The 64330-nt window shown below is 45.1% G+C and overlaps 3 protein-coding genes across 3 annotated transcripts; 1 reads left to right on the top strand and 2 right to left on the bottom strand.

Moving 5' to 3' along the window:
* The first annotated feature begins 15349 nt into the window (after positions 1–15349).
* On the top strand, positions 15350–21171 carry slc46a1 (solute carrier family 46 member 1). The gene is made up of 7 exons (XM_046314979.1): positions 15350–15912; positions 17013–17247; positions 17482–17638; positions 17836–18320; positions 18810–18893; positions 19089–19245; positions 19346–21171. Exons 1-7 carry the CDS (start codon positions 15592–15594, stop codon positions 19401–19403), a joined length of 1497 nt encoding a protein of 498 aa, XP_046170935.1. The 5' UTR covers positions 15350–15591; the 3' UTR covers positions 19404–21171.
* Positions 21172–22401: 1230 nt separating this feature from the next.
* LOC124005581 (NAD(+) hydrolase SARM1-like) lies at positions 22402–39882 on the bottom strand. The gene is given in 11 exon segments (XM_046314978.1): positions 22402–23113; positions 23356–23477; positions 24945–25134; positions 25311–25443; positions 25520–25713; positions 25846–25937; positions 26661–26873; positions 36422–36555; positions 36558–36651; positions 36806–37193; positions 38601–39882. Coding segments are annotated over 11 exon segments (2193 nt in total). The 5' UTR covers positions 39080–39882; the 3' UTR covers positions 22402–22959.
* Positions 39883–53571: 13689 nt separating this feature from the next.
* Positions 53572–63659, bottom strand: scarf1 (scavenger receptor class F, member 1). Its single transcript, XM_046316349.1, has 13 exons — positions 63215–63659; positions 62939–63000; positions 62718–62819; positions 60270–60537; positions 59827–60090; positions 59388–59606; positions 59093–59221; positions 58757–58863; positions 58482–58590; positions 58268–58392; positions 55460–55597; positions 55165–55354; positions 53572–54966 (listed from the first exon to the last, which is right to left on the bottom strand). The coding sequence occupies exons 1-13, from the start codon at positions 63313–63315 to the stop codon at positions 53892–53894; spliced, it is 2889 nt and encodes a 962-aa protein (XP_046172305.1). The 5' UTR covers positions 63316–63659; the 3' UTR covers positions 53572–53891.
* Between the last annotated feature and the right edge of the window lie 671 nt (positions 63660–64330).

Raw genomic sequence — 64330 nt, 5'->3', positions numbered from 1 at the left:
AAGGTATAGCCCCTGGTTCTCTCCAGACCTGACTGCCCTTAACCAACACAAAAACATCCTATGGCGTTCTGCATTAGCATCAAACAGCCCCCGTGATATGCAACTTTTCAGGGAAGCTGAAAACCAATACACACAGGCAGTTAGAAAAGCCAAGGCTAGCTTTTTCAAGCAGAAATTTGCTTCCTGCAACACTAACTCAAAAAGGTTCTGGGACACTGTAAAGTCCTTGGAGAATAAGAACACCTCCTCCCAGCTGCCCACTGCACTGAGGATAGGAAACACTTTTACTACCAATAAATCCACTATAATTGAGAATTTCAATGAGCATTTTACTACGGCTGGCCATGCTTTCCACCTGGCTACCCCTACCCCGGTCAACAGCACTGCACCCCCCATAGAAACTCGCCCATGCATTCCCCATTTCTCCTCCCAAATCCAGTCAGCTGATGTTCTGAAAGAGCTGCAAAATCTGGACCCCTATAAATCTGCCGGGCTAGACAATCTGGACCCTTTCTTTCTAAAATTATCTGCCGAAATTGTTGCAACCCCTATTACTAGCCTGTTCAACCTCTCTTTCGTGTCGTCTGAGATTCCCAAAGATTGGAAAGCAGCTGTGGTCATCCCCCCTCTTCAAAGGGGGAGACACTCTTGACCCAAACTGCTACAGACCTATATCTATCCTACCCTGCCTTTCTAAGGTCTTCGAAAGCCATTTCGAATCCCACCATACCTTCTCCGCTATGCAATCTGGTTTCAGAGCTGGTCATGGGTGCACCTCAGCCACGCTCAAGGTCCTAAACAATATCTTAACTGCCATCGATAAGAAACAATACTGTGCAGCCGTATTCATTGACCTGGCCAAGGCTTTCGACTCTGTCAATCACCACATCTTCATTGGCAGACTCGATAGCCTTGGTTTCTCAAATGATTGCCTCGCCTGGTTCACCAACTATTTCTCTGATAGAGTTCAGTGTGTCAAATCGGAGGGCCTGTTGTCCGGGCCTCTGGCAATCTCTATAGGTGCCACAGGGTTCAATTCTTGGACCGACTCTCTTCTCTGTATACATCAATGATGTCGCTCTTGCTGCTGGTGAGTCCCTGATCCACCTCTACGCAGACGACACCATTCTGTATACTTCCGGCCATTCTTTGGACACTGTGTTAACAACCCTCCAGGCAAGCTTCAATGCCATACAACTCTCCTTCCGTGGCCTCCAATTGCTCTTAAATACAAGTAAAACGAAATGCATGCTCTTCAACCGATCGCTGCCTGCACCTGCCCGCCCGTCCAACATCACTACTCTGGACGGTTCTGTCTTAGAATATGTGGACAACTACAAATACCTAGGTGTCTGGTTAGACTGTAAACGCTCCTTCCAGACTCACATCAAACATCTCCAATCCAAAGTTAAATCTAGAATTGGCTTCCTATTTTGCATCAAAGTCTCCTTCACTCATGCTGCCAAACATACCCTTGTAAAACTGACCATCCTACCGATCCTCGACTTCGGCGACATCATTTACAAAATAGCCTCCAATACCCTATTCAATAAATTGGATGCAGTCTATCACAGTGTCATCCGTTTTGTCACCAAACCCCCATATACTACCCACCACTGCGACCTGTACGCTCTCGTTGGCTGGCCCTCGCTTCATACTCGTCGCCAAACCCACTGGCTCCATGTCATTTACAATACCCTGCTAGGTAAAGTCCCCCCTTCTCTCACCTCGCTGGTCACCATAGCAGCACCCACCTGTAGCACGTGCTCCAGCAGGTATATCTCTCTGGTCACCCCCAAAACCAATTCTTACTTTGGCCGCCTCGCCTTCCAGTTCTCTGCTGCCAATGACTGGAACAAACTGCAAAAATCTCTGAAACTGGAAAAGCTTATCCCCCTCACTAGCTTTACGCACCAGCTTTCAGAGCAGCTTACAGACTACTGCACCTGTACATAGCCCATCTATAATTTAGCCCAAACAACTACCTCTCCCCCTACTGTATTTATTTATTTTGCTCCTTTGCACCACATCATTTCTATCTCTACTTTGCACATTCTTCCACTGCAAATCTACCATTCCAGTGTTTATTTTTCTATTTTATTTTTTTACTTGCTATATTGTATTTACTTCGCCACCATGGCCTTTTTTTGCCTTTACCTCCCTTCTCACCTCATTTGCTCACATTGTATATAGACTCATTTTTCTACTGTATTATTGACTGTATGTTTGTTTTACTCCACGTGTAACTCTGTGTTGTTGTTCGTGTCGAACTGCTTTGCTTTATCTTGACCAGGTCGCAATTGTAAATGAGAACTTGTTCTCAACTTGCCTACCTGGTTAAATAAAGGTGAAATAAAATAAATAAAATAAATACATGTCTCAAATCAACTCATTCTTCCATAACACTAGCAAAGGTTGTCACCCAACAAGCACACTTTGTCACTCATAAAACAATGACCTAAGAAACACTAACAACAGGTAACATTACACAATTTTTTATTTTGTAAAATGTCTACAAAACAATAATGACACCTCTCTACTGTTTAGAATTCACTGCAGTACATGTTACAGGAATTAATCAGACATGATGCAATATGATTCAATATGTTTTATGTCATTTTTTGGCATTGAGTCATTACAAAATACAAGAATTTGTATATACACCATCTACCGATACAGATACAATAGCAATGCTAGTCAACCCTGTCTTCTGCATTTGGCCACAGGTTCTCATTCACATCACATTTTATGTTGTCTTGGGCAATACAGCTTCTGTAGGAGATAATCTTTTGGCATGCCTGGTCCATCCCTGGCAATCTTCTGCAGATATGTCCAGGCATCCAGCATTCATTGCAGCCAGGAGGGACATTTGATCATGTGAATGGTGGTCATAAACCTTCCACCTCCATGAGGAAAATAATTCCTCTAATGGGGTTGAGGAATAGAGAGTAAGGTGGGAGGAAAAGTGACACCATCCTGGGATGGGCTGCAAACCACTCTGACTGCACGGGACTGGTGAAATGCCACATTGTCCCATACAATTAAAAACATTGGCTGATTTTGCCTCACTGCAACCCTTTCCTCACCTGGCACAACCTTCCATAGAGGTCATCCAGGAATGAAATGAGACGCTCGGTGTTGTATGGCCCAATTAGCGGTTTGTCTAACAGCAATCCATCAGAGGATATTGCTGCACACATTGTGATGTCACTCCTCTGGCTCTGGACATCCACTGTGGCTCTTTTCCCCACTCACATTCCTTCCTCACTGCCATGTTTATGTGGGGGGTTTGTGGGGTGTTTGCCTGGCTTCAATCTCCATGACTATCTCAAATAAATCCACAAGGCAACAGAAGAGTTAGGCTATTACGGCTATTATTGTGGTCCTTCTGTAGCTCAGTTGGTAGAGCATGGCGCTTGTAACGCCAGGGTAGTGGGTTCGATTCCCGGGACCACCCATACGTAGAATGTATGCACACATGACTGTAAGTCGCTTTGGATAAATGCGTCTGCTAAATGGCATATATTATTATTATATTACGGTAGTTTACATTATACCTACAAAATCAAATCAAATCAAATCAAATGTATTTGTCACATACACATGGTTAGCAGATGTTAATGCGAGTGTAGCGAAATGCTTGTGCTTCTAGTTCCGGCATAGGCAAGATGCAGTAGATGGTATCGAGTACAGTATATACATACAAGATGAGTAATGTAGGGTTTGTAAACAAAGTGGCATAGTTTAAAGTGGCTAGTGATACATGTATTACATAAAGATGGCAAGATGCAGTAGATGATACAGAGTACAGTATATACATATACATATGAGATGAGTAATGTAGGGTATGTAAACAAAGTGGCATAGTTTAAAGTGGCTAGTGATACATATATTACATAAAAATGCAGTAGATGGTAGAGTACAGTATATACATATACATATGAGATGAATAATGTAGGGTATGTAAACATTATATTAAGTAGCATTGTTTAAAGTGGCTAGTGATATATTATACATCAATTTCCATCAATTCCCATTATTAAAATGGCTGGAGTTGAGTCAGTGTGTTGGCAACAGCCACTCAATGTTAGTGGTGGCTGTTTAACAGTCTGATGGCCGTGAGATAGAAGCTGTTTTTCAGTCTCTCGGTCCCAGCTTTGATGCACCTGTACTGACCTCGCCTTCTGAATGATAGCGGGGTGAACAGGCAGTGGTTCGGGTGGTTGTTGTCCTTGATGATCTTTATGGCCTTCCTGTGACATTGGGTGGTGTAGGTGTCCTGGAGGGCAGGTAGTTTGCCCCCGGTGATGCGTTGTGCAGACCTCACTACCCTCTGGAGAGCCTTACGGTTGAGGGCGGAGCAGTTGCCGTACCAGGCGGTGATACAGCCCGACAGGAAGCTCTCGATTGTGCATCTGTAGAAGTTTGTGAGTGTTTTTGGTGACAAGCCAAATTTCTTCAGCCTCCTGAGGTTGAAGAGGCGTTGCTGCGTCTTCTTCACAATGCTGTCTGTGTGGGTGGACCAATTCAGTTTGTCTGTGATGTGTACGCCGAGGAACTTAAAACTTACTACCCTCTCCACTACTGTCCCCTCGATGTGGATAGCGGGGTGCTCCCTCTGCTGTTTCCTGAAGTCCACAATCATCTCCTTAGTTTTGTTGATGTTGAGTGCTCAATTTACTTCTGTGATGTACAGTTCAGTCAGATGCCCTTGCAGAATGCACATATTACCTGTTGTTTTGCCGGAAATTTCTCACAATAGATGCCACTGTTGAGCGTTGCAGATTTGGCTGCACTCTCAGACCAGCCTCTCTTATTGATTAACCATGATTTATTACATGATCAATTATAGTGGCCCTAATCTCATCTGAGACTACAGCTCTTGATCTTCCTCTCAGTCTTCTTCCACCATGCATACGTACTCCTCTCCCTCTCTCAGCCAGTCTTCTTCCTCTGTCAGCCACTTCTCTATCTCTGGCTCGGTCCATGTTTACATTATAGTACAACATTATTCCTAAGATGTCCCTTTTTGTAAAGATGGTAATTAAATTGAAAGACTAACACCTGGGTAAGTGTTCAGCTACAATGGCAATCCGCTGTGGTTGGTCTAATTGTTTTGATAGTATTTCATGTTTTAGATTTGGAATATATTTCAATACGGTATTACTGTAGAAATGTAGTAAATCGCTGTCTTATTCAAGTTTGTTATGTTCGGTTTAAGTTTAACAGTTTTGAAAATAGTATGTAAACATGCAAATTGGCCTGTAGGAACACAGAGTTTTGGTGGTGGTTGTGTCTGAGTGAGAAAATAATTCATGAAATTTGAAAGATGTAGTCATTGAATGCATTTTGTGCCAAAGCAATGAAAAATGATCCACAGTTTAGCCCACATAGACTGCTGTTGTGCTCACTGTGTGAAGAGTTTTGAAAAAGTGACCTAAGTATTGAGAAATGGGTCCTAGAAATGTCATGCAGGTGAAAGAGGACCCAAAAGCGACTTGGCGAAAACAGAGTCTTTAATCCAGTAAAGTAAATACAAACAAAAAACACAACTTTCACTCGAAATGACGAGGACAAACTGGAGACTCGATCTTGAACAGCAGGTGAACAGCAGGTTGCCTCGGGAAGGCACTTGAACCAGACAGACTCAGACACCTGCTCACCACGCAGCATCTGAGGAAAACACGACACGACAGGGCGATACACAAACACAGCACGGTGAATTCTAGACAAGGAACCGACAGGACAGGAACGGAACACAAAGGAAGAAATAGGGACTCTAATCAGGGGAAAGGATCGGGAACAGGTGTGGGAAGACTAAATGATTGATTAGGGGAATAGGAACAGCTGGGAGCAGGAACGGAACGATAGAGAGAAGAGAGAGCGAGAGAGTGAGAGAGGGAGGGGGAGAGAGAGGGATAGAAAGAGGGAAAGAACCTAATAAGACCAGCAGAGGGAAACGAATAGAATGGGAAGCACAGGGACAAGACAAGATAATAAATGACAAAACATGACAGTACCCCCACTCACCGAGCGCCTCCTGGCGCACTCGAGGAGGAATCCTGGCGGCAACGGAGGAAATCATCAATGAGTGAACGGTCCAGCACGTCCCGAGACGGAACCCAACTCCTCTCCTCAGGACCGTAACCCTCCCAATCCACTAAGTATTGGTGACCCCGTCCCCGAGAACGCATGTCCATGATCTTATGTACCTTGTAAATAGGTGCGCTCTCGACAAGGACGGGAGGGGGGAGGGAAGACGAACGGGGGTGCGAAGAAAGGGCTTAACACAGGAGACATGGAAGACAGGATGGACGCGACGAAGATGTCGCGGAAGAAGCAGTCGCACAGCGACAGGATTGACGACCTGGGAGACACGGAACGGACCAATGAACCGCGGAGTCAACTTACGAGAAGCTGTCGTAAGAGGAAGGTTGCGAGTGGAAAGCCACACTCTCTGGCCGCAACAATACCTTGGACTCTTAATCCTGCGTTTATTGGCGGCTCTCACAGTCTGTGCCCTGTAACGGCAAAGTGCAGACCTCACCCTCCTCCAGGTGCGCTCACAACGTTGGACAAACGCTTGAGCGGAGGGAACGCTGGACTCGGCAAGCTGGGATGAGAACAGAGGAGGCTGGTAACCCAGACTACTCTGAAACGGAGATAACCCGGTAGCAGACGAAGGAAGCGAATTGTGAGCGTATTCTGCCCAGGGGAGCTGTTCTGCCCAAGACGCAGGGTTTCTGAAAGAAAGGCTGCGTAGTATGCGACCAATCGTCTGATTGGCCCTCTCTGCTTGACCGTTAGACTGGGGATGAAACCCGGAAGAGAGACTGACGGACGCACCAATCAAACGACAGAACTCCCTCCAAAACTGTGACGTGAATTGCGGGCCTCTGTCTGAAACGGCGTCTAACGGGAGGCCATGAATTCTGAATACATTCTCGATAATGATTTGTGCCGTCTCCTTAGCGGAAGGAAGTTTAGCGAGGGGAATGAAATGTGCCGCCTTAGAGAACCTATCGACAACCGTAAGAATCACAGTCTTCCCCGCAGACAAAGGCAGACCGGTAATGAAGTCTAGGGCGATGTGAGACCATGGTCGAGAAGGAATGGGGAGCGGTCTGAGACGACCGGCAGGAGGAGAGTTACCCGACTTAGTCTGCGCGCAGTCCGAACAAGCAGCCACGAAACGGCGCGTGTCACGCTCCTGAGTCGGCCACCAAAAGCGCTGGCGAATAGACGCAAGAGTGCCTCGAACACCGGGATGACCAGCTAACTTGGCAGAGTGAGCCCACTGAAGAACAGCCAGACGAGTGGAAACAGGAACGAAAAGGAGGTTACTAGGACAAGCGCGCGGCGACGCAGTGTGCGTGAGTGCTTGCTTAACCTGTCTTTCAATTCCCCAGACTGTTAACCCGACAACACGCCCATAAGGAAGAATCCCCTCGGGATCAGTAGAAGCCACAGAAGAACTAAACAGACGGGATAAGGCATCAGGCTTGGTGTTCTTGCTACCCGGACGGTAAGAAATCACAAACTCGAAACGAGCGAAAAACAACGCCCAACGAGCTTGACGGGCATTAAGTCGTTTGGCAGAACGGATGTACTCAAGGTTCTTATGGTCTGTCCAAACGACAAAAGGAACGGTCGCCCCCTCCAACCACTGTCGCCATTCGCCTAGGGCTAAGCGGATGGCGAGCAGTTCACGGTTACCCACATCATAGTTGCGCTCAGATGGCGACAGGCGATGAGAAAAATAAGCGCAAGGATGAACCTTATCGTCAGACTGGAAGCGCTGGGATAGAATGGCTCCCACGCCTACCTCTGAAGCGTCAACCTCGACAATGAATTGTCTAGTGACGTCAGGAGTAACGAGGATAGGAGCGGACGTAAAACGTTCTTTTAGAAGATCAAAAGCTCCCTGGGCGGAACCGGACCACTTAAAACACGTCTTGACAGAAGTAAGAGCTGTGAGAGGGGCAGCAACTTGACCGAAATTACGAATGAAACGCCGATAGAAATTAGCGAAACCTAAAAAGCGCTGCAACTCGACACGTGACCTTGGAACGGGCCAATCACTGACAGCTTGGACCTTAGCGGAATCCATCTGAATGCCTTCAGCGGAAATAACGGAACCGAGAAAAGTAACGGAGGAGACATGAAAAGAGCACTTCTCAGACTTTACGTAGAGACAATTCTCTAAAAGGCGCTGTAGAACACGTCGAACGTGCTGAACATGAATCTCGAGTGACGGAGAAAAAATCAGGATATCGTCAAGATAGACAAAAACAAAGATGTTCAGCATGTCTCTCAGAACATCATTAACTAATGCCTGAAAAACAGCTGGCGCATTGGCGAGACCAAACGGCAGAACCCGGTACTCAAAATGCCCTAACGGAGTGTTAAACGCCGTTTTCCACTCGTCCCCCTCTCTGATGCGCACGAGATGGTAAGCGTTACGAAGGTCCAACTTAGTAAAGCACCTGGCTCCCTGCAGAATCTCGAAGGCTGATGACATAAGGGGAAGCGGATAACGATTCTTAACCGTTATGTCATTCAGCCCTCGATAATCCACGCAGGGGCGCAGAGTACCGTCCTTCTTCTTAACAAAAAGAACCCCGCCCCGGCCGGAGAGGAAGAAGGCACTATGGTACCGGCGTCAAGAGACACAGACAAATAATCCTCGAGAGCCTTACGTTCGGGAGCCGACAGAGAGTATAGTCTACCCCGAGGAGGAGTGGTCCCCGGAAGGAGATCAATACTACAATCATACGACCGGTGAGGAGGAAGGGAGTTGGCTCGGGACCGACTGAAGACCGTGCGCAGATCATGATATTCCTCCGGCACTCCTGTCAAATCGCCAGGTTCCTCCTGAGAAGTAGGGACAGAAGAAACGGGAGGGATGGCAGACATTAAACACTTCACATGACAAGAAACGTTCCAGGATAGGATAGAATTACTAGACCAATTAATAGAAGGATTATGACATACTAGCCAGGGATGACCCAAAACAACAGGTGTAAACGGTGAACGAAAAATCAAAAAATAAATAGTCTCACTGTGGTTACCAGATACTGTGAGGGTTAAAGGTAGTGTCTCAAATCTGATACTGGGAAGATGACTACCATCTAAGGCGAACATGGGCGTAGGCTTCTCTAACTCTCTGAAAGGAATGTCATGTTTCCGAACCCATGCTTCGTCCATGAAACAACCCTCAGCCCCAGAGTCTATCAAGGCACTACATGTAGCACCCGAACCGGTCCAGCGTAGATGGACCGACAAAGTAGTACAGGATCTTGATGGAGAGACTTGAGTAGTTGCGCTCACCTGTAGCCCTCCGCTTACAGATGAGCTCTGGCTTTACTGGACATGAATTAACAAAATGTCCAGCAACTCCGCAATAGAGGCACAGGCGGTTGGTGATCCTCCGTTCCCTCTCCTTAGTCGAGATGCGAATCCCTCCCAGCTGCATGGGCTCAGACTCTGAGCCAGAGGAGGGAGATGGTTGCGATGCGGAGCAGGGAAACACCGTTGATGCGAGCTCTCTTCCACGAGCCCGGTGACGAAGATCTACCCGTCGTTCTATGCGGATGGCGAGAGCAATCAAAGAGTCCACATCTGAAGGAACCTCCCGGGAGAGAATCTCATCCTTAACCACTGCGTGGAGTCCCTCCAGAAAACGAGCGAGCAGCGCCGGCTCGTTCCACTCACTAGAGGCAGCAAGAGTGCGAAACTCAATAGAATAATCCGTTATGGACCGTTCACCTTGGCATAAGGAAGCCAGGGCCCTAGAAGCCTCCCTACCAAAAACTGAACGGTCAAAAACCCGAATCATCTCCTCTTTAAAGTTCTGGAACTTGTTAGAGCAATCAGCCCTTGCCTCCCAGATAGCTGTGCCCCATTCTCGAGCCCGGCCAGTAAGGAGTGAAATGACGTAAGCAACCCGAGCTCTCTCTAGAGTATGTGTTGGGTTGGAGAGAGAACACAATCTCACACTGCGTGAGAAAGGAGCGGCACTCAGTGGGCTGCCCGGAGTAGCAAGGTGGGTTATTAACCCTAGGTTCTGGAGGCTCGGCAGGCCAGGAAGTAACAGGTGGCACGAGACGTAGACTCTGGAACTGTCCAGAGAGGTCGGAAACCTGAGCGGCCAGGTTCTCCACGGCATGGCGAGCAGCAGACAATTCCTGCTCGTGTCTGCCGAGCATGGCTCCTTGGATCTCGACGGCAGTGTAACGAGCGTCTGAAGTCGCTGGGTCCATTCCTTGGTCGGTTCCTTCTGTCATGCAGGTGAAAGAGGACCCAAAAGCGACTTGGCGAAAACAGAGTCTTTAATCCAGTAAAGTAAATACAAACAAAAAACACAACTTTCACTCGAAATGACGAGGACAAACTGGAGACTCGATCTTGAACAGCAGGTGAACAGCAGGTTGCCTCGGGAAGGCACTTGAACCAGACAGACTCAGACACCTGCTCACCACGCAGCATCTGAGGAAAACACGACACGACAGGGCGATACACAAACACAGCACGGTGAATTCTAGACAAGGAACCGACAGGACAGGAACGGAACACAAAGGAAGAAATAGGGACTCTAATCAGGGGAAAGGATCGGGAACAGGTGTGGGAAGACTAAATGATTGATTAGGGGAATAGGAACAGCTGGGAGCAGGAACGGAACGATAGAGAGAAGAGAGAGCGAGAGAGTGAGAGAGGGAGGGGGAGAGAGAGGGATAGAAAGAGGGAAAGAACCTAATAAGACCAGCAGAGGGAAACGAATAGAATGGGAAGCACAGGGACAAGACAAGATAATAAATGACAAAACATGACAAGAAATGGTTAAAAAAAATAAAAATAATGTAAGAGCACCCCTCCCCCATAAAACTTTTTTCTGACAGAGCAAATGACAGATTTTGGAATACCATCAACTTTTTCAGATAGGTTTGGATGTTTTGAAACTATTCACTCTCTTTGAAGAGATTACAAATGATTGATCCCAAAGCAAAACAAATGTTGAGCCAAATGAAAATATAACACCTGAAATGACTTTGTATTACCTTGCATTACTTAAACATTAAGCAAGCCAACTATAACTGTAAGCTTGTAATGAACACGATGTGAGACAGAGTGCTGGTTTCAAGCGCAGGGCGCAGCAGGTGTTTATTGGGAAAGGACCACAGGAGGAGGCAGGTAGCTGGGTCCAGGTGCAGGCAGAAGGTCATACACAGGAGGAGGCAGGTAGCTGGGTCCAGGTGCAGGCAGAAGGTCATACACAGGAGGAGACAGGTAGCTGGGTCCAGGGGCAGGCAAAAGATCATACACAGGGGGCCAAAAAAAGGCTACAGTACAGGCAGGGAAAGGATAGTAACGTCATCCGGGAGATCATGCAATAGGTTGATAACAGGAAATCCGATAGGCTGAAGTACAGGCACGGAAGAGGCAAAAGGCGTCGTTAGCGAGGCAGGCCAAAACTATCCTACACGGGAGGATTAAATTATGGGAAAAGCAGCGCTCCAAATAGAAGTGTGTCACAAAACAAACAATAAGTCACAGTGATGGGGTGCAAAGAACTGAACTAAATAGTATGGGATAATGACATACAGGTGTGTGAACAGGTGATCAGAATTCAGGTGATTGGGATCTGGAGAGTGAACTGCGTTCAGGGGATCTATGTGTTTGAGAGTGTGAGCTGGAAGCAGACGTTATAAAACTAGTCAATGTAATATGTATGAATCACCGACGGCAACAGGCACAGACATTTCCCTGCATCTGTCCCTTTTCTAACCGGTGTCTATACATACATCAGAGAGAGAGCGACAGAGACCGTGTGTGTGGGCGTGCATATGAATACTTTAAAATACAAGTGTAAACAGATATGAGATAAGACAAGAGTTCTCTGGGTATGTCACCTCTTGGCAGCTCAGTTCAAGGACTGAATGTGGGTGGGTGTGTTCCATTTAAACCAATGAAAATGATCTTAAGGTAAATATATTCTCTGAGTTAAACTGAGATAGAACTGTTTATTCATCTAATTACAGCTCATCCTCGTCCTTCATTGTATCCATCTTGGACAGGAGGAAAACTGCGCATACAAAAGAATACATGTTGGACATAAATCTGATTAGTGACAGACTATTATCCATAACCATAACTAAGGAAACTAAAAAAACGATTTGTGTTTTATGCCACTTTTCTGTTGAAGCCAGTTTATTGTGCCATAACAACGGTAATCTGCTGTACAGTAGAATAATAGTTGTTGGAACAACCCTAGGCCACTATGTTTTCCAAGTGAATACATCATATTAAACTAGAAAATGCAAGCTTCTGAGCATGTTTGGTGCTTTAACCACCGTCATTAGATGGCTTTAACCACTGTCATTACATGGTGTCATTATCTCTGGGTGAAGTGCCCACATCACTGTTTAGAAACATGACGGAATATTCCTCCATGCCACCCATAACTCCATAACTCAGATTCCCAGATAGTGTGTGTGTGTGTGTGTGTGTGTGTGTGTGTGTGTGTGTGTGTGTGTGTGTGTGTGTGTGTGTGTGTGTGTGTGTGTGTGTGTGTGTGTGTGTGTGTGTGTGTGTGTGTGTGTGTGTGTGTGTGTGTGTGTGTGTGTGTGTGTGTGTGTGTGTGTGTGTGTGTGTGTGTGTGTGTGTGTGTGTGTGTGTGTGTGTGTGTGTGTGTGTGTGTGTGTGTGTGTGTGTGTGTGTGTGTGTGTGTGTGTGTGTGTGTGTGTGTGTGTGTGTGTGTACCACAATACGTAAACTAGCATATAAACTTTATTGCCCAAGTCAGCCTTGAATTGGGTTGAGATAACTCTTCAGCACAAATTCCTGTTGAGTTATAAAGAAAAGTCTTTATATGACCTGTGTAACAATGCACTTCAGTTGCTGCAGCTGGAAGTCAAAGTTCCCTTTCTCCCAACAAGCCTTTTGTTCTCAGTAATATTGGAATTTGAACTGCAATAATGGAAAGTACTTTTTAATCGATATGATTGATTGCTTAATTTTGGGTTATTTCTGATAGTAAACTAGCTTCAAATGATGTTCTGGAATTCTGTACCTTTACTGTACAGATGTTTCATAGACATTATTTGGAAACATTATGGAACGCACCTTTAATACAACAGGATATGTCAGGATATTTCTGAGAGGGATTGGTGAAACATGTGAGGACACATGCAGGATGAAAATTCCCAGCCAAAGCAGCAGCTACTCTTCTTGGGGTTCAAACACACTAAGACACTTACATTACACATAAAACCAAAGATAAAACAACACATCATATAACATTGTTACACCACTATATATTTACAACAAAAAATGTATGATACCACCATACAACAATATTACAATTACAATGTACGTGTGTGTGTAGAGTGTGTGTGCTAGCGCCCATGTGTGTGTGTGCGTGTCTGTATCTGTGTGTGTCTCTTCACAGTCCCCTGCTATTCCACAAGGTGCATTCTTGATACACATGGGAAGCTGTTGAGCATTTTTTTTAAACAGCAGCGTTGGAGTTTTTGACACACCAGCGCGCCTGGCACCTACTACCATACCCCGTTCAAAGGGACTTAAATACTTTGTCTTGGCCATTCACCCTCTGAATGGCACACATGCCCAATCCATGTCTCAATTGTCTCAAGGCTTAAAAGTCCTTCTTTAACCTGTCTCCTCCCCTTCATATACGCTGACTGAAGTGGATTTAACAGGTGACATCAATAAGGGATCATAGCTTTCGCCTGGATTCACCTGGTCGGTCCATGTTTGTATATCCATTGATTTTTTTAAATGTATTAATGCCTCATGAGTACAACTGTCACACCACATCAGAATCCAAAATATATGCTTGTTTTACTCCATTGTTAGTAAACAATGTAATTGTTTTTTAAAAACTCCTCAAAAACATGGTTAAATCTATTATTCTGGTATAATGGATCATGGACAGTCCTTGCGTCGATAGCTCTGTCTATGCATTTGAGAATTGTTTCCCAAAAGTTTTAAACAGTGACGGGTGAACCTTTGTAGCTGTTCGAACTGCAAATTGCCCCTTTAATATGTATTTTGATCAATTAAGGTCATCAAATCAATTGTTAGAGTGGAAAAAATAGACTTGGATTTTATAGAAACAAATGTATTTTTAAGAAACGTTTTTGAATAAATGTAAGTTTATCCAATGATGTAGGTCTAGAATTAGGATACATGTGTAATAACTATATCATAAAATAAAGAGTACAGAATGTGTAATCATTTGTAGATTAAATGTCTAAATGTTTGACCATTTAAAAAAAAATTACTTAACGAAATAAAACAAATGCATGTGGTGACATTGTGACAATTTGATGATCGGCAATTCCAAAGCAACAGTGACACAGACCCAGATTTTTCACTTTAAAATCTATATAAAACCAAAACCAATGATTGTAAAGTTAAACAAACCGTACAACTCCATGCACAAGGACAAGGCCTACTTTTAGCAATTCCCACAGACATTTTTACAAAAACACATTTACTTGAAGAACGTCGCAAATGCAAAATTTGGTAACAGAATGACAGAGCCACAGATGAGACAGATATTTAACCGGATGTATAAATGTGAAGCATCCGTTTGGCATTTCCACACACTACCAAATATAGTGGTGAGAGTAAGCCCAGTGGCCGGCAGTGGGAGAAGATGTTTTTTTGCCGAGATTCTGCAAATGTTCTCATCGATGAAACATTTTTATCTCAATACAGTTTTCTGTTTACAAACTAGAATATGTTACGAATAGAGTGGACTAAGTTTTGTAGACTTTACCCTTTGCCAAAGTTTCCCAAAAAAATGTGTTGTTTGGGAGTGCAAAGGCGAATTGAGTTACTGCATACGCGCACTTCACAGAGTAGGTGTTCCTTAACTGAAATATGCAAATACATGCTAGAAATAATAGGCTCTCACTTGCTCGTGTTTGGTTCTGCCCACCTCCCTGCTTGTTCTGACTGCTATGATTAATTTGCTCCCATTGTAAAAATCAGGCTGTGTTATATTTTGGGTTGGTTCTAAAAATCTCTGACAGCACCAACAGCGCAAACCATCTGCACTGTTCCTAGGCCGTCATTGTAAATAAGAATGTTATCTCAACTGACTTGCCTAGTTAAATAAAGGTTTTTTTTATCTGTGTTTTTGTCAAATATTCTGAGAAAATTGTTAAAAGTAGTCATTGTGCATAGAAATGTGTGGTTTGTTTAACTTTGCAATCATTGGTTTTTGTTTAGCATTCAGTACATTTGAAAGTGAAATCGATGTCACTGACATCGTGGAATTGTCCTGAAATGGGAGAGCAACAGAAGCTCGAGGTGCAGTTCGAAGCTTCGTCCAGATGGGGCAATCTCGAGACCATTATGCGGACAAGACTAGTGTATTAACTTCTAGAGGTTTTACTTACAGTTTAAGTACGTTTTGTCTTTGTTTCTGATCCGAACAAGTTAATTATTTGAAGATTTTGTCCGCAAACTATTCAGTCTTGCAAAGACGAGTCTATAATAACAAAGGAATCGAAAATCTTAGTTGGGGTCTTGATTCTTTTTTTAGTATCCTACAAACTAGCAATGGAAGATTCGGACACCAGAGCAATTCTTCCCGAAGATACTCTATCGTCTGTAGACGACGAAATACAGATAAATGACACATTTTGTAATAACGAGGAGGTTGAGAATAAGGGACACATTTGCTATAGACGGCCGCCGTTCGCTTGCCCGCTTTCGGTTTCTGTTGAACCCGTATTGTTCTTATCGATGTTCTCGCTGTCACTTCAGTGGCCGCTGTCTACGCAGTACCTATGGGACCGCATCAGTGAAGACGTAGGTTACAACGGAACAAAAGGAGGGGGATGTACCAACATTTCTGGGCCCCCAGACCCACTTCAAAAGGTGGGGGAAACCTAGACAATCCTCTATCACTCCTGTTCTTGTGTGCACGCTTTTATTCCAGCCTAGCACCAAACACGGCTGGTTTAGCAAATAAAGGTCTTGAATGATGATTAAATAATTTCTTAATTGGTTGAATAACATCACGTTTAACATCTTAATGATTATTATGATAAATGTTAACCTTTATTCAACCAAGTTAGTCTAGCTGAGATAAAAATATATTTTTTAAGAGAGACCTGTATGGGATCAATATCATGCCAAATGTATTGTGAACTCACAGCATGCATTTTTTATTCGTGTATCATGATCTGTAGAATTAAGTTCCAATCCACAAATGTAAATCACTTTCCACAAATGTAAATCACTTTCCACAAATGTAAATCACTTTCCACAAATGTAAATCACTTTCCACAAATGTAAATCACCAATCCACAAACAAACACCATTACATTTGTATATCGATATATTGCATTAGATTTATTTTTTATTCCTACAGATATGCAGGTCATTTCCAAGGGCCTTAAGTAGAATGACTGCCATAAGATTTGTACATAGGAGAGATATGCGCAAACATGACAGTTATGGCAAATTATTTACATTTCTTGTGTTACTTTTTTAAACTTTAGTTTATTTAGAAAATATTTTATTTTGTAAATATCTATTTCTTGAACCTCATTGTTGGTTAGGGGCTTGTAAGTAAGCATTTCACTGTAAGTTCTACACCTGTTGAATTCGGGGCATGTGACTAATACAATTTGATTTGATTTGATACACATCAATATTAAAAGCAGCACGTCAGTAAAGGACATGTACATGACACAATAAAGTGCAATATATCAAACTGACGGCCAATAAAATAAGTATCAAAATACTTCATGTAAGACAGAATCCTTCCTTACATACTGCAACGCCAACGAGTGACATCAGGTGACAACTAGAAACAACTACATGTCTCAACAACCAGTCCATCTATATGTCCTTTGAACTCCTCTTGGGACACCAGGTACTGGAGTTTTAGGTTGGCATGCAGATAACTGACCATGACAGTGAACTGTTTGCTTTCATCATAACTCAAACCATATCCTCTCATCATTCATCAGGAGGTAGAGACCCTGACAGCCCACTGGAACCTGTACATCAACTTGGGAGGATTTGCAGTGGGGCTGTTTGTGGTGACTCTGCTTGGCTCCTGGAGTGACCAGGGTGGCCGGCGGCCCGTGCTCATCCTGCCCAGCTTGGGTCTGGCCCTGCAGGCTGGGGTCTACCTGCTGGTCATGTACCTCAAGCTGCCTGTGGCCTGGTTCCTCCTGGGCAGGCTGCTCTCGGGCCTCTCAGGTAGGGATATGTCCTGTATTGATAAGAAGATGGGACATCATTATGTTAGCTTCAGGAAGATCTTTACTAAGATACAACCAGATAATACATCATATCCAACTAAAGTTTTTCAGAATAAATTAGTTGCTCGGGCCAATTAACCAATTAATCCACTTCTTAAAAAAGTTTTTTTGATCAATGTGGGCATCCTTGACCGACTTATCGATTAATCAACTAACTCATCCTTACTCTCAGGCGACTTCAACACCATCCTGGCAGGCTGCTTTGCCTATGTGGCTGACACCAGCGACAGGGGCTCCCGGACCTTCAGGGTGGCAGTGCTGGAGGCCTGTCTGGGACTGGCTGGCATGCTGGCCAGTATCATAGGGGGGCAGTGGCGTCGGGCACAAGGGTAGGTTATATCATCTTAAGATGGCACAAGGTAGCTCGATATCTGTGGATGAAAAACATCTCTCATATTCTTCTTCAATTCATTTTTTGATTACAGTATGTTTGTAAGCTTCTTAACTGGATAACACTTATACCCCTCATGGGGACTTGATCCTTACTGAAATAACCAAATTCTCCACCCTTTCTTTTCTTCCCCAGGTACATTAACCCATTCTGGCTGGTGCTGGCCACTAACCTGGCTGCTGCCCTCTATGCCTACCTGTTTGTACCCGAGTCCGTCACCCCTGACCCCAGTGCCAAACTCTTTACCACCCGTCACCACCGCGCCGTCTACCGCCTCTACTCTGCACTAGGCGACCCCACCGAGGTCGGCAGTTACACAACATGGAGGAGGTACAAACTGTGGCTCTACATCTTCTGCTTCTTCCTGGTGGTGACGGTCCACTTTGGCAGCCGCGAGCTGTTTGTTCTATATGAGCTGAGCTCTCCGCTGTGCTGGGGCCCAGGGCTGATTGGCTGGGGGTCTGCAGCTCAGAACCTGGCCTACCTCAGTAGCCTTCTGGGGTTGAGGACCTTGCAGCGATGCCTAGAGGACTCCTGGGTGTCTCTGGTGGGACTGGCCTCAAACATGACCGGCCTGGTGGTCATCTCACTGGCCAACACTACTGAACTCATGTTCACAGGTGAGAGGCTATACCAGAAAACAAAACGAGTTCAAATCACATCATTACAACCAGATTACAATCAGTTTAGAGTTTACTAGATGTATTGACCTTTTTCACAGCTTATTATTAGTCTTAGTGAACATGTGCTCTTGGCTCTGCTAGCAACAGTATAAGTCAGCAGTATTGCCCGATGGTGTCTGGAGAACAGTAAACAGGGAGAAACGCTCTAGTAGCACACAGTAAGACACCTGTCTCCCAGAGTATTAGATCAATAAGCCTGCCCTGGAGGACTTCTGTTTTCTCTCTCCTCCTGTCTGGTTTCTTCCACAGAGATCACACAGCTGGGTAGAGGTTGCAAAACTCACTGCTTATCCACTGTCTTCTAGTGATGGTGATAGATTATACATGGAACATCCCCATCATCATTGTTGTGTGTCCATTCCCCAAGTTAACTTCCATAGTGTACCTTTAACAGGTAAATGTGTGTCTACTCCCCTTCTCTAACAGGCTATGGGCTGTGCTTCCTCTACATGGCAGCCACTCCAGTCCTCAGGGCCAAGCTGTCCAAGCTGGTGGGGCCTGAAGAACAAGGTGAGAGAGCGCTTTCAAAAGAAAGCCCTTAGCTGGGATATATTCACAATATGTCACGGCCTCTCATGTATACAGTTTCATAGTGCTCTATGACTACATCTATACGGTGCTGTAAATGTTCATAAGGTAGCAACACACTTCATAAGAATATGCTTTAAGTGCTACGTGCTATTTCCTGTCCTGTGTGTGTTTCAGGTGCGTTGTTTGCGTCGGTGGCCTGTGTGGAGGGGCTGTGTTCCCTGGTGGCCAGCAGCCTCTTTAACTCTCTCTACCCAGCCACCCTGCACATCATGAAGGGATTCCCCTTCCTGTTCGGTGCCCTCCTCCTCCTCATCCCCACAGGGATCATTGGGTAAGTCCTTCCTTACCTGAAATTCCAATTTCAGTTTTCCTCATTTAAAACACTGAGGCCATAAATACCTTGTGATTCATGCATGTTGTTGTGTGTTTAGGATAGTTGAGTGTCGGGATCAGAGGACAGACAGAAGAGAGGACTCTGCAACATCCTGACAGACAGACAGACAGACGGGTAGTAGATAAACGTCCTCACATCACAGCTTGAGCCTGGAAGGCCACAGCCTCTGCTGCCCTACATACACCTTTTTACCTGGAAGGCCACAGCCTCTGCTGCCCTACATACACCTTTTTACCTGGAAGGCCACAGCCTCTGCTGCCCTACATACACCTTTTTACCTGGAAGGCCACAGCCTCTGCTGCCCTACATACACCTTTTTACCTGGAAGGCCACAGCCTCTGCTGCCCTACATACACCTTTTTACCAGTGTGCTGGAGAGGTAGCTGACTGTCATTAGACCACACAGAGTTTGGATTCCGTGGCTTCAACACCAAAAGGCCAAGACCAAAAAGCTGGAATCACCAGCCAACCCACCATATCAGACATCACTGTGCACTACGTCATCTGAGACTAGAAGAGAAAGAGGTCTGAGTTCTCTGTTGTATTTTAAACTGAAAACCTAATGTGAGCTGACATACAATTGTGGTCAAATAATACCCACAGTACTGTATCAAACTATCCAAGGGCAGGCAGAAAATACATGAAATTCAATAACAGTGCATCTCAATGTCACCATAGCATGCGAGCAGCAGATAGATCGACTTTAGCCCAACTTGTCCAGACTCAACCATTAGTATCTCTGAACAAACCGAGACCCATCCGCTTCTAACAGCAGTCAGGGAGTACTGAGTTACACTGCTTACAGTTTACTGTCATCCCTCCTTTCAACAGATAACCCAGTCTAACCCCTTAAGTGCCCTAACACAGCAACCCTGTCACCCCTCCATACTATACAATAGATAGGCAAGTAAGTGTGTGTGTGTGTGTGTGTGTGTGTGTGTGTGTGTGTGTGTGTGTGTGTGTGTGTGTGTGTGTGTGTGTGTGTGTGTGTGTGTGTGTGTGTGTGTGTGTGTGTGTGTGTGTGTGCGTGTGCTTGTGCGTGTGCGTGTGTGTGTGAACAACAGAAACTGAGGGGTTGCGGTCAGGGGGAGAGTTGAAGCATTACTGTCATTCAGTATTTGGGTGATATATTTTGATTTGCTGTTAGGGAGAAGTAAGGCCTGTGATAGGCCTACTGGCTTTCTGTCTTCTGAAATCATGTAACCAATGTGTTCAATGCACTGACTGGAAGTTGCTTCGGATAAGAGTTTCTGCTCAGTATTGTGAATTGATTTGAATGTCTGCACTGTACAGTATTACTGATTTTTAAATACTGTGAATGATATTTATCATCTTTAGAAAATGGTACGAATGAATGATTGAATCATGCCAATGATATATTTGACACTTAAAGTTAAGTGGCTTCTTATGAAATATTATTGCTTCATTAAACATTTATAGCATCTTGTAGATGCTGATGTGGAAAGCCAATTATATATTTGATAACATTTAACTGGCTTCTTATGAAATGATATTACCTTATAAACCATTTATAGCACCTTGTAGATGCAGAAGTGGAACATATGAAACTCTACAATAAAGCAAGCCACAAAAGGTCATGGTATATGATGAGTGTTTCACAACTAGGGGCCTTCTGCCTCATGCCTTACTGATTTAGTATACCGTTTCATAATTCCATTGAATCCATTAGCTGCTATGAATATGTTAATAAAAATAAGGCAATATAACGCTTCATAAGAATCCATTTCAAGTACAGTGTTGCACTGTATTTTAATGCACAGAAAGATTCACAGATTTACTGTATCCTTTTTATTGCGGCACTATATTGTAAAATGACAACAATGCCTAAATCTTGAAGTCCAACATGTCTATGTATACAGTATTTAATCAACATACCCATATTAAGAGCAACACATATATTAAGGCAACAGGGGAAATAGCCCAGGAGAGCCATCAAAACAGTGTCAAGATAGAGCTAGCAGTGCTGAGAGCAAATACAGAAGCTTGGGACTGAGGTGACATTTTTTGTTTTCCTTTCCCCCACACTGTTTAGTACTGTGTGGATACATAAGTATCTACTGTACATCACTAACAGATATGAATCCACAAAACCAACACCTCACGAATAACCTAATAATTCCATGTTTAAAGTCAAGTCTTAGCATTCCACTTCATTGAATTATAAATACAATAACTTGGTGATTTTATCACTTCTGTGCTCATTTTTGTAACACTTGGTTAGTAATATCTAAACTGATAATCAGAAACTGCATGATTGTTTTGTTAGATGGTTTTCTGATCATGTCACAGATAATAGTATAGACTTCAAATGATTTAGACAGGGGTGGTGCATGCTGGTCTAAAAAAGATCCTCAATGTGAGCCATGTATACAGTATTTAGCGCTGCCCTCAATGTGATATCATTTATCTACTGAATTGCTTCTATCCAATAGATACAAGCCAGTGAACTAAGGCTGACTGTCAAGCAGCCAAGTCAATGACAGAATCTCTTTTGGCGTGAGGAAGGAATCAAACCACAAATCAGCATTGTAGTTACATCAGTTTAGCTGAACAAAGTAACAGCATGTTGTGACTGTATACTACAAGACTTTCTGACAGGCGGCGGATAGAAGTGTTTTCATGGAGTAGCTTCAGCCTTAGGTGGTAGTGTAGATATTGGTTTGGTAAACTGATTGTATATTTGTGAACAGTGAGAGAGAGTGTCTATCCATTTTCACATGAGCAAAATACATTGATAATGGTATTTTTCATTGCCTCATGTTTGGTTGAGAGAGAGAGTTCTTTGTGAACCCTTGATTGTCGCTGGGCAGATGAGTGTAAGTGTATAATGAGTATAGTTATTGTAGACCTCTTCTATCCTGGTCCCAGATCTGTTTGCGTAGTTTCGACATCTCGTATGGTCCTTGTCACGACAATGACCATAGGAGTTGGCAAAACAGCACATAAACAGATCTGGGACCAGACTCGATCTGTATCGGTCAGAGGTCATCTCTGTTGGATTAGGCTGTTTGCCAGCACCCAGGTTACACAATCGTAAAGACACATCAAATCAATGCAACAATCGACCACCAATGAGCTTGCAGGATTCCATTTAAGCACCATGAGAAGAAAAAAAAGATACAGTATTTTGCATACACTATGTACTTTACGCAGGAACATTACTAAAAGCCTGGTCCCAGATCTGTTTGTACTCTTGCCAACTCCAAGCCTAACATGTCAAGGAGTTGGAATGATAGCACAAACAGGCTGGTACTCAGGCTACTATAAACCCGAATGTTGTATTTTCTTTGAAAGTATGGGCTTATTTATAACAATGAGAGAGCAGTGCTATGGAGAGGAAACAGAGATACTCCACATTTGTATTACGTGTAATGCATGATGCCATCAACGGCTGACTTTTAAGACTGGTTATTTCCTGAGAGACAAACAATATACCTGACCATGCTAATAACAGCTTATGACAGTGGAACTGCAGCTTTGGAGAGCACTACATGGTATTTACAAGTGCTGAAAAACACATGATTTAAATACTGACTATTAAACGTGTCTTCACATGCACACGGGTAGAGCTGACCAACCAGAGCGCAGACCATGCTCTGTTTGACATTATTGATTACTGATCACTAATGGTCACACTTTTACATCATCACAGACCAGAGCTCCACTAGGGCACTCTGTCTTGGGACAGTCTGTCTTGGGACAGTCTGTCTGGTCTTGGCTGGGGTTGCCTTTGAGAAAACGCAGGATCTTCTCAATGGTGGCCTCTTGGTACTCATGGGACCACCTGTATCGAGAGAGAAAGGGAGGGAGGGAGTGAAAGAGGGATAAGGGGAAAGAGAAAGAGGAAGGGAGAAAGAGGGAGAGATAAAGAGAGTTTGAGTGATAGAAAAAGATAAGAGAGAAGGAAAGAGAAAGAGAGGGAGACAGGGGGAAAGAAAATGTTAGAAACTCCAGCGAAGTGCACTTTGGATAAGTGTTCAAACTGCTCATCTCTCTCAAACAGTCTGCCGTCTCTGTCTGACTCACTTGATGCCGTTGAAGTTGAGGATGGTTTTCATGTCCTCAGGCAGAGAGTTTGGGTCAGGCCACATGAAGTTATCAGTGACAGGGACGATGTTCTTCTTCTCAGCGAGAGCTGTGACAATCTCCTGCAGGATTTACGAGAGGTACGTTAAATCACAGACAGACACAGTGTCTTTACAGTCTAGACATGTAAGGGGCAGGGGTATATGGGGAAAATAATGTCTCAACTGTAACATTGTTCTGTATGCAGAGCAGGGGTGTCAATAGGGCATGGCAGAGTATGGCAGTCGCCAGACCCTCGCTCAACACCAACAACTTAAAATAGGCTACTAAAATCATTCCAAGGCAAATGCATTATTAGTGGGTTGGCATTAGGACCATGCACATGCCTTTGAGCGTGCGAAAAGGGTGTTTGTCCGGCTGGATGCCTTTGAGAGAGCACAATGACGCAGTTGCAGTGAACAGTGCAACTTTTCTTTGAAAACAGTGCAGAGGTGGAAGATGGTTGTAGATGGCTAGGTAGTTACTGTTTGACTTGACATGAAACTAAACTTGAGTTTTTAATACCGGTGCTGAACTAGTGGGTACAGAAGCAGCTAATTTCTATATGAAGTGATTGTAGAATGTTAAGTCCTTTATTGACTAAGGTGAATGAAGCTACAGCAGCAAGGTGATAATATCACACCCTGACCTTAGTTATCTTTGTTTTCTTTATTATTTTGGTCAGGTCAGGGTGTGACTCGGGTGGGTATGTTAGTTTTGTATTGTCTAGGGGTTTTGTATATCTAGGGGTTTTGTATATCTAGGGGTTTTTGTAAGTCTAGGTATATGTAGGTCTATGGTGGCCTGAATTGGTTCCCAATCAGAGGCAGCTGTTTATCGTTTCTCTGATTGGGGACCATATTTAGGTAGCCATAGGGTATTTGTGGGTTCTTATTCTATGTTAAGTTGCCTGTCTGCACTAGCCGTATTAAAACATTATGAACACCTGCTCGTTCCATGACAGACTGACCAGGTGAATCCACGTGAAAGCTATGATCTCTTGTTGATGTTTGTCGGGGCATGGACTCTACAAGGTGTTGAAAGCGTTCCACAGGGATGCTGCCCCATGTTGACTCCAATAATTCCCACAGTTGTGTCAAGTTGGCTGGATGTCCTTTGGGTAGGGGACCATTCTTGATACACACAGGAAACTGTTGATAGTGAAAAACCCAGCAGTGTTTCAGTTCTTGACACAAACCGGTGCAAACCAGGTAAGCATTGCTTACCGGTGCAAACCGGGTAACAAACCAGGTAAGTATTACTTACCCCATTTAAAAGCACTTAAACATTTTGTCTTGCCCATTCACCCTCTGAATGGCACACATACACAATCCATGTCTCGAGGCTTAAAAAACCTTCTTTAACCTGTCTCCTCCTCTTCATCTACACTGATTGAAGTGGATTTAACAAGTGACATCAATAAGGGATCATAGTGTTCACCTGGATTCACCTGGTCAGTCTATATCATGGAAAAAGTAATGTTTTGTATACTCAGTGTATATTGTTCTGTATGCAGAACCGATCTATGTATTGACCCGTCTATGTCTGACCTTGTGTACCCAGTCCTTCATGCCAGTGTCACCCATGCACTTGTCGAGGGCGTTGGCAGACAGCACCAGGATGAAGTTCCGTGCCCGCTGGACGCTCTGGATCAGCTTGTCAGCAAACTTCCCTGCTTCCAGCTTCTCCACGTCAATGAACACACTGAAACCTCTGACCTGCAGGTGGACCTTCAACAGACTGGGGGGGGGGGGGGGGGGGTAACAGTTGACGATCTATAGATCTTAGCCTCCAGATAATCCTGACAAATCTGATAATGTTGTTCCAAAGCTCCCTAGCTTTCCCTCTCTCCTGACTATTATTCTTTGCCCTATCCATGACTCTCCCTCTTCCTCTTCCTCTCTCTCTCTGCAGACCTGGCAAGCTGGGAGCCGGTAGTCCTGCGGTAGCTAATAAACACATCCGGTCCAGGGGGCTGGGCATCGGTCAGACACGGCTTAATTGGCCTACGGGTGGCTTCCAGGATCTTGGCGCGATGGATGCCGTTCTCTAGAAGGAGAAAATTAATACTTTATTCTCCATTGTCTTGCAGGGAACGTAAATGTGCCTTTGGCTCACAACCCACCTATGTAACAGTCTGACTGGAGCTGTTGGTCGGTGAGGTGGAGGACGTTCTTGCGGTCCACGCCAGACTGCACCAGGCCGTAGGTGTACTGGCGGAAGCGTGGGTTCACCTCGCCCAGCCAGTCAGCCATGTTGTTGGGGTCACAGGTCGAGTAGTTGGCGTAGGTCTTCAGCACGCGCAGGTCACGGAGGAACCTAGAAGACAAAAAAAATGGAGTGGGAAGGGTGAGGTGGGGATGTTATTTCAATACTCAATTTCACTGATGTTGACTGGTGTAACAGACGTTTTATAAGCTTGACATAAACTTGACAGATGATTGAACTAACCTCTTGCGAGTGAGTCCTGCGGTCATACCCAGGTCAGTGCTCAGCTCCTGGTCTGTGATGTTCAGCAGTAGGTCACCATCCACCTGCAGCTCCTGAAGGATGGGCAGAGAGAGTAGAGAGAAAGACTGAGTTAATTTAGTGAGTAAGAAGCTAAGGAGAAATACAGGTAACTGCCAAAACAAAGGAAACACCAACATAAAGTGTCTTAATAGGTTGTCGGGGCACCACGAGCCAGAACAGCTTTAATGCGACTTGGCATAGATTCTACAAGTGTCTGGAACTCTATTGGAGGGATGCTTTGCTGATGGTGGTAGAAAACGCTGTCTCCAGAATCTTCCATAAGTGTTTAATTGGGTTGAGATCTGGTGACTAAGAGGGGCACGGCATATGGTTTACATTGTTTTCATGCTCATCAAACCATTCAGTGACCACTCGTGCCCTATGGATTGTCATCGTACGGGGGCATAGCCATGGTTAAAATAATAGCCAAAATATTGGCCTGCCCAGCATTTTTATACATGATAATATGTTAATTGCTTAATTAACTCAGGAACCATATCTGCGTGAAAGCAGCTGCTTTCAATGTACTTAGTATCCTTCATTTACCTTAAGTATTTCTATTATTTTGGTAGCTACCTGTAGGTATCCATATCTAATAGATATGAAACCAAACATTCACCTTATTTTGTCACCATCTTTACAAGGACTATAGAAGAACATTCTCATTGTTTATTGTTCAAACCTTGTCTTTGCTATCGCTATCTCTATCTATCTTTCTCTCTCACAAACACACACTGAGACACAGAAACACACACCTGGAAGCGCTCAGTATAAGAGCTGAATCCAATCACTTGGAGCCATCTCTGCACCTCACCACCCTTCCAGTTGGGCACGGAGGAGAGGATACGTCGCGGCACCTCCTCCCCCATCATCCCCAGTGCCCGCTTGGCCAGGGCACAGGCCGTCCCGTTGCTGGAGTACATGACAATCCTTTTCAGGCTCTGCACCGCACCTATCTCCTGGAAGATCTGGGAGGAAGAATGTACACACATTCAATTTTATGTCCATTGATATTGTAGGGCTGGTGATTTTAATGAAGGAACATTTAAATCCCTTTTACTTCATTTTTACCTGTGTAACTAGATGAAACAAAACTTGATCACATTTACTCCACACACAGAAACGCATACAAGGCTCTCCCTCGCCCTTCCTTTGGCAAATCTGACCATAACTCTATCCTCATGATTCCTGCTTACGAGCAAAAACTCAAACAGGAAGTAACAGTGACGCACTCAATACAGAAGTGGTCACATGGAACGGATGCTAACGGACTGTTTCGCTAGCACAGACTGGAATATGTTCGGATTCATCCGATAACATTGAGGAGTTTACCACATCAGTCACTGGCTTCATTAATAAGTGCATCGACGATGTCATCCCCACAGTGACCGCACGTACTGTACATATCCCAACCAAAAGCCATGGATTACAGGAAACATCCGCACTGAGCTATAGGTTGGAGCTTCTGCTTTCAAGGAGCAGGATACTAATCCGGATGTTTATTCGAAATCCCGCTACGACCTTCAATGAGCCATCAAACACCCAGCTTGAACGCTTGTCGGATGTGGCAGGGCTTGCAAACTATTATTGCAAAGGGAATCCCAGCCGCAAGCTGCTCAGTGACGCGAGCCTACCAGACAAGCTAAATGCCTTCTATGCTCGTTTTGAGGCAAGTAACACTAAATCATGCATGAGAGCGCCAGCAGTTCCAAGCGATTGTGTGTTCTCACTCTCCGTAGCCAATGTAAGACCTTTAAACAGGTTAACATTCACAAGGCCGCGGGGCCAGATGGATACCAGGACACGTACCAAGAGCATGTGCTTACCAGCTGGCGGGTGTCTTCACTGACATTTTCAAACTCTCCCTGACCCAGTTTGTAATACCTACATGTTTCAAGCAGATCACCATAGTCCCTTTGCCCAAGAATGCCCAGGTAACCTGTCTAAATGTCTATTGACCATAGCACTCACATCATTAGCCAAATGCTTTGAAAGGCAGGTCATGGCTCAGTTTACATACAATAAGTTGACTGTGCCTTTAAACAGCTTGGAAAATTCCAGAAAATTATTTCATGGCTTTAGAAGCTTCTGAAAGGCAAATTGACATCATTTGAGTCAATTGGAGGTGTAACTGTATTTCAAGGCCTACCTTCCAACTCAGTGAGTCTTTGCTTGACATCATGGGAAAATCTAAAGAAATCAGCCATGACCTCAGAAAAAAATTGTAGACCTCCACTGTCTGCTTCATCCTTGGGAGCAATTTCCAAAAGCCTGAAGGTACCACGTTCATCTGTACAAACAATAGTACACAAGTATAAACACCATGGGACCACGCAGCCGTCATAACCCTCAGGAAGGAGACGCGTTCTGTCTCCTAGAGATGAACGTACTTTGGTGCCAAAAGTGCAAATCAATCCCAGAACAACAGAAAAGGACCTTGTGAAGATGCTGGAGGAAGCAGGTAGAAAAGTATTTACTGTATATCCACAGTAAAACAAGTCCAATATCGACACAACCTGAAAGGCCGCTCAGCAAGAAAGAAGCCACTGCTCCAAAGCCGCCATGAAAAGCCAGACAACTGTTTGCAACTGCACATGGGGACAAAGATCATACTTTTTGGAGAAATATCCTATGGTCTGATGAAACAAAAATAGAACTGTTTGGCCATAATGACCATCGTTATGTTTGGAGGGAAAAGGGGGATGCTTGCAAGCACACCATCCCAACCGTTAAGCACGGGGGTGGCAGCATCATGTTGTGGGGGATGCTTTGCTGCAGGAGGGACTGATGCACTTCACAAAATAGATGGCATCATGATGTAGGAAAATTATGTGGATATATTCAAGCAACATCTCAAGACATCAGTCAGGAAGTTAAAGCTTGGTCGCAAATGGGTCTTTCCAAATGGACAATGACCCCAAGCATACTTCCAAAGTTGTGGCAAAATGGCTTACGGACAACAAAGTCAAGGTATTGGAGCCCTGACCTCAATCCCATAGAACATTTGTGCGCAGAACTGAAAAAGTGTGTGCGAGCAAGGAGGCCTACAAACCTGACTCAGTTACACCAGCTCTGTCAGGAGGAATGGGCCAAAATTCCCCCCGACTTATTGTGGGAACCTTGTGGAAGGCTACCCGAAACATTTGACCCAAGTTAAACAATTTAAAGGCATTGCTTGTCATGTTTTGTCTTATTTTGTCTTGTCATTTTGCTTTTCCCTCTGTTCGTTTTCCCCCTGCTGGTCTTTTTAGGTTCGTTCCCCTCTTTCTCTCTTCCTCCCTCTCTCTTCTCTCTATCGCTCCGTTCCTGCTCCCAGCTGTTCCTATTCCCCTAATCAATCATTTAGTCTTCCCACACCTGTTCCCTATCTTTCCCCCTGATTAGAGTCCCTATTTCTCCCCTTGTTTTCCGTTTCTGCCCTGTCGGATCCTTGTCTATTGTTCACCGTGCTGTGTCTGTGTATCGCCCTGTCGTGTCGTGTTTCCCTCAGATGCTGCGTGGTGAACAGGTGTCTGAGTCTGCTACGTTCAAGTGCCTTCCCGAGGCAACCTGCAGTTCTTGATCGAGTCTCCAGTCTGTTCTCGTCATTACGAGTGGAATTATGCCTTATGATTGTAAATTTACTTTACTGGATTAAAGACTCTGTTTTCGCCAAGTCGCTTTTGGGTCCTCATTCACCTGCATAACATTGCTACTACAGTAAATACTAATTGAGTGTATGTAAACGTCTGGCCCACTGGGAATGTGATGAAAGAAATAAAAGCTGAAATAAATAATTCTCTCTACTATTATTCTGACATTTCACATTCTTAAAATAAAGTTGTGATCCTAACTGACCTAAGACAGGGAATTTTTACTAGGATTAAATGTCAGGAATTGTGAAAAACTGAGTTGGAATGTATTTGGGTAAGGTGTATGTAAACTTACGACTTCAACTGTATGTGAGAATGCTGTTCATTGACTACAGCTCAGCGTTCAACACTATAGTGCCCTCTAAGCTTATCACTATGCTCAGGACCCTGGGACTGAACACCTCCCTCTGCAACTGGATCCTGGACTTCCTGATGGGCCAACCCCTGGTGGTAAGGGTATGATGCTGCCACCCCCCGTGCTTAACGGTTGGGATGGTGTGCTTGCAAGCATCCCCCTTTTCCCTCCAAACATAACGATGGTCATTATGGCCAAACAACTCATCCAGAACGCCGCAGCCCGTCTGGTGTTCAACCTTCCCAAGTTCTCTCACGTCACCCCGCTTCTCCGCTCTCTCCACTGGCTTCCAGTTGAAGCTCGCATCCGCTACAAGACCATGGTGCTTGCCTACGGAGCTGTGAGGGGAACGGCACCTCAGTACCTCCAGGCTCTGATCAGGCCCTACACCCAAACAAGGGCACTGCGTTCATCCACCTCTGGCCTGCTCGCCTCCCTACCACTGAGGAAGTACAGTTCCCGCTCAGCCCAGTCAAAACTGTTCGCTGCTCTGGCCCCCCAATGGTGGAACAAACTCCCTCACGACGCCAGGACGGCGGAGTCAATCACCACCTTCCGGAGACACCTGAAACCCCACCTCTTTAAGGAATACCTAGGATAGGATAAAGTAATCCTTCTACCCCCCCCTTAAAAGATTTAGATGCACTATTGTAAAGTGGCTGTTCCACTGGATGTCATAAGGTGAATGCACCAATTTGTAAGTCGCTCTGGATAAGAGCGTCTGCTAAATGACTTAAATGTAAATGTAAGGGTAGGCAACAACACATCCGCCATGCTGACCCTCAACACAGGGGCCCATCTGGGGTGCATGCTTAGTCTCCTCCTGTACTCCCTGTTCACCCACGACTTTGTGGCTTTGCACGACTCCAACACCATCATTAAGTTTGCTGACGACACACCAGTGGTAGGCCTGATCACCGTCAACAATGAGGCCACCTATAGAGAGGATGTCACAGACCTGGCAGTGTGGTGCCAGGACAACAACCTCTCCCTCAATGTCAGCAAGACAAAGGAGCTGATCGTGGACTACAGGAGGGTCGAGCACACCTCCATCCACAACATCGGGGCCATAGTGGACTTGTCAAAGACTCCAGCCACCCAAGTCATAGACTGTCCTCTCTGCTACAACACGGCAAGCGGTACCGATACACCAAGTATGGAACCAACAGAACCCTGAACAGCTTCTACCCCCAAGCCATAAGACTACTAAATAGTTAACCAAATAGTTAACCTGACAATCTGCATTGACCCCTTTTGTACTAATTATTTTGACTCATTACATATGCTGCTGCTACTATTAATTATCTATCATGTTGCCTAGTCACTTTACCCCTACCTATATGCACATATCTACATCAATTACATCATATGTCATGTATTGTCATGTCTTGTCCCTGTGCTTTCTCTTCTCTTCGTTTCCCCCTGCTGGTCTTATTAGGTTTCTTTCTCTCTCTCTATTCCTCTCACTCTCACTCTCTATCGTTCCGTTCCTGCTCCCAGCTGTTCCTCATTCTCCTAACGACCTCGTTTACTCTTTCACACCTGTCCCCTATTTTGCCCTCTGATTAAGTCTCTATTTCTCTCTCTGTTTCTGCTTCTGTCCTTGTCGGATTCTTGTTTGCCGTTTGCTGTACCCTTGTTCCGTTCTGTTGTGTTCTGCCTCGTCTTCAGATACTGCGTGTGAGCAGGTGTCTCTATCCTCTACGGCCCGCGCCTACCCGAAGGGACCTGCAGTCTGTTGCCGCAAGCCCTGCAACTCTCCCCAACTAAGAGGATTTATGTTTTCCCTGTTTGGACATTTCCTGTTAAGGATTGAGGATTATGTTTTCTCTGTTTGGACTTTAATAAACTCAGTTTCTGTTAAGTCGCTTTTGGGTCCTCACTCACCTGCATAACAGAAGAATCCGACCAAGAATGGACCCAGCGACTACGGATCCTCTCTACTCTGCCGTCGAGTTCCAGGGAGCGATGCTAGGCAGACACGAACAGGAATTGTCTGCTGCTCGACATGCCGTTGAGACCCTGGCCGCCCAAGTCTCCGGCCTCTCGGAGGAGATTCACAATCTCCGCCTCGATCCACCGGTTACCTCCTGGGCTTCCGGGTCTCCGGAGCCCAGAATTAATAACCCACCGTGTTACTCTGGGGAGCCCACTGAATGTCGCTCGTTCCTTACCCAGTGTGATATTGTGTTCTCTCTCCAGCCCCACACGTACTCCAGGGGTATTGCTCGTATCGCCTACGTCATATCTCTCCTTACTGGACGGGCTCGGGAGTGGGGCACGGCAATCTGGGAGGCAAGGGCTGAGTGTACTAACCAGTATCAGAACTTTAAGGAGGAGATGATACGGGTTTTTGATCATTCTGTTTTTGGGAAAGAAGCTTCCTGGTCCCTGTCTTCCCTATGTCAAGGTAATCGATCCATAACGGATTACTCTATAGAGTTTCGCACTCTTGCTGCCTCCAGTGACTGGAACGAGCCGGCATTGCTCGCTCGTTTTCTGGAGGGACTCCACGCTGAGGTTAAGGATGAGATTCTCACTCGGGAGGTTCCATCCAGCGTGGATTCTTTGTTTGAACTCGCTATTCGCATAGAACGACGGGTAGATCTTCGTCACCGAGCTCATGGAAGAGAGCTCGCGTTAACAGTGTCCCCCCTCTCCCCGTCACTACCATCTCCCCCCACTGGCTCAGGTGTTGAGCCCATGCAGCTGGGGGGTATTCGCATCTCGAATAATGAGAGGGAACGGAGAATCACCAACCGCCTCTGTCTCTATTGCGGTTCCGCTGGTCATTTTGTCATTTCATGTCCAGTAAAAGGCTAGAGCTCATCAGTAAGCGGAGGGCTACTGGTAAGCGCTACTACTCTGGCCTCTCCGTCAAGTTCCTGTACTACCTTGTCGGTCCATCTACGCTGGACCGGTTCGGCAGCTTCCTGCAGTGCATTAATAGACTCTGGGGCGGAGTGCTGTTTTATGGACGAAGCCTGGGCTCGGGAACATGACATTCCTCTCAGGCAGTTAGGGGAGCCCACGGTTATGTTCGCCTTGGATGGTAGTCCTCTCCCCAGGATTCAGCGTGAAACGCTACCTTTAACTCTCACTGTCTCTGGTAATCATAGTGAAACCATTTCTTTTTTGATTTTTTGTTCACCTTTTACACCTGTTGTTTTGGGCCATCCCTGGCTAGTGTGTCATAATCCTTCTATTAATTGGTCTAGTAATTCTATCCTCTCCTGGAACGTCTCTTGTCATGTTAAGTGTTTAGTGTCTGCTATTCCTCCTGTTTCTTCTGCTCCCTCTTCACAGGAGGAGCCTGGTGATTTGACAGGGGTGCCGGAGGAATATCATGATCTGCGCACGGTCTTCAGTCGGTCCAGGGCCACCTCCCTTCCTCCTCACCGGTCGTATGATTGTTGTATTGATCTCCTTCCGGGTACTACTCCCCCACGGGGTAGACTAGACTCTCTGTCGGCTACCGAACGTAAGGCTCTCGAAGATTATTTGTCTGTAGCTCTCGACACCGGTACCGTGGTCCCTTCCTCCTCTCCTGCCGAAGCGGGGTTCTTTTTTGTTAAGGAAGAGGACGGGACCCTGCGCCCCTGCGTGGATTATCGAGGGCTGAATGACATAACGGTTAAGAATCGTTATCCGCTTCCCCTTATGTCTTCAGTTTTCGAGATTCTGCAGGGAGCCAGGTTCTTTACTAAGTTGGACCTTCATAACGCTTACCATCTCGTGCGCATCAGGAAGGGGGACGAGTGGAAAACGGCGTTTAACACTCCGTTAGGGCATTTTGAATAACGGGTTCTGCCGTTCGGTCTCGCTAATGCTCCAGCTGTCTTTCAGGCATTAGTGAATGATGTACTGAGTGACATGCTGAACATCTTTGTTTTTGTTTACCTTGACGAGATCCTGATTTTTTTCACCGTCACTCCAGATTCATGTTCAGCACGTTCGACGTGTCCTCCAGCGCCTTTTAGAGAATTGTCTTTATGTGAAGGCTGAGAAGTGCGCTTTTCATGTCTCCTCCGTCACTTTTCTCGGTTCTGTTATTTCCGCTGAAGGCATTCAGATGGATCCCGCTAGGGTCCATGCTGTCAGCGATTGGCCCGTCCCTAAGTCACGTGTCGAACTGCAGCGCTTTCTCGGTTTCGCGAATTTCTATCGGCGTTTCATTCGTAATTTCGGTCAAGTGGCAGCCCCTCTCACAGCCCTTACTTCTGTCAAGACGTGCTTTAAGTGGTCCGTTTCCGCCCAGGGAGCTTTTGATCTTCTCAAGAAGCGTTTTACATCCGCTCCTATCCTTGTTACTCCTGACGTCACTAAACAATTCATTGTCGAGGTTGACGCGTCAGAGGTGGGCGTGGGAGCCATTCTGTCCCAGCGCTCCCATTCTGACGATAAGGTTCATCCTTGCGCGTATTTTTCTCATCGCCTGTCGCCGTCGGAACGTAACTATGATGTGGGAAACCGCGAACTGCTCGCCATCCGCTTAGCCCTAGGCGAATGGCGACAGTGGTTGGAGGGGGCGACCGTTCCTTTTGTCGTTTGGACTGACCATAAGAACCTTGAGTACATCCGTTCTGCCAAACGACTCAATGCGCGTCAGGCTCGTTGGGCGTTGTTTTTCGCTCGTTTCGAGTTCGTTATTTCTTATCGTCCGGGCACTAAGAACACCAAGCCTGATGCTTTATCCCGTCTCTTCAGTTCTTCTGTAGCCTCTACCGACCCCGAGGGGATTCTCCCTGAGGGGCGTGTTGTCGGGTTGACTGTCTGGGGAATTGAGAGACAGGTAAAGCAAGCACTCACTCACACTCCGTCACCGCGCGCTTGTCCTAGGAACCTTCTTTTCGTTCCCGTTTCTACTCGTCTGGCCGTTCTTCAGTGGGCTCAGTCTGCCAAGTTAGCTGGCCACCCCAGCGTTCGGGGTACGCTTGCTTCTATTCGCCAGCGTTTTTGGTGGCCTACTCTGGAGCGTGACACGCGCCGTTTCGTGGCTGCTTGTTCGGACTGCGCGCAGACTAAGTCCGGTAACTCTCTTCCTGCTTCTGCTCCTGGCCTTGCTGGGTCTCAGTCTGTCCCCAGCCACCGCATCTCTCCTGGTCCTGCTCCTGCACTTGCTGTGTCTCAGTCTGTCCACAGCCACCGCCTCTCTCCTGTTCCTGGTCTTAGCCTTGCTGTGTCTCAGTCTGTCCATAGTTGTTACTCTCCTGGCCTGTTTGGTCCTGATTGCTCAAACTCTTACAGTTCTCTACCCGTGTCTCATTTTTATAATAGTAATTGCACTAGATTCCCTCTTCATCGTTTCCCGTTACGGTCCTGAGGAGAGGAGTTGGGTTCCATCTCGGGACGTGCTGGACCGTTCGCTGATCGATGATTTCCTCCGTTGACGCCAAGTTTCCTCCTCGAGCGCGCCAGGAGGCGCTCGGTGAGTGGGGGGGTACTGTCATGTATTGTCATGTCTTGTCCCTGTGCTTTCTCTTCTCTTCGTTTCCCCCTGCTGGTCTTATTAGGTTTCTTTCTCTCTCTCTATTCCTCTCTCTCTCTATCGTTCCGTTCCTGCTCCCAGCTGTTCCTCATTCTCCTAACGACCTCGTTTACTCTTTCACACCTGTCCCCTATTTTGCCCTCTGATTAAGTCTCTATTTCTCTCTCTGTTTCTGCTTCTGTCCTTGTCAGATTCTTGTTTGCCGTTTGCTGTACCCTTGTTCCGTTCTGTTGTGTTCTGCCTCGTCTTCAGATACTGCGTGTGAGCAGGTGTCTCTATCCTCTACGGCCCGCGCCTACCCGAAGGGACCTGCAGTCTGTTGCCGCAAGCCCTGCAACTCTCCCCAACTAAGAGGATTTATGTTTTCCCTGTTTGGACATTTCCTGTTAAGGATTGAGGATTATGTTTTCTCTGTTTGGACTTTAATAAACTCAGTTTCTGTTAAGTCGCTTTTGGGTCCTCACTCACCTGCATAACATCATACTCCTGCACATTGACTCTGTACTGGTATTCCATGTACAGTTTTTAGCCAAGTTATCGTTACTCATTGTGTATTTATTCCTTGTGATATTATTTGTATTCATTTTGCTCTCTTCATTGTTGGGAAGTAAGCATTTCATAGTTAGTCTATACCTGCTGTTTACAAAGCGTGTGACAAATGCAATTTTATTTTATTTTAGATATAGTTAGGTATGTGGGCACCAGAGGTGGTTTTAGGTCCCAAAAGGTTGTTGGGTGATATCCCTGTATCCACTACCCACTAAAGTGTTTTGTCCTAGCACTACAAAGCTGATTCAAATAATCAACTAATCATCAAGCTTTGATAATTTTAATCAGCTGTGTAGTGTTAGGACAAAAACCTAAACGTGCACCCCTTGGGGTCCGGAGGACCAAGTTTGTGAAACTCTGCACTAAGGTGTAGTGGTCACCACAGGGAGGGCGTGCACTCTTTTGTTCCAGCCCAGCACTAACACATCTGATTCAGCAAATCAACTGCTTATCAAGGTAGAATCAGGTGGGCTTTTGTTCCCTGATACTGACCTTGGTGTTCCGCTGGCGTGACTTGATGCTGGTCTCAACACACAAGTAGAAGGCAGCGATACACTTCCCCTCCAGTCTGGCCCCATCCAGTAGTGGCAGCAGCTGCTGTAGGTCTGCAGCCGTCCTCCCTGCATGCTGTCCGCACTGTCCAGCAAGCTCCTGGCAAACTCATCAGGGTCCAGAGATGCAATAAAGGGCTCCACCAGCTCCAACGTCCCTGACTTCACCACCTATAGTAATACATTTAACAGACACTTTAATCCAGGGAAATTTACAGTGTTGTGTGCATATGTGTTTTTGTATAGGTGGCCAGTGCAGGAATCAAACCAACCACCCTGGTGTTACAACCTCCGTGCTGTACTAACTGAGCCACACAGGACCCACCTCCTCCTCAATCTCCCGGTTATTGGCGAGCACGGCCACCGCTAAACACGCATGGAAGCGGATGAGCTCGTCCTCTTTGGAGAACGCCAGCGGAAACAACCACTCGGCTGCCTGCTTCTCGATCATCAGCCGCTGGCAGTGATGGCCGCCATACATGGCGCAGTTGGTGAGTGCCACAGCACAGTGGCGGAGGACGGTGGGGTCGGTACCGCGGCACCAGAAGAGCAGGGCATCCAGGGCGCCATTGGCGATGAGCTGGGTGGACGTCTCCTCGGTGTGTTTGAACATGTGCTCCAGGATGCCTGAGACACTGCGGGCCAGCTGGGCATCCTCTGTCTCCTTCGTCAGGTTCAGGATCACCCCCAGACCCATGTGAGCCACGTAATCTCTGAATAGGAAGAGAGAGAGGTGAAGAGGGTAAAGAAAATGATTAGTATATAACTAGGCAAGGTTGGGTAGGTTAATTTAAAAATGTAATCCGTTACATTTACCTGTCCAAAATTCTAATCGGTAACGTAACTTTTGGATTATTCAAACTCGGGAACGTAATCTGATTACATTCAGTTACTTTTAGATTACTTTCCCCTCAAGAGGCATTAGAAGAAGGCAAAAATGTATGTTACCAATTGAAGACAACTATTGCAGGATAAATCAATGTTAAAGTTGACATATCTGGCCATATGGATGTTAAATTTTACTTTATGGGTTGGTTATGTATGATTCTTCTAACCCATCACTTTCTACTACATATAATAATACAATTAACTTATATCTTTACATTAAAAACTAAAGTCTATCAGAATTCCAGTCATTCCAATAAATGTTATACCCCTTGATCTTCAGGAATGGGACTTGGAAATATGGAAGTATATATTATCCAAATTGTTTTACCTGAGCACCAAAAACTAAGGACTTATTAGCCAGCGCTACTCTATTTATGATTTTGTTGTCATGGAGGACTGATTGGGCTCATTGGTTTGAGTTGAAAAATAAATGCTGCGCTCATGGAATGGCATGCTTTGATCAATAATTAGTGATATCTGTATCGCCTAGACTACACCACTGCTGTCATCCTTACCTCCAACGGTGCAAATGACTATTCCTGCTCTTTTCCTGCGATGCATCAAACACATTTGGTGTGTCGTCATTAGTGGTCTCTGGCTTATGGTCAGACTCACTCAGGTGGAACAAATGTACATTTGCTCCTTTTTTCAATGCTGATTTGAATGTCATTGAAAAAACAAATATTTTTTCGCAATCATTCTTTCTAAATGTAAAACTGATTCTCGAAGTAATCATCTAGTTTTTCAAAAGTATCTGTAATCTGATTACAATATTTTGGCTGGTAACGCAACAATTACTGTAATTACCGTAACAATGACATGTAATCAGCTCCTCCCCAACCCAGTGGCTGACTTTATAAATGTTTTTTTAACCTTTATTTAACTAGGAAAGTCCGTTAAGAACATGAAGAACAAATTCTTATTTACAACGACAGCCTGCCGGGAAACAGTGCCTTGATCAGGTGCAGAACGACATATGTTTACCTTGTCAGCTCGGGGATTCAATCCAGCAACCTTTCAGTTACTGGCCCAATGGTCAAACCACTAGGCTGCCTCTGCCTGGTCTAACCACTAGGCTGCCTCTGCCTGGTCTAACCACTAGGCTGCCTGGCGCCCCAGAACGACTAAGACTTATCTGTATCTGGGTCCTGGAAACTGGCCCTAAAGGTTAGGACCGAGGTAATATGTTGTACAACGGAAAAAGTGCATGTAGGCCTGTAGTGAAAACACACCTGTTCTCAGAGACCAGTATCTGCTCCAGTAGTTTGGCAGACTCATAGGTGATCTCCACAGCAGGTGTCATTAGGAGTTGCAGGAGCAGCTCCAGTCCTCCATCCAGTCGTATCCTGTTGCATATCTCCTCCGCGACCTGCCGGCCCACAGTAGGCAGAACCCAGGCCTCCTCCACTAACTGGAACGTCTCTGCGATGGCCCTGCGGGTCTCGTCTAGATCCGATGTATCTTTGGCTGATTTCAGTGTCTTGATAGCGGAGCGCAGGGCCGGGAGCGAGGTATCCAAAACATCCTGGACGTCGGCACCGTGGACACCCGGTGAGACCGGTGGTGCTTTCGGTTCCGAGGATGAGGTCGAGCTGCCCGACCTCCGGTTCCCAATCCGAATGACATATTCCGGTACCGTGAGTCTTTCGGAGCTGAACATGGAGAGGTATCGATAGGGTCTCCAGAGGAAAACGGTTAGAGATAAGAGCATCAACCGCCAATCTCTGTCAGGGCCAAGAGGGCTTGTTGCAGGCCCTGATCAATAACAGATCAATTATCAGGCAAGTTTCTCTGGAGAAATAAACGTGTGCGTAATAACCTGGTTATAACTGAATGGGAAACAATGTTTGTCTTGCAAGCAAGTTGTTTAGATACATGAACAAAGCATAATAGGTGAAATTACAATCCCATCATCTGGACTGGATGCTGAGCTATAAAATCAAAGTGACAGCTTTCACTAAATTGCATCATCATCACAATGATGTCATCTTTGAAAATAAGTGAATAAAGACTCATCTCGCATCATCATGACCAAGCCGTCACACTATGCTTGCATTTAAACCCGGATGTCCTCCGTTTTCTCCTATCATTTACACAAGGCCTTGTTGGATCAAATTATGTCTACTCAGAATAACCCGACGCCAAAAAAATGATCAAGCCTTCGCTGTGTCCACTATTAGATAATGTATCACCACTGCGGATGTTTAGAGAACTCCTAGACAGGGAAAAACAATTGTCTCAAAAAGCCCATTACATATCAAATTATGTTTACCAGCTGGATGGAGAAATATAAACAGCTCTGTTGTTTTCTGTCTCTCGCTTGCATTATTGAGTTGTAAATCCAGACAAAGACGCACTGTCGCACTCTCACGGTTTTCCTTTTTCCTTTCTATTCACATGACTATATCGAAACGACTTGTTATGCTTTAATCCATAACAAATATATCTTATTTAGGCTACGTATTCTTAAAATAGACTCTCTCCTTGACATCCTTGACTCAGCATCCTCGAACGTCCTCGAAGCTAGGACCGCCCATTATCTTCAGGATATATTTACAGACGGACATGTCATGCCGAGTCCTGCTCAGTAACAAAGCGCCAGTATGGTGCTCATCTCCACTATGACCCCTTGTGGATAAAGGTAGAAGTATAATCAGTCAACAAGGTGGTACACACATCAACTGTGCTAAATAGGTTATTATGGAGCTACAATAAGATAAAACAGTGCACATCAATTGATACACTACATGTCCAAAAGTATGTGGACACCCGTTTGCTGCTATAACAGCCTCCACTCTTCTGGGAAGGCTTTTCTATAAATATTGGAACATTGCTGAGGGGACTTGCTTCCATTCAGCCACAAGAGCATTAGTCGGGCACTGATGTCAAATCAAATCAAATTTAATTGGTCACATACACATGGTTAGCAGATGTTAATGAAAGTGTAGCGAAATGGTTGTGCTCTTAGTTCCGACAATGCAGTAATATCTAACAAGTAATCAAACAGTTTCACAATAACTACCTTATACACACAAATGTGTAGGGATGAATAAGAATATATACATATAAATATATGAATGTGTGATGGCCATGCAGCATAGGCAAGATGCAGTAGATGGTATAGAGTACAGTATATACATCTGAGATGAGTAATGTAGGATATGTAAACATTATTAAAGTGGTGTTATTTAAGTGACTAGTGATACCTTTATTAAGTCCATTTATTAAAGTGGCCAGAGATTTGAGTCTGTATGTTGACAGCAGCCTCTCTATCTTAGTGATGGCTGGTTAACAGTCTGATGGCCTTGAGATAGAAGCTGTTTTTCAGTCTCTCGGTCCCAGCTTTGATGCACATGTACTGACTTCGCCTTCTGGATGATAGCGGGGTGAACAGGCAGTGGCTTGGGTGGTTGTTGTCCTTAATGATCTTTTTGGCCTTCCTGAGACATCAGGTGCTGTAGGTGTCCTGGAGGGCAGGTAGTTTGCCCCCAGTGATGTGTTGTGCAGACCTCACCCTCTGGAGAGCCTTGCGGTTGAGGGCGGTGCAGTTGCCGTACCAGGCGGTGATACAGCCAGACAGGATGCTCTCGATTGTGCATCTGTAAAAGTTTGTGGGTGTTTTAGGTGACAAGACAAATTTCTTCAGCCTCCTGAGGTTGAAGAGGCACTGTTGTGCCTTCTTCACCACGCTGTCTGTGTGGGTGGACCATTTTAGTTTGTCCGTGATGTGTATGCAGTGGAACTTAAAACTTTCCACCTTCACTACTGTCTCGTCAATGTGGACAGGGGGAGCTTCCTCTGCTGTTTCCCAAAGTCTCCGATCATCTCCTTTGTTTTGTTGATATTGAGTGAGAGGTTATTTTCCTGACACCACACTCCGAGTGCCCTCACCTCCTCCCTATAGGCCGTCTCATTGTTGTTGGTAATCAAGCCTACCACTGTAGTGTCATCTGCAAACGTGATGATTGAGTTGGAAGCGTGCATGGCCACGCAGTCATGGGGAACAGGGAGTACAGGAGAGGGCTGAGAACGCACCCTTGTGGGGCCCCAATGTTGAGGATCAGCGGGGTGGAGATGTTGTTTCCTATCTTCACCACCTAGGGGCAGCCCGTCAGAAAGTCCAGGACAAAGTTACACAGGGTGGGGTCGAGGCCCCAGGGTCTCAAGCTTAATGACGAGTTTGGAGGGTACTATGGTGATAAATGCTGAGCTGTAGTCAATGAACAGCATTCTTACATAGGTATTCCTCTTGTCCAGATGGGTTAGGGCAGTGTGTAGTGTGATGGCGATTGCATTGTCAGTGAACCTATTGAGGCGGTAAGCAAATTGGAGTGGGTATAGTGTATCAGGTAGGGTGGAGGTGATATGATCCTTGACTAGTCTCTCAAAGCACTTCATGATGACAGAAGTGAGTGCAATGGAGCGATAGTCATTTAGTTCAGTTACCTTAGCTTTCTTGGTAACAGGATCAATGATGGCCAATCAAAGCATATAAGGACAGCAGATTGGGATAGGGATTGATTGAATATGTCCGTAAACACACCAGCCAGCTGGTCTTCGCATGCTCTGAGGACGCGGCTAGGGATGCTGTCTAGGCCAGCAGCCTTGCGAGGTTAACAGGTTTAAATGTTTTACTCACGTTGGCCACGGAGAAAGAGAGCCCACAGGCTTTGGTAGCGGGCCGTGTCAGTGGCACTGTATTGTCCTCAAAGCGAGCAAATAAGTTGTTTAATTTGTCTGGGAGCAAGACGTTAATGTCCGCAACAGGGCTGGGCTGGTTTTATTTTTGTAGTCCGTTATTGACTGAAGTCCCTGCCACATACGGTCTCGAGCCGTTGAATTGCGACTCTACTTTGTCTCTGTATGGACTTCCCTTGGGCGATTAGACCTGGCCCGCAGTCTGCGTTCCATTTCATCCCAAAGGTTTTCAATGACGTTGAGGTCAGGGCTCTGTGAAGGCCAGTCAAGTTCTTCCTCACCAATCTTGACAAACAAAACATTTCTGTATGGACCTCGCTTTGTGCACAGGGGCATTGTCATGCTGAATCAGGAAAGGGCCTTCCCCAAACTGTTGCCACAAAGTTGAAAGCACAGACGTTCTATGCTGTAGCGTTAAGATTGCCCTTCACTGGAACTAAGGGGCCTAGCCCGAATCATGAAAAACAGCCCTAGACCATTATTCCTCATCCACCAAACTTTACAGTTGGCACTATGCATTCAGGCAGGTAGCGTTCTCCTGGCATCCGCCAAACCCAGATTCGTCCGTCGGACTGCCAGATGGTGAAGCCTGATTCATCACTCCAGAGAACGCATTTCCATTGCTCCAGAGTCCAATGGTGGCGAGCGCTACACTAGTCCAGCCAACAATTGGCATTGCAAATGGTGATCTTAGGCTTGTGTGCAGCTGCTCGGCCATGGAAACCCATTTCATGAAGCTCTTGATGAACAAATATCAGCAGAAACAAATAACAATATTTTGTTCAATATTGTCATTATGCCTTTTACTGTTGTTTAAAGTGGCAATCTGCAATTTCTACATCCATTTTAGGACTTTTTAATTAATGATATAGGCGAAGTATTCATACCAATTAACTTATTCCACATTTTGATGTGTTACAGGCCGAATTCAAAATGGATTAAATTTACATTTTTATATCACCCATCTACACACAATACCCCCATAAAGACAAAGTGAAAACATGTTATTAGCATTTTTAGCAAATTTATTGAAAATTAAATATAGAAACATGTAATTGAAACAGCATTCACACCACTGAGTTAATTCTTTGTAGAATTACCTTTGGCAGCGATTACAGCTGTGAGTTTTTCTGGGTAAGTCCCTAAGAGCTTTCCACACCTGGATTGTGCAACATTTGCCCATTTTTCTTTTCAAAAGCTCTGTCAAATTTTTCAAGCATATTTAAGTCAAAACTGTAACTCGGCAACTCAGGAACATTCACTGTCTTCTTGGTAAGTAACTCCAGCATAGATTTAGCATAGTGTTTTAGGTTATTGTCCTGCTGAAAGATGAATTCATCTCCCAGTGTCTGGTGGAAAGCAGATGGAACCAGGTTTTCCTCGAGGATTTTGCCTGTGCTTAGCTCCATTCCGTTTCTTTTTAGTCCTGAAAAACTCTGCAGTCCTAAACCATTACAAGCATACCCGTAACATGATCCAGCCACCACTATGCTTGAAAGTATGGAGAGTGCTACTCAGTAATGTGTTGTATTGGCTTTTCCCCAAACATAACATTTTGTATTCAGGATAAAAAGTGAATTGCTTTACCACATTTTTTGCAGTACTAATGCTTTGTTGCAAACAGGATGCATGTTTCTGAATATTTTTATACTGTACAGGCTTCTCTCTTTTCCTAATTAGGTTAGTATTGTGGAGTAACTACAATGTTGTTGATCCATCATCTGTTTTCTCCTATCACAGACATTAAACTTTGTAACTGTTTTAAAGTGAACATTAGCTTCATGGTGAAATCCCTAAGCGGTTTCCTTCCTCTCCGGCAACTGAGTTAGGAAGGATGCCTGTATCTTTGTAGTGACTGGGTGTATTGATACACAATCCAAAGTGTAATTAATCATTTCACCACACTCAAAGGGATATTCAAATGTCTGCTTTTTTATTTTTTTTTACCCATCTACCAATAGGTCCCCTTCTTTGCAAGGCATTGGAAAACCTCCCTGGTCTTTGTGGTTGAATCTGTTTGATAAGTTCTTTAAAGGGTAAAAGCTAAATTACCAACATTTTTAAAAATGTATATATATACTTTTTTTTAAAATAAACTCTTTATTTACGGATTTTTTAAAAACAAAAACAAGGTTGAAACAAGGTTTAACTAAACACACTGTAGAGGTGAATGACACTGGTAGCCACTGCATTGCATTGGTCATTGATTGGCAGCGCACGGTTCTCTATCCCCTGGGTCCTCTCAGTCACACACCCAGAGAGACCCATAGAGACCGACAGCATGAGCATCAGTTTGAGCAGACACATGCACATTTGTGGGCTGCTGGAGGTCATTTTGCAGAGCTCTGGCAGTGCTCCACCTGCTCCTCCTTGCACAGAGGTAGCAGTCCTGCTGCTGGGTTGTTGCCCTCCTAAGGCCTCCTCCATGTCTCCTGATGTACTGGCCTGTCTCCTGGTATCGCCTCCATGCTCTGGACACTACGCTGACAGACACAGCAAACCTTCTTGCCACAGCTTGCATTGATGTTCCATCCTGGATGAGCTGCACTACCTGAGCCACTTGTGTGGGTTGTAGACAGATAGAGGAAATTATGGTTGAAATGACTAATTATGTATACATTCCAATCAGAACTGACTAGTCCAAATGCTATAATGTACTGTACATGTGAATTTTCTCTCTTGCTCCATTTCCCAATTGTATATAATGTAGTCAGGAGTTTAGTAACAATGAAGGTCTGTTCCTTAGTTCATTCAGTTGTACAAATCTCCAGGTGGTGGGAACGGGCCATCTCCAGATTGTCTAGAATGTTGATTTATACCGACTGGCCTTGACTTCGTGCTGATAACCCGAAGGCTCAAGAGCTAGAGGGCCCCTCTGCTTGTGAAATAGAACGTTTGGAAAACGCTGACGTCATTTTCAGTTTATAACCTGTGGAAATGTGTGTATGCGTTTAGTACTCTCTGGAATTAAACGCTCTTACCTGACTTTTAAGACTGGTCTCGATCTACTTCATGCATAATTAATGAACTTACACCTCATTAATGAATTAGAAACGAGTGCGAATTTGGTTTTGGCAATAAAACATACAGGAATTTAGAATTCCTCTATCATAGACTCCATCTCATGCTACCACTAGAGTGAAAGCACTGCCAACATTCAAAAGTGACCAAAACATCAGCCAGGAAGCATAGGAACTGAGAAGTGGTCTGTTGTCACCACCTGCAGAACCACTCCTTTATTGGGGGTGTCTTGCTAATTGCCTATAATTTCCACCTGTTGTCTATTCCATTTGCACAACAGCATGTGAAATTTATTGTCAATCAGTGTTGCTTCCTAAGTGGACAGTTTGATTTCACAGAAGTGTGATTGACTTGGAGTTACATTGTGTTGTTTAAGTGTTCCCTTTATTTTTTTTAGCAGTGTATAATCTAGGTTGATTTGAAAATGTAGTGGTGACAATTTGGTTGAAATTTGACTGAGTTGGAGCAGAGACAGTATATTGGAGTTGGTGGAAGTATTCCAAAATTGTTTGCTGTTCTATGGTCATTTATAAGTTACCTCTCTGTGCTGTCCTTGTGTGTCAGAGTCATGCATGGACCGCTGTGAGAATGGCTTCGACTCCAAAAATAATTGCCAGTGTGACACCATGTGTCGGTACTACAAGAGACCGCGACCGGGAGACCGCATGTCGTATGAAAAGTAAGAAGAGAGTGTGTGTGTGTGTGTGCGTCCGTGTGTTTGTATATTGATTGTTACAAAAGTTATAGATTTCACTTTTAACAACCTCTAAAGGTCATATTGAATAATGCACCACTGATTAACATGGTAATGAGTTGCATATGTTCAATATTCACATAATATGCAGGTAGCCTAGTAGTTAGAGCATTGGGTCAATAACTGAAAGGTTGCTGGATCGAATCCCCGAGCTGACAAGGTAAAAATATGTTATTCTGCCCCTGAGCAAGGCAGTTAACCCACTGTTCCCCGGTAGGCCGTCATTGTAAATAATAATTTGCATAGTTAAAAAAATAATAATATTGGGCTTGTAATTCATTGGGTATTTCATCTAATGTGACCTCTGTTTCCTTCAGCACGTGGGGACACCTTTGAATTTGCAGAGGATGATGGTCTATTTGCCCCTACAACGCCCACCTCGTCCACCAAACCTGAAGATGAGGAATCCAGCTACTCATGGGGCCAACGTCGGCAACCCACACGCTTCAGAACTCCCAATTCCACCCCTACTCCTACCACAATTGCCTTAAAGACAAACCCAGTCACAGAGCCAGCTACACGCGCAGCTACAGGCCCACAGGGAGGCCAGATCCCACTCTCGGATGCAGCTAAAACCACCAAGGCACCATCAGCCTCACATGCACCCTCAATCCAACAGAACATATCAGTATCCCAGAGTGCCACGGTAAGAGTAACACAGCCAGGTACAACAGAAGCTCCAGGCACAACAGCAGAAGTGGAGACAACCATAGAGGAAGTGGTGACGACCACCAAGACTCCAGTAGTAGATCCAGCCATGCAGTGGCAGGCCCTGGGACTCCGTCATGCAGTTCAAGAACGTCTCTGTCTACACCTTCGGAGGTAAGAGTCTTCAAGGGTCTTACCCCGTCACCTTTATAGGTGTGAAGCATTGGGTGGGAGAAAAACACACCAGGAGAGGTTCTGTTTATCTGTATCTCTATATATGTGTTTGTTTACTGTCCTCTCTTAGGGGAGTGGTTATTTTTTGCTGGATGAGAAGTTGGTGATGCCCGGCTACCCCAAACTGATCCAGGACATCTGAGGTATCAGAGGACCTATACGTATCAACTGCCAGGGCAAGACATACATGTTTAAGGTGGGATGAATACGCTCGTTAGAGAGGGTAGACTAAAGCCTAAATGTTGGAAGGATGGTAGAAGGTTGGTAGAGGAAAATTATATCTCTAGCTGTTTGTATTTACTGTACATTTTATAAATGCAATACATTTGTTATAAATTGCCAACGTCACTGATATAAATTGCATTTATTAATTCCAAATATATTTTTGGAGAATTGCATATCCTTCAACAGAGTAACAAGTACTGTAACAAGTACCCGCTGATCCTCAACACGGGGGCCCCACAAGGGTGCGTTCTGAGCCCTCTCCTGTACTCCCTGTTCACCCACGACTGCGTGGCCACGCACGCCTCCAACTCAATCATCAAGTTTGCGGACGACACAACAGTGGTAGGCTTGATTACCAACAACGACGAGACGGCCTACAGGGAGGAGGTAAGGGCCCTTGGAGTGTGGTGTCAGGAAAATAACCTCACACTCAACGTCAACAAAACTAAGGAGATGATTGTGGACTTCAGGAAACAGCAGAGGGAACACCCCCCTATCCACATCGATGGAACAGTAGTGGAGAGGGTAGCTAGTTTTAAGTTCCTCGGCATACACATCACAGACAAACTGAATTGGTCCACTCACACTGACAGCGTCGTGAAGAAGGCGCAGCAGCGCCTATTCAACCTCAGGAGGCTGAAAAATTCGGCTTGTCACCAAAAGCACTCACAAACTTCTACAGATGCACAATCGAGAGCATCCTGGCGGGCTGTATCACCGCCTGGTACGGCAACTGCTCCGCCCTCAACCGTAAGGCTCTCCAGAGGGTAGTGAGGACTGCACAACGCATCACCGGGGGCAAACTACCTGCCCTCCAGGACACCTACACCACCCGTTGTTACAGGAAGGCCATAAAGATCATCAAGGACATCAACCACCCGAACCACTGCCTGTTCACCCCGCTATCATCCAGAAGGCGAGGTCAGTACAGGTGCATCAAAGCTGGGACCGAGAGACTCAAAAACAGCTTCTATCTCAAGGCCATCAGACTGTTAAATAGCCACCACTAACATTGAGTGGCTGCTGCCAACACACTGTCATTGACACTGACCCAACTCCAGCCATTTTAATAATGGGAATTGATGGAAATGATGTAAATATATCACTAGCCACTTTAAACAATGCTACCTTATATAATGTTACTTACCCTACATTATTCATCTCATATGCATATGTATATACTGTACTCTACAACATCGACTGCATCCTTATGTAACACATGTATCACTAGCCACTTTAACTATGCCACTTTGTTTACTTTGTCTACACACTCATCTCATATGTATATACTGTACTCGATACCATCTACTGTATGCTGCTCTGTACCATCACTCATTCATATATCCTTATGTACATGTTCCTTATCCCCTTACACTGTGTATAAGACAGTAGTTTTGGAATTGTTAGTTAGATTACTTGTTGGTTATCACTGCATTGTCGGAACTAGAAGCACAAGCATTTCGCTACACTCGCATTAACATCTGCTAACCATGTGTATGTGACAAATAAAATTTGATTTGATTTGATTTTTGATTTGATTTGATGATGGTGAGATGGAGGAGGACTATTCCAGGAATATCAATGTGGGCTTTGAGAAGATACCAGACGACGTAGACGCAGCCTTCGCCATAGCAGCCCCTGGACACCACGCCAAAGAGAAGGTCGACTTCTTCAAAGGTCACACCAAATCTTAAACGAAGAACATAAATTGCAACAAAATACAATCCACTAGGCAGTTGATAATTGATAAGTGATTGAAATAGTTTGATCATTTAAAAGTATGTATTTACACTTGAGAATACCTCTCAATGATAGTCCTCTTAAATGTATTCAAATGGTGGAAGATATAGCCACGATTAAGTGATTAAATCACTGTTTCCAGTGTATTTCTTTTCACATAATCTGTTTTGTTCAGACCAGTTGTTTGTCTGTTCCCAGGTGACCAGTACTACCAGTATGAGTTCAAGCACCAGCCATCACGTGAGGAGTGTATCAAGATGTCAGCTGGGTCTCCCAGTATTACTATATTTATATAATGTAGTATTCACTGTAGTGTTTTTGCGATCTTTACTGTAGTATTCACTGTAGTATACTGTAGTATTTACAGTTAACTATAGAATACTGTACTGAAAGAAAACTGTGGTATATAGTATAGTAATTCATGTAGTGTTTTTGCAGATTGTAATATACTGTAGTATTTACTGTAGTGTTTTTGCAGACTGTAGTATTTACTGTGATGTTTTTGCAGACTGTAGTATTTACTGTGATGTTTTTGCAGACTGTAGTATTTACTGTGATGTTTTTGCAGACTTTAGTATTTACTGTGATGTTTTTGCAGACTGTAGTATTTACTGTAGTGTTTTTGCAGAATGTAGTATTTACTGTGATGTTTTTGCAGACTGTAGTATTTACTGTAGTGTTTTTGCAGACTGTAGTATTTACTGTAGTGTTTTTGCAGACTGTAGTATTTACTGTGATGTTTTTGCAGACTGTAGTATTTACTGTGATGTTTTTGCAGACTGTAGTATTTACTGTGATGTTTTTGCAGACTGTAGTATTTACTGTAGTGTTTTTGCAGACTGTAGTATTTACTGTGATGTTTTTGCAGACTGTAGTATTTACTGTAGTGTTTTTGCAGACTTTAGTATTTACTGTGATGTTTTTTCAGACTGTAGTATTTACTGTAGAGTTTTTGCAGACTGTAGTATTTACTGTGATGTTTTTGCAGACTGTAGTATTTACTGTGATGTTTTTGCAGACTGTAGTTGAAAGATTATTGGAATCTGTGTGGGTTGCTGGACAGGTAGGATGACTGACAGTGAAGGTGAACAGGTGGTCACGTGTCAGGTGACAGAGGAATGTATGAGACTGAGGCAGGAATTCCTTTAACCATAAAGTGGTATATTTACTGGTAGTCTGTGCTGCATCACAAAGGAAACAAATAACATGTATACAATCAAATTCATAATCAAAGATCAAATCATAGCAGTCATTATTAACAATTCACATTACACAATATGTTTGAAGCGTGCGCTCCAAGCCGCGCTCCGCGGTGATAACTATAAACAATAACTGAATGGCCCACTCTCCCGATCACCACAGATCATTCAGATGAAAGGTAAGAGTCGGTGGACTTACGTGGATTCATGGACGCACAGAACTTCTGGATCAGATGGATTTAGGGAAGAGAAAGCAGCGAGATCAGGCGATGGCAATTTCCTCCTTTTATAGAGTTGAGATCTGTAGGACATTTCCACCTGACCTAATTAAAGCGCCCCTGGCCCAGCTGAGTAAATGGCAATTAATTAAAGGAGTATTCCACCAACTCCATGGGCCTTTTCTACAGTAGTATTTACTGTAGAGTTTTTGCACTGTAGTATTTACTGTAGTGTTTTTGCAGACTGTAGTATTTACTGTGATGTTTTTGCAGACTGTAGTATTTACTGTGATGTTTTTGCAGACTGTAGTATTTACTGTAGTGTTTTTGCAAACTGTAGTATTTACTGTAGTGTTTTTGCAGACTGTAGTATTTACTGTGATGTTTTTGCAGACTGTAGTATTTACTGTAGTGTTTTTGCAGACTGTAGTATTTACTGTAGTGTTTTTGCGGACAGAGTAGTATTTTTGTGTGTGTAGTGTTTACTATAGTGTTTTTGTTTTATTATCTTTGACATAGAAGTGTAGGCTTTCACAGTGTGTAATATCGTATTCTAAAGTATACTACAGTTTACTAAAGAATTCTATAGTAAAATGTAGCAATCTCTCCTCTCTATTATCTGACCCAGTTCACAAGACGAGCCTTTAAAGGTTGGATTGACAGTGTGAAACAGAAACCCTACTACCACCTAGCGAATGACAGGCTAGAAAGACATCAACAAACACAACGTTGGACTACCAGATCGTCATTTCCTGACTGCAGCGCTTTCAGTGGAGTATGATATGAGCTGTTTTCGGCTGCGTAGAAGACCATGTTATGTGGGAGACAAGCTTAACAGTGATCAAGAGGACAGAGGCTTAGCAAAACCTACAGATAGTAAATAGATTATGCCAGGTAGCAGGGGGATATCTGTTACAATGAGACACTGTTCTGCATTCTTTTACATGACAACTCAATTCCATTTGAATTTGACAGTGAACACGGTCCAAACTTGTTGATTCACTGCTGATTTTTTAAAAAATCATTCAGACATTAGATTAAAGAAGATCAAGTAATCAATCATCCATTCTTACCCTGTCTTTTAACCCCTCCTTATATCCTGTACAAGCAGAGGGGGTGTGGTCATCCCTCTCAACCATACAATGTTTCAATTCCTCATCAATTCATGTGGATTTAACAGGTTTGTTAAATCCATGCTTATTAGTAACTTGGATAAGCAATTTCATAAATGTGTCAAGTGCAACGTCTCATTGTACACCACAGACCAACAAATATTCTTTACATCAACAACATAGGAATCATTACAAAACTTATAGTATGACCTCTATTACACTTTCCTAGATATGGCTACTATACTGTGATCACTACATCCGATGGTTCTGGATACTGCTTTTAAACACCTTTCTGCAGCGTTAGTAAAGATGTGATCAATACATGTTGATGAGTTAATTCCTGTGCTGTTTGTAACTACCCTGGTAGGTTGACTGATAACCTGAACCAGGTTGCAGGCACTGGTTTTAGTTTAAAGCTTTCTCTTGAGTGGGCAGCTTGATGAAAGCCAGTCAATATTTAAATCACCCAGAAAATATACCTTTCTGTTGATATCACATACACTATCAAGAATTTCACACATTATCCAGATACTGACTGTTAGCACTTGGTGGTCTACAACAGCTTCCCACAATAATGGGCTTTAGGTGAGGCAGATGAACCTGAAGCCATATTACTTCAACAGTATTTAACATGAGATCCTCTCTAATCTTTACAGGAATGTGGTTCTGAATATAAACAGCAACACCTCCACCACTGGCATTTCTGTCTTTTCTGTATATGTTATAACCTTGTATTGCTACCACTGTATCATCAAATGTATTGTCTAAGTGAGTTTCAGAGTTTCAAAATATGAATGTCATCTGTTACTAGCAAGTTATTCATTTAATGAACCTTGTTTCTTAAGCTACATATGTTGACATGGGCTATTTGGAGCAGTTTTCTGGGATGCTTGCTTGTTTTCATTGCTTTACTGGGAAGCTTAGCAAAATTTGATATTCTCATGTTATTTATGTTAGTGCAGGGTGAGCTGCACACAGTGGACTTCTTACTACGGCACACCACCTCAGTGCTAACAGCATACATCTGGTTCATAAGCACACAATTGCTGCATAGAATAGCTGTAGGATCAGCAGAGGCATTCAGGGCACATAGAGGGACATAAATTAAGTTACTTACATTGTGTCTTCCAATGCCCCTGGTATAATGTACATTTGCTAAAGCATTATGATGACTCAGTGACACAATGGTAGGGATTAACTGAGCTGGGCTTGAGACGCAGCCTTATAATTCTGTGAAAGGATCCAGGAACCCAAATCATTTGGGTGGATCCCATCCTCCTTTTGTTTCCAAAAGGTATCGAAATTGTCAACAAAAGTTACACCCATTGGCTTGCAATAATCACGTAACCAGTTGTGAAGAGAAAGAATCCTGCTAAAGCGTTCAATGCCACGATTCAGAGAGGGCACATTGACTCTCTGTCTAGCAGAGAGTCAATCAGTGCTTTAAAATCCAGTTTCAACTGATCAGAGCTGCCCTTCATAATGTCATTAACACCCCCATTACCTATGATAGTCGATTTCCATGTCCTGATGTAGTACATTAGGGAGCAGCTTAGTAATGTCATTTACTCGAGCTCTGGAATAGGACATTGTTTTTGCACCAGGAACAGTTCTTACCATGGAGCTGCCCAAATCATGGCTGATGAGAAGGACGAGGAAATACGCCCACTCCCACGCTTCACAGGCATGCACGCCTCTGACAGATGAAGAGGTCCCGCTTAATCCAGAGCAGGGATGGAAGGTTGCCGAAAGTCGACTTCGAAATCGTAGACGCAGTTACCCCCAGCGACGAAGGTGCAGGAAGAATCAGGCTCTAGGGCGGCGAAACTATTTGTTGTTTGTATCTGCTCCGGGCCTCTCGTAGGGAGTGTAGATTGCATTGCGGGAGGCCGCTGTCTTCGGCTTCCACAGCTCATGACATGCGACCATCGTTGATTGCCATGCTCCTCTTGCTGTGCTCCTTCGACTCCGGCCAGTCGGATAACGACAAATGACCACACAGAGATGCATCCAACATGGATGAACGCAGTGCAGCACCGGCGTATAAATGGTAAACATTCCACTCTTCATTTTCCCCAGTTTCTTACGTAGGCAGGCGACCTGCGTGTACAAGGAAGCCACCTCAAGCCTATAATCCTCGACAAGCAAACAATTGTGGCATTGGAAGTCTGAGTGATCCAGTTTGTCCTGAAACCAAGGGTAGTAGATACAGCTCCTACAGCGATGGAACCATTTATTTATTTCTCCAGACAAAGAGGCTCCATTGCAAAACTCATCTGGGACAAACTTTGTTAGCTTAATGGCTAACGTTAGCAGCTTAGCCTAGTGATGACAGACAAGCCAAAGGGCACAGATCGGAGCATTTCTTTGTTTTAATTTGTATAGTTGTTTCACACATGGCAGTTACAGTGTCGATTACTATTTGGTAAGGCGATTTCAACATTATCCTATTGTTGTATGATATACATACATACAGTACATATTGTACAGAACCATCATGTACATATTGTAATTCATAAAATGGTATACTCAATATTGTAAAGTTAGTTAATGTCAGACTCAACTGTTAACTTCAGTACATTAAGCTAGTTTCCAAATTCCTCATTCATTCGTAGTCAAACTACATACTCGATTGTGAGAGGAGATAGAGCAGCATAGTCATTCTCATCTGAAGTTAGGAATGCATTATCATCACATTCTCATATAGGTTAGCTCCATCGTCCACACTGGCCACCACTCCGTCATAGGCGATGACTTCACTCAGACTAACAGCGTTGGTTACAACTCCAGCTGGCCCGACTGTTAGATATCCACTGTCAGTCTCAGTCTGCATCCCAGGGTCACCATTCTCTCCCCTCACCGCTGACCTTTCACCCATGACTTCTAACCCAGCGACCTCTGGCACACTTTTCAAAATGGAGGACAGGGGCCTAGTAGGCATAATGGTGGCATTGGCACCCTCTAGTGGGGTGTGAGTGTTAGTGCCATCGTCAGTGTTTCCCATGACAGCAGGTGAGCTGTGGTGGGCGTGCTGTTTCCTCCTACTGGGTTTCCTCATAGGTACACCTTCCCCTACAGGACCCTCCACCCCCAAGGGTGGGTGACCTCCCTGCTCCCACACACTGGCCCTGGCCCCTAGCTTCCTCCTGGGTGGCTTCGTGATCCCCTCCGCCCCCGGGATCTTACCCTTGGACCTAGTTCCCCCCTCCTGGTCTTTATGTCTCTGGAGGCTGCCTAGCCTGCGTAGCATGGCCTGTACCGGGCCCTCCGAGCTGGGGAGCTCTAGTTTAGACAGGGGCCTCCCCACCCCCGCCTTACCCACTGTCACGTACACTGTGGTCACCTTGTCCATCCCTTTATCGATCTCTGCCTGCTGGCCATTGGATGTGGACCCTGGTGCTTGCCCACCCTTTCTGTTAACAGCAGCGTTGGATATGGTGCGTCTTCTTCCTACCAATGCTCCAGGCACCTGCAGGGTAGACATGGCTTGGGACGGGGTGGCCGTGTACCTGTCCACATCGGGGTCCCCTGCTTCACCACTGGATCCTGGTTCTTCCAATGGTCCAGTCCCACCTCCACATCCATCCACACCCCCCTCACCTGTCTCCATCTCTTCCCCCTCTGAGGCCTTCCCTCCATGGGCCTGGAGGGCTGACAGCATCAGGACCCCCCAGGGGGACTTAGGTTTGGTGCGGGGGGCCCCGGGAGTCAGGTCCTGGGCAGAGCCTCGGCGCTCCTTGGGGCTGAACCTGGGATGAGGTGAGATTGAACTTTATTTAAGAAGAAATTAATTTGACAAACTCTCAACATTAAAGACAATCACAAGACAATTGCGATAACTGTAACTTTGCAGAGACAAGTTAAAAAGGGAATTGAAGTGCCGCGTAGTGTCGCGTGGTGTGTGTAGCGTCCAATGTCCTCATCATGATGACTGCGACCGGTGTTACCTGGTGCCTTCGGCGAAGGAGACGGAGGGGCGTTTGGACTTGGCGTTGCTGGAGGTGCGGGGGATGCCAAAGGGGAGGGACATGTCTTCTGCACTAACGCTGAAGGCAGAGGGGTCGGGGAACATGTTACACTTAGAACTCATCTCATGCTGGAACTCCTGGAACTCACCGCCCGCCACTGCAGGGATGTCTGAGGGAGGTAGTTGGGTAAAGGGAGGGACAAGGAGAGAGAGAAAATAGGGAGTCAACAAAGCACAAAGGGTTGAACACAGACACACACACACACACGGATTACCTTCTCTGGGGGGGACACAGTAGAGAGCCTCTCCGGTCTCCTCATCACTGTCGAAGGAGGATCCGTCTGTCACCCAGCCTGAGGAGGGAGGCTCTATGAAACTGTGGTTGAATGTCAGCTCAGGGTCGTGGTGGGACACTGGAGAGAGAAGTGCTTATTATAATTATTGTCATAATATTGTAATAAGTATAGTAATAAGTATAGCATGCACACCTCTCATGTTTCCAAGTGCATGGAGAAAACCTTGAGAGCATCCAACAAGTACTGGAGTTTCTTCCTTACATACAGTACCAGTCAAAAGGTTGGACACACCTACTCATTTAAGGGTTTTTCTTTATTTTTTAAAACTATTTTCTAAATTGTAGAATAATAGTGAAGACATTCAACTACGAAATAACACATATGGAATCATGTAGTAACCAAAAACAGTGTTAAACAACTATATTTTAGATTCTTCAAAGTAGTGTGAGAGTTCAGTGACCAGCCGGAGGAAGACGACACGACAGCACCCTCCACGGGGGATAGGTACTCAGTGTAAAGCCAATTAGTACACACCTGGGCCCACTAATTGCTTTGTGTCTTCCTCTATATAGGTGTGCCAGGAGAGGGTTTGGGAGGAGAAACCTGTGGGGACGTCAGATTTTCCTACCTCAGAGAAAGCTTTGTTTACTGGGGCACCTTGTCTCTCTGTTAACCAAGGCAGGCTTTAAGTAGAGAGAAGCGTTCCTCCGGTAACTATGCTGTGTAGAAGAGAAAGCTTTGTTTACTGGGGCACCTTGTCTCTCTGTTAACCAAGGCAGGTTTTAGGTAGAGAGAAGCGTTCCTCCGGTAACTATGCTGTGTAGAAGAGAAGGCTTTGTTTACTGGGGCACCTTGTCTCTCTGTTAACCAAGGCAGGTTTTAGGTAGAGAGAAGCGTTCCTCCGGTAACTATGCTGTGTAGAAGAGAAGGCTTTGTTTACTGGGGCACCTTGTCTCTCTGTTAACCAAGGCAGGCTTTAGGTAGAGAGAAGCGTTCCTCCGGTAACTATGCTGTGTAGAAGAGAAGGCTTTGTTTACTGGGGCACCTTGTCTCTCTGTTAACCAAGGCAGGCTTTAGGTAGAGAGAAGCGTTCCTCCGGTAACTATGCTGTGTAGACGATAGTCTAAAGACAGGTGTAGCCGTTTGTTGTTTTGCTTTCCCTTTTGGCCATGGCCTTATGGTCAATTGTTTAGTTTCTGTTTATTTGTTTTGTTACGCTGGTGACAGCGTTGGACGTTACCCTGAAACACTGAAATGATTTTGTTGGGCGAAAGAACCTGTTTAGTAAACAATCACAAGAAAATGAATCACAACCACTGCCTCTGGTCTGTTCATGTTTTACCTCCCGCCTGTGTTAGGGTGTTTTGGACAAGCTGATCTGTTCACAGTAGCCACCCTTTGCCTTGATGACAGCTTTGCACACTCTTGGCATTCTCTCAACCAGCTTCACCTGGAATGCTTTTCCAACAGTCTCGAAGGCTTTCCCACATATGCTGAGCACTTGTTGGCTGCTTTTCCTTCAATGTGCGGTCCAACTCATCCCAAACCATTGGGTTGAGGTCAGGTGATTGTGGAGGCCAGGTCATCTGATGCATCCTTCTTGGTCAAATAGCCCTTACACAGCCTGGAGGTGTGTTGGGTCATTGTCCTGTTGAAAAACAAATGATAGCACCACTATCAAGCACAAAACAGATGGGATGGCGTATCGCTGCAGAATGCTGTTGTAGCCATGCTGGTTAAGTGTGCCTTGAATTCTAAATAAATCACTGACAGTGTCATCAGCAAAGGACTGGTGGGAACCACACATGGGGAGATCATCTGTTCACCTACTCTGCATCTCACAAAGACACAGCGGTTGGAACCAAAAATCTCAAATTTGGACTCATCAGCCCAAAGGACAGATTTCCACTGGTCTAATGTCCATTGCTGTTGTTTCTTGGCCCAAGCAAGTCTCTTCTTATTGGTGTCCTTTAGTTTCTTTGCAGCAATTCAATCATGAAGGCCTGATTCACACAGTCTCCTCTGAACAGCTGATGTTGAGATGTGTCTGTTACTTGAACTCTGTGAACTCTGTGAAGCATTTATTTGTACTGGCTGGTAACTCTAATAAACTTATCCTCTGCAGCAGAGGTAACTCTGTGTCTTCCTTTTCTGTGGCGGTCCTCATGAGAGCCAGTTTCATCATAGCACTTGGTTTTTGTGACCGCTCTTGAATACATTTTCTGGATTCACTGACCTTTATGTCTTAAGGTAATGACTGAATGTAATTTCTCTTTGCTTATTTGAGCTGTTCTTGCCATAATATGGACTTGATCTTTTACCAAATAGGGGATATCTTCTGTATACCACCCCTACCTTTTCACAACACAACTGATTGCCTCAAATGCATTAAGAAGAAAATAAAATGAACTTTTAACAAGACACACCTGTTAATTGAAATGCATTCCAGGTGATTACCTCATGAAGCTGGTTGAGAGAATGCCAAGAGTGTGCAAAGCTGTCAAAGGCAAAGGGTGGCTACTTTTAAGAATTTCAAATGTAAAATGTATAACACTTTATTGGTTTAGTACATGATTCCATATAAAGAAAAGTGTTCTACATTTTACATTTGAAATTCTTAAAAGTAGCCACCCTTTGCCTTGATGACAGCTTAGTTTTGATGTCTTTGTCTACAATGTAGAAAATAGTACAAATGAAGAAACACCCTTGAATGAGTAGATGTGTCCAAACTTTGAATGGTACCATACATACAGACATATATGATATCTAGTGTGATATTGGACTGACCTGTGACTCTGGGTAGCCCAGAGGACCAGACAGAGATACAGGGTACAGCAGAGCTCACGTTGGCCAGGACGTTATACACATGATACTTCATACGGACAGAGGTACCACCGTCACCCACTGCTACCCTGTAGGACCAGAGCAAGGTCAGAGGAACACACACACACACACACATGCCTTTGCCATCAGAATCATACACACACACACACACACACACCTGTCTTTGCCGTCAGTAGGTCCTCCACAGCAGCAGCAGCAGCAGACCAGACCCAGCAGCACCAAGATCAGAGGGACCAGGAGACCAGCGATCAGAGCCCTGTGACCACCTAACACCACACACACACCCCCACACATAAACAAATGTGATTCAACCTCACATATTCCTTCTTGAGGGGAAAACATATTTGAATCCATAGACCCATCTACTTTTACTTATCAGTAACTACACATTAATAACCAACTGGAGCTGTATCCAATAGGAGGAGTGCATACTGTATGGACACGCCCCCGTTTCTGGGTGACAGGCGGTGCCCTCTCCACAGTCACAGACAGAGGAACAGTTAAAGCCATACAGCTGGTCTGGACAGGTGATATTACAACTGGGGACACAACAGAAAGAAAGCTGTTAGTGACAGCCAGATACACAATCACCTAACGTGACATTGAGATACACAAACAGCAAGATGTCTAAATCAGACAGTATTGGATTGGAGAAACATATTTATTTGAACATTGTTCACGTCAGTGATTACTTCAAGGAAGGGAGAAAGGAAAGATGCATTTTAAGAGAATTCGAACAGAACCTGTCTGCTTTCTCCATACTCTCACCTCTGTCCCTGGAACCCGGGCTCACAGACACAACTTCCTGTCACGTGATCACAGTGGCCATGGAAACAGGGGCTGCACAGGAAGCGGCAGGCATCCCCGAATGTTCTGTTAAAGCATGGCTTGCCACATCTGCAGACAAACAGAGTGGCCCAGGTAACAGACGGACAACAAAACTGTCAGCAATTGAAGAAAACGCTGAACCTCTTCGGTATCATTGACACTCTCATGTCTGGGAATTACTGTAAAAGGTCTCAGATACATTTCACTGGTAGTTAGTCATCAAACACACACACACCTGGGTCCGGTCCATCCTGGATCACATCGTGAACACGCCCCCGTCCTGGGGTTGCATGGTTCACCGTTCCTGCAGCGTGGGCAGGCCTCATGGCAGTCGTTTCCATGGTAACCCCGCTTGCACGGCCGGTCACAGCGTGTGCCGTTCCACCCAGGCTCACAGGCCGTACAGACACCGTCAACCACAGAGCACGACTGGCCTCGTTTACAGTGGCCACAGCTACACAGGAGAGAAGGAGAGAGAGACATCCATGGAACAGTCCAACTGAATACATACTGTAGCCATTTCAGGATAGACACAGGTACAAACCTACATAAAGTGCTCAGAAGACTCCCGAACCATCATTCATCCATATTGATCAACAGCACAATGACAAGGCAGTACCATCCCAATCATGTAATCCAAAGCACCACTGCAATATCCATATACACTGGCTTACCTCAGTGTACACCCGCTGCCATACTCCCCAGGTCCACACGGCTCATTACAGACGGCTCCCTTGTACCCAGGCTGACATAAACACTCCCCGCTGACGGCACGACACTCACTGTGCTTCAGGTCACAGTTACAGCGGCGATCACACGACGGACCCCACCACTCCTTCTGGCACTCGCACGCCCCCGTCTTCTGTTGGCATGACGATTTGTAGCAGCTACAGCGAAGGCTGCACTTCTGACCCCAGTACCCTGAGGCACAATGACACCTGCCAACCAACGTTTTTTAAGAAAACATATATTTCTATTGTGTTTTGGCAATTGTGTTGAAAAATATGGTGTGTGACACCGCCCTTTTAATTTGTAAATTGCAGGCTAAATTGCATCAAGAAGTTCATCTCTAAGCTAACTAATGCCTCCCACTGTAAATAAACTCATTCTCTCTCACCTGCCGGTCAGTGGGTCGCAGGTGGAGGTGCCTGGGTAGCACTGGCACTGCTTGGTACAGGTGGGCGTCCACCAGCCCTCATCGCAGGTGCAGTTGCCGTGCACAGGGTGACAGTGCCCATGGCGGCCACATCTGCAGGCATTCTGGCAGAGTGGCCCCCAGCGGTTGGGGAGGCATGTGCACTCGCCCGTGATCGGGTCACAGCGCCCGTGAGGGTGGCATTTGCACATCTCACGGCAGTCCGGTGCCCAGAACTCTGCAGGGCAGCCTGTAGAGGGAGACAGGTTGTAATACTTCAGTAGTACTCTGGAGGGCAGCCTGTAGAGGGAGACAGGTTGTAATACTTCAGTAGTACTCTGGAGGGTAGCCCGAAGAGGGAGACAGGTTGTAATACTTCAGTAGTACTCTGGAGGGCAGCCCGAAGAGGGAGACAGGTTGTAATACTTCGGTAGTACTCTGGAGGGCAGCCTGTAGAGGGAGACAGGTTGTAATACTTCAGTAGTACTCTGGAGGGCAGCCTGTAGAGGGAGACAGGTTGTAATACTTCAGTAGTACTCTGGAGGGCAGCCTGTAGAGGGAGACAGGTTGTAATATTTCAGTAGTACTCTGGAGGGCAGCCCGAAGAGGGAGACAGGTTGTAATACTTCAGTAGTACTCTGGAGGGCAGCCCGTAGAGGGAGACAGGTTGTAATACTTCAGTAGTACTCTGGAGGGCAGCCCATAGAGGGAGACAGGTTGTAATACTTCAGTAGTACTCTGGAGGGCAGCCCGAAGAGGGAGACAGGTTGTAATACTTCGGTAGTACTCTGGAGGGCAGCCTGTAGAGGGAGACAGGTTGTAATACTTCAGTAGTACTCTGGAGGGCAGCCTGTAGAGGGAGACAGGTTGTAATACTTCAGTAGTACTCTGGAGGGCAGCCTGTAGAGGGAGACAGGTTGTAATATTTCAGTAGTACTCTGGAGGGCAGCCCGAAGAGGGAGACAGGTTGTAATACTTCAGTAGTACTCTGGAGGGCAGCCCGAAGAGGGAGACAGGTTGTAATACTTCAGTAGTACTCTGGAGGGCAGCCCGAAGAGGGAGACAGGTTGTAATATTTCAGTAGTACTCTGGAGGGCAGCCTGTAGAGGGAGACAGGTTGTAATACTTCAGTAGTACTCTGGAGGGCAGCCTGTAGAGGGAGACAGGTTGTAATACTTCAGTAGTACTCTGGAGGGCAGCCTGTAGAGGGAGACAGGTTGTAATACTTCAGTAGTACTCTGGAGGGCAGCCTGTAGAGGGAGACAGGTTGTAATATTTCAGTAGTACTCTGGAGGGCAGCCCGAAGAGGGAGACAGGTTGTAATACTTCAGTAGTACTCTGGAGGGCAGCCCGTAGAGGGAGACAGGTTGTAATACTTCAGTAGTACTCTGGAGGGCAGCCCATAGAGGGAGACAGGTTGTAATACTTCAGTAGTACTCTGGAGGGCAGCCCGAAGAGGGAGACAGGTTGTAATACTTCGGTAGTACTCTGGAGGGCAGCCTGTAGAGGGAGACAGGTTGTAATACTTCAGTAGTACTCTGGAGGGCAGCCTGTAGAGGGAGACAGGTTGTAATACTTCAGTAGTACTCTGGAGGGCAGCCTGTAGAGGGAGACAGGTTGTAATATTTCAGTAGTACTCTGGAGGGCAGCCCGAAGAGGGAGACAGGTTGTAATACTTCAGTAGTACTCTGGAGGGCAGCCCGAAGAGGGAGACAGGTTGTAATACTTCAGTAGTACTCTGGAGGGCAGCCCGAAGAGGGAGACAGGTTGTAATATTTCAGTAGTACTCTGGAGGGCAGCCTGTAGAGGGAGACAGGTTGTAATACTTCAGTAGTACTCTGGAGGGCAGCCCGAAGAGGGAGACAGGTTGTAATACTTCAGTAGTACTCTGGAGGGCAGCCTGTAGAGGGAGACAGGTTGTAATATTTCAGTAGTACTCTGGAGGGCAGCCCGAAGAGGGAGACAGGTTGTAATACTTCAGTAGTACTCTGGAGGGCAGCCTGTAGAGGGAGACAGGTTGTAATACTTCAGTAGTACTCTGGAGGGCAGCCTGTAGAGGGAGACAGGTTGTAATACTTCAGTAGTACTCTGGAGGGCAGCCCGAAGAGGGAGACAGGTTGTAATACTTCAGTAGTACTCTGGAGGGCAGCCTGTAGGGGGAGACAGGTTGTAATACTTCAGTAGTACTCTGGAGGGCAGCCTGTAGAGGGAGACAGGTTGTAATACTTCAGTAGTACTCTGGAGGGCAGCCCGAAGAGGGAGACAGGCTGTAATATTTCAGTAGTTTGCACTTAATTACAATGTTCTTGCCCTTTTATTCCTGCAATGTAAAGTGCTACCAAAGTTACGATATTAACTCTTGTTGTGTTAAAAATATATATTTTTAGTGACAGCCTATGTAACTTAAATGTCAGAGTTGGTTTAACTTACGTGTCTTGCAGTGGGCTCCATAGTAGCCAGGGCGACAGCGACAGACGCCCGGGTATACACACACCTCATCCTGCTGGCAGGCTTGCTCACCATCACACACAGCTGGAGTCATAAACAACAGACACAGTGCTGAATTATACAATAGTGCCTAAACAAGATGAAAAACCTGTTATTGTGTGCCCTGGATGGTTCTACACAATTTACTGTCTACTGGTACTCACGTATAGTACACTCCTCTCCCTGTTGCCTCCATCCAGTACAACAGACAAGAGTGGAGGGATCCCTGTTTGAGAAGGGTAAACAAAATACATACCATAAAGCATAGTAGAAAGTTTCCTTATGGGTCACATTTCTTTTGACTGTTTTTTTTTCACAAAATAATGGAAGATTACAATTATTAAGTTTCCGAGAATGTTTCATAAAATAAGAATATACTGCTTGATGGAAATGAAAGCGAGAGAGAAAAATAAGGTGTGAGAGTGGAATGTAATCATCACCTGAGGTCCTGGCAGACATTTCTCTCTGAGGGAGCCAGTCTCTGAGGGGAGGACAGGGAACAGCAGAGCAGTAATCCTAGACCCGTCAGAAACAGGCCCATGTCCACCCCACTACCAGGTCCGTACCAGCCCACAAAAGGTCTCAGACCGTCCAAATCACGCCTGTCCCTGTCCCAAAACCAGAATCCTATCCCGGAAAAATGACTTTCTCCTTTTCTCCTCTTTCTCTCACTATTCTCTTCCCAAGTCCAGAAGAGGACAATGGAAATTGAAAGCACTCTCCTCTCTTTCTCGATTCTTTCTCTCTCTCTCCCAAGTCACTCTCTCTCTTTACCTTTCTTTTCCCCCAGTCCAGCTCTGTGGTGTTGGAAGTCAGTCTCTCTTTTTTTCCTCTCCCTCTATCCGTCTTTCTGCCCAGCCTAGCTCTCGTCAATCATTAGTCTTGTAGTTGTAGGCCCAGTAATGCCTGACTGAGCTGTCCAAACCCGTATGTTTCCTCTCCCTCTTTCCTGGGGAAGTTAGAACCACTTCCTCCCATTCAATCTGCCTCAGTAAGGCTTTTTAAAGACATCACCACATACTGAGAGATTCTGGGAAGAGGTGAGCAGTGTGTTTTGCAAGTTTATTTGTGTACTGTACTTCTGTCTTCCGCACAATAACTTCCTACAGCTCAAACATACACATACACACATAAAACATGTAGAAAAGATCAGAAGTGGGATGTTCTCTTGGCAAATTGATGTATGTTGACAGTCCAACTCTCATTCTCCCACAATACACACTTCAGATTGAATTTCAGATATTTATTTAGTTTTTGTAGCACAAAAGCTTCTCCATTTAAAAACAGTCATGTTTACAAAAATGAAATGTACATTCAGTGTTGCAGGAAAATACATCATTCCACACTATCACCAGCAGCATTCATTTAGAATGTCAGAAAACTACATCAGTCCGAGTACCGATAAGATATGGTAGGGGCAGCCATGGTTGTGTGTGTGTGTGTTTAACAACATGGTGAGATGGAAGGAGCGTGAGAGCACACACACCATTTCCTTTCAAGGAAACACACACTTCCTCTGTATGTACAGTAACCAACGTACAGGTGCTGGTGCCCCA

The sequence above is a fragment of the Oncorhynchus gorbuscha genome, linkage group LG19, assembly GCF_021184085.1.
Source record: "Oncorhynchus gorbuscha isolate QuinsamMale2020 ecotype Even-year linkage group LG19, OgorEven_v1.0, whole genome shotgun sequence".
NCBI classification, from domain to species: domain Eukaryota; kingdom Metazoa; phylum Chordata; class Actinopteri; order Salmoniformes; family Salmonidae; genus Oncorhynchus; species Oncorhynchus gorbuscha.
Note: the sequence above shows the minus strand (reverse complement) of the source record. Positions and strands in the feature narration are given on the sequence as shown.

Excerpts from the sequence above, each read along its gene's own strand:
- scarf1 (XM_046316349.1), bottom strand. The coding sequence starts at position 63,315 with ATGGGCCTGTTTCTGACGGGTCTAGGATTACTGCTCTGCTGTTCCCTG. Across the intron at positions 60,091-60,269 it reads TGCGACCCACTGACCGGCAG|GTGTCATTGTGCCTCAGGGT; the intron begins GTGAGAGAGAAT and ends GTTGGTTGGCAG. Across the intron at positions 58,393-58,481 it reads CCTACTGACGGCAAAGACAG|GGTAGCAGTGGGTGACGGTG; the intron begins GTGTGTGTGTGT and ends CTGGTCCTACAG.
- slc46a1 (XM_046314979.1), top strand. The coding sequence starts at position 15,592 with ATGGAAGATTCGGACACCAGAGCAATTCTTCCCGAAGATACTCTATCG. Across the intron at positions 15,913-17,012 it reads CCCCAGACCCACTTCAAAAG|GAGGTAGAGACCCTGACAGC; the intron begins GTGGGGGAAACC and ends ATCATTCATCAG. Across the intron at positions 17,248-17,481 it reads GCTGCTCTCGGGCCTCTCAG|GCGACTTCAACACCATCCTG; the intron begins GTAGGGATATGT and ends CCTTACTCTCAG.